The 70,611-nt window shown below is 48.0% G+C and overlaps 1 protein-coding gene and 1 long non-coding RNA gene across 7 annotated transcripts; both read right to left on the bottom strand.

Annotated features, from left to right (window-relative positions):
• Window positions 1–37,875: 37,875 nt before the first annotated feature.
• LOC122229723 lies at window positions 37,876–50,648 on the bottom strand. Of its 3 annotated transcripts, XR_006207117.1 has the most exons (4): window positions 50,108–50,648; window positions 44,088–44,309; window positions 42,631–43,934; window positions 41,135–41,218 (listed from the first exon to the last, which is right to left on the bottom strand). It is a non-coding gene; the product is annotated as an uncharacterized LOC122229723 (long non-coding RNA). The 3 variants fall into 3 exon arrangements; XR_006207118.1 differs by lacking the exon at window positions 41,135–41,218 and adding an exon at window positions 37,876–39,168 and having other exon boundaries at window positions 42,631–44,309; XR_006207116.1 differs by having other exon boundaries at window positions 42,631–44,309.
• A 1,486-nt stretch (window positions 50,649–52,134) lies between these two features.
• CX3CR1 (C-X3-C motif chemokine receptor 1) lies at window positions 52,135–67,214 on the bottom strand. 4 transcript variants are annotated; one of them, XM_042955132.1, is made up of 2 exons: window positions 66,466–67,214; window positions 52,135–54,830 (listed from the first exon to the last, which is right to left on the bottom strand). In XM_042955132.1, the coding sequence occupies exons 1-2, from the start codon at window positions 66,709–66,711 to the stop codon at window positions 53,751–53,753; spliced, it is 1,326 nt and encodes a 441-aa protein (XP_042811066.1). In that variant the 5' UTR covers window positions 66,712–67,214; the 3' UTR covers window positions 52,135–53,750. The 4 variants fall into 4 exon arrangements, with proteins under 4 accessions (XP_042811066.1, XP_042811069.1, XP_042811068.1 ...); XM_042955135.1 differs by lacking the exon at window positions 66,466–67,214 and adding an exon at window positions 65,708–66,107; XM_042955134.1 differs by lacking the exon at window positions 66,466–67,214 and adding an exon at window positions 66,017–66,107.
• Between the last annotated feature and the right edge of the window lie 3,397 nt (window positions 67,215–70,611).

The raw sequence follows: 70,611 nt of genomic DNA, 5'->3' as shown, positions 1-70,611 counted from the left end.
CAGAGAGAAAGAGGGAGAGAGAATCCCAAGCAGGCTCCACGCTGTCAGTGAGGAGGAGCCTGATGAAAAGCTCGAACTCACGCATGAACCATAAGATCACAACCCGGTCTGAAAGCAAGAGTCAGACACTTGCTGACCGGTTGCTTTTATCCCACAGATGGCACACTTTTCTGATATTTGCCGGAATCTGTGCCTCTTGAACTTCAATTCTTTGATCCCAAAGAAGCACTCATTTGCCTCTGACGGTGGCTCTTTGCTTTCAGGTTGGCAAAGGTACACCCCAGGTGGGAACCTCATCCTCCAACGGCTTTTCTGCCAGCGTGAGGGCAGGGGAAGTCTTCAAGCCGTCGGGAAAACAACAGACAGTAACAAGAACGTATCGATAACCCACGCTGAGTGGCGAGTGAACGGGGTCTGGCTGCAGGGGTTCAGTGGGAAAAGGTCTGTGGCCCCTGGAGACAAAAAACAGTTTTTTCCAGACTCATGGACCTGACAGGCCAGACATTGCCGATAGACCATGTCTGCCATTGTGTAGAAGTGTCCCCACCGATGCGTATGCCTACGTTGAGTCGTCTTAAATGCACTACAGGGGGCGAATAAATGCAAAAACGAAAAAACGGGGTCTTCCCAGGGAGCCGGGAAGAACCACGCAGCCACCTTGGGTCTCCCAAAGCCCTGACCGTTCATCTAACATGCAGCTGCTGTTTCCCCAACTTAATTTCTCTGGTTCCGGAGAGGACTGTTGCCATGTTACAAGGACATCGGGGTGGCGAGAGTCTGGGAAAGAGGGGTCATTTTTCTGCGGAAGCAGAATGGACTTCCTGCACATGTGCCACAAGCTTTACAAGAGTGTGTAGCTCGTGCTTTTGCAGAAAAGTCAGCCCGGGCGTTTTCCTGGTGCTCAGGTTTCGTCCTTCTAGATGAGCCTCAATTGTGAGGACAGCAGCTTCAGAACGTAAGAGAACAGGAGCGAGAAGATGGTGTCCTTGTGGCCCACTTCTTAACTTTGAAGACTTCAGACCGTGTGTGAAGTTTGCAAATAAATGTCGTTGGCTAAGGTTCAGGGCGTGACCGTCCCTTTCGTGCACAAGGAAAGGAAAAGGTTTTGAACCCTTCGGTAGCTCGAAAGCAGGTGGTGCTTGCAAAGCTTATTGTAACCTTTCATTTTATTTTATTTTATTTTATTTTATTTGCTTTTTTAAAAGTTTATTTATTTATTGAGAGAGAGCATGCACCCGCACAAGTTGGGGAGGGGCAGAGAGAAGGAGAAACAGAATCCCACACAGGCTCCACACCATCACTACAGAACCTGATGTGGGGCTCGAACTCACGAACTCTGAGATCATGACCTGAGCTGAGATCCAGAGTTGGACACTCAACCGACTACACCACCCAGACACGCTTGTTTTAGCCTTTTAAAAGCCTGCTCATGGGGGCACCTGGGTGGCTCAGTCGGTTAAGTGTCCAATTTCTGCTCCGGTCATGATCTCACAGTTTTGTGAGTTCGAGCCCCGCGTCGGGCTCTGTGCTGACAGCTCGGAGACTGGAACCTGCTTTGAATTCTGTGTCTCCCTCTCTCTGTGTTTCTCCCCTGCTTGTACTCTGTCTCTGTCTCTCTCTCAAAAATAAATAAAGATTAAAAAAATTTTTTTAAAAAGCCTGCTCATGTTTATCTTCGCAAGGAAGGGGTTCATTTTAGTAAGTAGAGTACAGCAGTTGATAGAAAAAACAGAACCCCACAGTCTACAGGATCCAGCCAGGCCTAGGAATCTACGAAGCTGTGACTTTGTGGTCGGTCTAGAAAATTCCTGGATTACTTTGATACTTTTTAAAGACAGCTGGCTTAGACTATGACCCAGGTAACAAGCCATGTCTAGAAATAATTGTAATTTTTCCCTAGAGACTTTATGTCCTTTTTCAACTAACAGTTGCAGCAAATACATGGAATCTTTTATGGATGCCTCTTTGGTAACTGACCACAGCAAGAGGGAGTACTTAAATCTTGAACTTGTAGGGGTCTACATCAGGCTGTCCTAAAATGTGCCACTTTGGCACATGGATAATTTTAATTTCTTTTTTAAAGTTTCTGTATTATTTGTTTTGAGAAAGAGAGAGAGAGAGCGAGCCAGTAGTGGAGGGGCAGAGAGAGAGAGAGGGAGACAGAGGATCCAAAGGGGGCTCTGTGCTGACAGCAGAGAGCCCAATGCAGGTCTTGAACCCACGAAGTGTGAGATCATGACCTGAGCCGAAGTCAGACGCTTAACCGACTGAGCCACCCAGGTGCCCCTGGCATATGGATTATTTAAAATAAAAGTTACTTAAGAAACAGCCGGTGCAAGAACACTCAGACTCTCCTCTGTCCTCTGAAAAGCAGGAAACAAGTCTCTTATGTAAAAATTACCCTCCCTGTGCTAAGAAGTAAAAAGGCATCCTTATCCTCAGAGACGGGAACTTGAAAGCTAAGAAAACTGTAGAAACAAATCTTGTTACTTTTTTTTCTTAACCTACTACCTCAGCCTAACTTCTGCTTGGAATTCCCTACTAACTAACAGCCAAACACCTGTTTTCTTTATCCTGTCAATTCCTCACAAGTTTATTGTCTCTTTGTCTAAAATGTGTGAAAACTGTCTGCCTTAGTTATTTCTTTGGGTCTCAAATTCATTACTGGGCCTCCGTGGGCGTATAATAAAACTCTGGGCTTTTTTTCTCTTGTTAATCTGTCTCATGAAAATGTAATTCTGGGGGGCGCCTGGGTGGCTCAGTCGGTTAAGCGTCCGACTCTGGCTCAGGCCATGATCTCACGGTCTGTGGGTTCGAGGCCCGCGTTGGGCTCTGTGCTAACAGCTCAGAGCCTGGAGCCTGCTTCGGATTCTGTCTCCCTCTCTGTCTGCCCCTTCCCTGCTTACACTCTGTCTCTCTCTCTCTCTGTCTCTCAAAAATAAATAAACATGTAAACAACAACAACAACAAAAAAAGAAGAAGAGATAGGTCACAGATTTTTGGGCACCTCAATTAAATTAGGGGAGTTTTGTTGGAATTCTTCCTCTTCTGTGTCAAGGACAGACCATGAGGAACATAAAAGATCAGGTTCAAATTGGTCAGGAGTTATAAGGCGAGGTCTCCATGGGAGGCAAAACACATTAGCCCTTTTAATTTAGACAGATCTCTGCCTGGGGACCAGACTGCTCCGCAGTGGAGTGAAAGGTCCCAGAGCCATTTGTACTGGTTGTGATACAAAAATCTCTCTGAACTTTGTGAGATACCCCCACCATGGAAACTTCCTTTTCACTCTGAGGGATTTGTTGTTTTATAAGGGCGGGGTTTAAATTAGAAAGCATAGCTCAGTAGAATTTGACAAGGCAGGGGCGCCTGGGTGGCTCAGTCGGTTAAGCGTCTGACTTTGGCTCCGGTCATGATCTCGCGGTCCGTGAGTTCGAGCCCCGCGTCAGGCTCTGTGCTGACGGCTCAGAGCCTGGAGCCTGTTTCCGATTCTGTGCCTCCCTCTCTCTGACCCTCCCCCGTTCGTGCTCTGTCTGTCTCTGTCTCAAAAATAAATAAACGTTAAAAAAAAAAAAGAATTTGACAAGGCAGCCCATTAATTTTAATTTTAGGTTCCCCTCGGCTGTTTAGGGGAGTCATTGGTAATAGTTTCCCGGGGATCCCTTCAGAGCCGGTCAACTGTGGGTGAAGCACATACGGGGTCCTTCCTTTGAAGGTAGACGTGAGCACATTTGAGAAGAATTTACAGAGGACCTTCGAGGACAGTCTCTTTTCCAGAACCCCAGTCATTGTCTTGTAGCTGAGGCATTATTCTTTGGACCAGCATTTTTTTCTGATGATGGACCCCTGGCTGGCAGGGGAGCAGGGTGGGGTGGGGGGTGGGGTAGAGGCAACGGGGGAGGCCCCAGGTATTATTTTGAGATTTTGGCCTTGATGCTGCTGTAGCTATTGGTGGATTTTTGCTTGTGATCTTGCTCAGGGTCCTTTCAGAACGCTCAGCTGTGGTGAGCAGGAAAGCCTCTAGGAATGGCTTGTAAAACTTCAGTTTCTATTTGGCCGGCCCTTTCTGGTTGAGGATCTCTCATTAATCACTCCTGGGGTTTTGCCATCTGCTTCTCCCCAGCTCCTGCCACCAAGTGCACAAGCTGACAAAGATCTGGCAGCCCGGGGCCACGGGACTGGATAACGACTCTAAACTTTTCAAAAAACTGTTTTTTTTTTAAATATTTACTTATTTATTTTGAGGGGGGGTGGCAAAAGCAGGGAGGGACAGAGAGAGGGAGAGAGAATCCCAAGCAGGCTCCACACTGTTAGCACAGACCCCGATGCGGGGCTTGAACCCATGAACCGTGAGATCGCGACTTGAGCTGAGATCAAGAGCCAGTCACTCTACCACCTGAGCCACCCAGGCAGCCCCCCACCCTCACATTCTTTTTAAAATGTTTATTTATTTATCTTGAGAGAGAGAGAGCAAAAAACTTTTTTTTTTTTTAAAGTTTATTTATTTGTTTTGAGAGAGAGAGAGACAGCATGAGCAAGTGTAGGGGCAGAGAAGGAGAGACAGAATCCCAAGCAGGCTCCATGCTGTCAGCACGGAGCCCAATGGGGGGGCCTGAACTCGCGAACTGTGAGATCATAACCTGAGCAGAAATCGAGAGCCGGTCGCTTAACCGACTGAGCCACCCAGGCGCCCTGGGAGCAAAATCTTTTGAGTTTCCTCCGTAGGTAGAGCAAATTCTGTAACCTTGGCCCTGGAGTTCAGTCTCTGACCCAAGAATGATGATGAGACCTGGGCGGGTTTGACAGTGATGTTGGGCAATTTTACTTGAAAAGGTAGCGGTCTAATCTCTTGAAAAGGTAACGGGAGGGGCAGAGGAAGGCCGTTCAGACAGAGAATTAGTAACATGTGAGCACTCAGGGAGGGCCTGGGGGGCAGTAGGAACCACACCAGTCCCAGCACCTTGCGTTTTAGGTACCTCTTGCATCTTTGTCATTAGCCTTCTATAATGAGTCTTTTAGTGAAGTTATTTTGGGATCTTCAAGCCAAGTTTCTGCGGACCAGTTAAAGTAGCTATCCCATTTGGTTTATTCAACGTGGGATCACCTTGTGCGTTTCTTCAATGAGCGATCGTGTTTAACTGGAATGTAGCCCATCATGGCCGCTGCAACACTACATTACTTTTCGTAAAATTTTGCCATTTTGCCAGATAACTGCAGCTTCTGGGACTGTAGTTCCCGAACACAAAGTAAGCCCAAGTGTCAGAGGATGGCACGCACGCTTAAGTCTTCAGATATAAGGAACCCCACTTAAACAAGTTTTATTCACCTGAGGGCTCCTGCTGGACCCAGTCCGGTTCTTCAGTTGGACCCAGACTAACTCCCACCAGAACCTCAAACAATTCTTAATTGGCGAGCGCTGGAATTTTCCACTCAGAAACCTGGGGATTGAGATCTGAAAGGCTAGGAGCTTGGTTCTGGGCAGAGTTGTGTGCCCACTCCCTTGGCACAGGGAAGAACCCTCTGCCAGCTCAATGTGCCCTGCAAGGGAAAGCCAGGTCCATCGGGACCTTGACGTGGATGGCAGAGCTCAGAACTGAGAGGAGCTTACCCACCACGACCCTCAGAAATGGCGAGAAAGATGGCGAACTCAAAGGCCTTGAGGGGGCCCATGTCTGTGTTTCTCAGTGACCCCCAAACTCTGCCGGAAGTCCCCCTCAGATCTTGTCGCTGTTATCAGATCTGTCAAAGAAAAATTCAGGGTCACCCGGAGCTTGAATTGCTGCTTGAGGGTATGGAAGACAATGGCCGAGAACAAGCGAAGAGGGCAGAAGTGAAGGATGCATTTCATATAGGCAGACGAAAAACCCTCTAAGACTAAAAGCAAAGCCAAGCCAGTTACCAGACATCTGGAGAAGATAAACACTGTGAATGATGAAAAAGTTAAGGGAGCGAAGAAAGCTTTTGTAGATACACGAAAGGAACTCATTTCTCAACAGCTGATTCCTCAGCAGTGTCATGAACACAAACCAGTTCATGCTGATGAGGCAATTAATGGTTCGGTTGGAATACGCCAGTGGTACATCCCATGTCCCCCAGAGGCCCGATACATTAAATGTTTTCTACGGTTTTGTTTTTAAAAGTCTTCTGAATGTACAGGCAATGGCACATTTTAAAAATAAACTACATAAGCAGATCTTTGCTATAATCTAGGAGAGGGGAACGTCAGAGGTCCAAATGTGATAAACTTCAAGCCGGAAAACAGAAGGCACTTCGCAGAATCTGTTCACTGCATCAGGTGATAGATCCTTGTTTATATCCTTCACTTTCGAAGTGGCAGTGAGTGTATGTTTTAAGGGGCGCATGGAAATATGGACAGTTTCGTGGCAGTAAAAAATGTAAGACAGCGCCTGGGGGGCTCAGTCGGTTACGTGTCTGACTTTGGCTCAGGTCGTGATCTCACGGATCATGGGTTCGAGCTCTGCCTTGAGGTCACGCTCAATGTTCTCTCTCTCTCTCTCAAAATAAAACACATAAAAAAGTAAGGCAAACAAGTAATGAGCCCTTGGCCAACTTTTTTTTTGTTTTTTATGTTTAATGACCTGAATGAAGTCCACTTTAACATTCCTCTCATAAGAGGAAAAAAACCCGAAGGATTCAGAATCGGAAGGAACAGTGAAAGCACAGAATGTGATTACTTGAGGGTGGGGGTTTGGTGGGTATTAAATCACTTTCTCCCCTGAAAAAAAAAAATTCAACTGAGTAACCCTGAGACCTCATCAGCTTTATCCAACAATCCAAGAATACAGCAGTATCCCACCTGATAAATAAGCTCTCCCAGGAGCTGTACAAAGTGCAAGGCTTTTATGGGAAGGAGGGCAAGACAAGGAGGTTACTAGCGAAAGAAAAAGAAAAAAAGGATTATTTCAGGCAGGGTTAGCCTCCCTTAGAGGAAGGCAGAGGTCTTACCTGGCAGATGACCTCACTAATGCTAACCAGGAAATGCCAGACTGATTGGTTTAAAATTCCACTGCTGGGAGAGGTTGAAACTACAATTAAGTCTTGGTTTGTTGTCCTGAAGGCAAATGACTCTACCTTTGGGTCTATTATTTCTTCTGTTTTTTAACAGTTGTAAGAATGATCAATGCACAAGGCAGATGTTCAAATCTAAGGTAAAGTATTCAACCAGGGGTAATTAAAAGTAAACCTCTCTCCTAGAATTTCCTTTCATCTCTCTCCTGAGATGGATTCATTATTTCTTGCCCTTTTCTTGCTTTGTTTATTCCCTTATTTTGTTGGCATACATCCCGAGTACTATGACAGGTGTGTTTATGCTACCCTCACGTTGTGTTGGTAGTTGAGCTGGGTCTAGAATTCTAGAATTTTGAAGGCTTGGGGTTTGGTTTCTAGGCCCCAAGCTTACTGATGAGTCTGATACTCCTTTGCAGGTGACATGTACTGCTGTTACAATATATAGTTTCATTCCAGAAGCTTTTTAGATTGCGTCTGAATTCCTAGTTCTGAAACCTGACCATCTGTGTCTGGTTGTGGGTCTTCCATTTGGTCTGTTCAGTGCTTGGAGGGTCTTTCCATCTGATGAAGACTGTATCTCCAGCTACCTACGTGATTTAACCTAGCCCTTCATTCCAGCCATGAGTGGGTAACCACCAGCTGCCAGACATCTCTGTAAAATCAACAAACTCATGAAGGACCAAGATGAACCAAACAGAAAACAAAAACAAAAACAAAAACAAAAACAAAAAACAGATATAATTCAGGGAACCAGAAATTTTAAACTGCTGTCTGCTCCCTGAGTTCATGCCTACCCAAAGCTCAAGTGGCCCAGTGTGCGATTCAGTAACTGTCCTTCTTTTCCTTATTCTATTCACTTTCTTCCTCTAGACAATGATTTTATAACTTTACCTCTCTTTTCAGACCTCCAGTGTGGCCTCCCAAATCCTCATCCGCAAATGATTACCTTGATTTCCCTAAGAATTAGAAGAGTCAGGAGAGAATTCCCATGAACTCCCAACACCGCATCTACCCAAATACCTGGTCCGGTGCCTGCCTTCTGCCTTTCTCTTACTATGGAGTAATTGTCCCTGCTCTCAGTTGAGCCCAGCTGCTTCCCCATGCCCTAGATCCCATCCCCTCTTTCCATCGTAGGGACGTAGATTCACCACTGTCTCCCTCTCTCCTGCCTCCTCGTTTCTCTCTCTCTACGGTATCATTCCCATCAGCATGCAAACATGCAGGTGTTTCCACATATTAAAACACAACAAACGATCCTCCGCAACCCCCGTCTAGCTACTGCCTTTCTTTCATCCTCCCTTTGCAGGGAAACTCGAAAAACGTGTCTAAACTAGTTGCCTCTGATTCCTTATCTCCCATTCCCTCTTTAATCAAAGATTTTGCCCCCATCATTCTACCAAAATCAATCTTGTTGAGATCAACAGTGGTGTCCTTACACTTATTTTTAAAGTTTATTTAGTTATTTTGAGAAAAATCCATTGGTTGATCTTCAGGTCCCATCTGACGTTGGGCTCAGGCAATCACTCCTTTGAACACTGTCTTCACTTGGCTTCCAGCACTCCCCATTCTCCCAGTTGACCTCCGACCTCACTGGCAGAACCTCCTCTCTCTCTGTTGCTGGTTTATCCTCTCTTAATATTGGAATCTCCAGGGCTAAGTCCTTGAACTCTTATCTACACTCTTCATTAACTTCTTCTTCCTTTTTTTTTTTTTTTTTTAACATTTATTTATTTTTGAGAGACAGGGCATGAACAGGGGAGGGGCAGAAAGAGAGGGCGACCCGGAATCTGAAGCAGGCTCCAGGCTCTGGGCTGTCAGCACAGAGCCCAATGTGGGGCTTGAACTCACAAACTGTGAGATCATGACCTGAGCTGAAGTTGGAGACTTAACCAACTGAGCCACCCAGGAGCTCCTTGAACTTCTTTGTAAAGACCATTTATATATAATATCTACAGCCCTAACTTCTCTAATCTCAAGACTTGTGCGTTTAACTGCCTATTTAACATATGCTTTAAGATGTCAAATAGACACCTCATGCTTAGCAAGTCCAACACTGAGCTCCTGATCTCATCGTCTCTCCTCCCAAATGGCTCCTCCCACAGTCCCCCCTCCTCTAGAAGAAAATGGTAATCAGGTCTCCTAGTACTCTACCTAAGAACATGAGAATCCTCTCTTCTCACATAACACATCTCATGCATTATGCATTATATACTATAACCCATTTTATATCCAGAACCTGACGTCTTGTAATCTCCTCCCCCTGGGCCATATTACAATAATTTCACACCTGGACCTTCTAGAATAACATCTTAACTAGAATAACCACTTCTTTCTAGTTTGTCGGGTACTTTTCTGATTTTCTCATTGCAAGTTCAGTCTCAAGAAACCCCCTCAGCCCCAGGGCAAGCCAGGATAATTTTTCATTCTACTTCTACCTGGGCTCTGCTTCTTCCATGGCATCCCTATAGTCTATTCTCAATGTATATAGGGTGATTCTTCTGAGAAGCAAGTTTTGTCGTCTCACTTCTCTTCTCAAAACCTTTCAGTGGCTTCCCACACCACTCAGAGAGAAGGCGGTTGTTTTCAGTGGCCTCTGAGACTGCGGGATCCACAGGCTTAAAACCAAAGATGGAGAGTTCCATTTTGAGCAAGCTGATAGTCAGGTACTTGTGGCCTGTGGCCATTGGCACTGTCCAGGACTGAAGGAAGAATTGAGAACATATTCTGTTTGTAAAACAAGACAGATGGTTATGGGAAAAGTCATAAGTAAGATTTCTAGGTAATTAGAAATATTTGTTAAATTGAAAAAAAAAATTATAGTAGGACTGAAAGACAAAATTACATAATCTGTCTTTGGGGATACTCATGATAAATGAATGTCATACACGTATAATTCGCTTACATATTATTTCAAATACAAAACATAGAAGTTATAAAAATATATATCTTTGTAACACAATGCCCTGAACTCCCAGAATCTTCAGGGCACCTCTTCCCAAACCAAGGACACACAACCCCCCAACTCAGGAAATCAGAAATCAGCATTGAGACAACACTGACCTCCTATTCAAGGACCATTCAGATTTCACCCACTATTCAACACTGTCTCTTTCCTGTTTGGTTCATGCTTTTCACTTGATAATCACATGCCTTTGTCTTCTTCAGTCTAGAACGGTTCCTGTTTTCTCTCCCTGTCCTCACAAACTTGCACTTTTAAAGACTACCAGCCTTTCAATCTGCAGGATGTAGCTCGACCTGGTCTCCTCAGGACAGGACTCAGACATGCATTCTTGGGAGGAATATACAGAAGTGATGCCGTTCCCTTCCCGCTGCATCACATCAGGAGGCTCCTGACATTGACCTGTTCTATCGCTGGCGACATTAATCTTGATCCCCTGGTCAGTTTGGTGTCTGCTAGGTTTCTCCACATTGCATCATCGTTTCCCTCTTTGTGATTGAGAAGTACTTTGTGAAAAGATACTCTCACACTATGCCAATGTCCTCATCTCACTAAACCTCCATTCATTTGATTGATACCCATTGATGGTTCTTGCCTGAATTAATCACCCATGTGGTCGGCGGTTGTCAAGTGGCCATTTTCTGTTACCATCATTTCTACTGCACTTATCAGTCGTCAATTCTACTATAAGGAAGAGATTTCCCTTTTCCTTCGCTTATTTATATCAGTGTAGGATCGTGGATTCTTATTTTATTCAATGGATTTAATTCATCGGTATCATTATTTTTATATCAAATCATTCCAGATTTGGACAGCAAGGGAGCCTCATCAGAATCAGCTTCTATGTCCTTTGGATATGTATCCATAATTTTTTTTTTTAGTTACTCTTTTCTTTCTCACAAGAAAGTTTTCCAAGCTCATCTTATGAATTCCCCACCTAAGACTTGGAATCCACTGTTTCTCCAAGAAGTCCTGTAGTGAAGAGTATTTGGAAACTGAAATCCGGATACTTGGATGCTTATGATTCTAGGAAATCATCAATTATAGGCCTTCTCAGTGTACAGAGTGGGAACATATAGGCATATACACATACCTGTGTGTGTACCTTACACACCACTATAAGTATTTCTATATCTATCTATCTATCTATCTATCTATCTATCTATCTATCATCTTAAAGGCCCATGAGTTTGCATTGGTATCTCCAATTCTAATCGAATACCTCAAGATCATTTTTAGCCTTTCTCCTTTCCTTATCTGCAAATCTCTTCTCTATCAGCAAGGAAGCTGTCTCTCATTTTATTCAATATGGTTATTTATATACTTAGTCTCTTTGTAAGTAATATCTCTACCACGTTGGTCACCTCCTTGGCTCCCAAGCCCCTCTGCTGCTACCTCTGTGGTCAATATCACCTCAACAGAAGGAGAAAGAAGGGAAGGGAAGAGAAGACTAAATTATATAGAAAGGAGGAAAGGAAGGAATATACATTTTTAGGATTGTTTGTTCTAGCTCTGTGAAAAATGTTGGCGGTGTTTCGATAAGGATTGCATCAAATGTGTAGATTGCTTTGGGGAGTATGGACAATTTGACAGTATATGTTCCCCCAATCCGTGAGCATGGAATGTTTTTCCATTTCTTTGCATCATCTTCAATTTCTTTCATCGATGTTTTAAAGTTTTCAGAGTACAGATCTTTTACCTCTTCGGTTAGGTTTATTCCTAGGTATCTTATGGGTTTCGGTGTCGTTGTAAATGGGATCGATTTCTTGATTTCTCTTTCTGCTGCTTCATTATTGGTGTATAGAAATGCAACAGATTTCTGTACATTGATTTCGTACCCTGCAACTCCGTGTCTGAATTCTAGCAATTTTTTGGTGGGGCCTTTCAAGTTTTCTACATAGGGTATTGTGTTGTCCAAAAATAATGAAAGTTTGATTTGTTTCTTGCCAATTTGGATGCCTTTTATTTCTTTTTGTTGTCTGCTGAGGCTAGGACTTCCAATTCTGTGTTAAATAACCGTGGTGAGGGTGGCCATCCCTGTTTTTCTCCTCACCATTTCCCCACTGAAGATGATATTAGCTGCGGGTTTTTTCATAAATGGCCTTTTTTATGATGTTGACGTATGTTCCCTCTAACCTTACTTGGCTGAGGGTTTTCATCACGATTGGATGTTGTACTTTGTCAAAAGCTTTTTCTGCATCTATTGAAAGGATCATATGGTTCTTATCCTTTCTTTTACTAATGTGGTGTATTGTGTTGATTGATTTGCAAATATTGAACCACCCTTGCAACCCGGGAATAAATCCCACTTGACTTTGGTGGGTGATTCTTTTAATATACTGTTGGGTTTGATTTGCTAGTATTTTATTGACAATTCTTGCATCCATGTTTATCAGGGATATTGGCCTATAGTTCCCTTTTTTATTGGAGTCTCTGCCTAGTTTTGTTATCAAGATAATGCTGGCCTCAGAGAATGAATTTGGGAGTTTTCTTCCCATTTTTATTTTTTGAAAGTTTGAGAAGAATAGGTATTTGCTCTTCTCTAAATGTTTGGTAGAATTCACCTGTGAATTTTCGTTTTTTGGGAGATTTTTTAAAATTTTATTTTAGAGAGAGTGAGAGAGAGCATGAGTTGGGGAGAGAGGCAGGGGAGAGAGAGGGAGAGAGAGCGAGAGAATCTTAAGCAGGTTATGCCTTGTGTGTGGGCTCAGCGCTTGATCCCATGATCCTGGGATCATGACCTGCCTGAGCCAAAGTCAAGAGTCAGACACTCAACTGACTGAGGCACACAGATGCCTGTGTTAGGAGATTTTTGATTACTGATTCAGTTTCTTTGCTGGGTATCAGTCTGTTCAAGTTTTCTATTTTCCTTTTTCAGTTTTGGTAGTTTCTATGTTTCTAGGAATTCATCCATTTCTTCCAGGTTCTTTGCATTTCTGTAGTGTTGGTTGTTCTTTCTCCTCTCTCATTTGTGATTCTATTTATTTGGGTCCTTTCTTTTTTCTTTTTGATAAGTCTGGCTAGGGGGTTGTCAATTTTATTAATTTTTTTAAAGAACCAGCTCCTGGTTTCATTGATGTGTTCTACTGATTTTTTTAGTTTTTATATCATTTATTTCTGCTCTAATATTCATTATTTCCTTCCTTCTTCTGGCTTCAGGCTTCATTTGTTTTTCTTTTTCTAACTCCTTTCCATGTAAAGCTAGGCTATTTATTTGCGATTTTTCTTGCTTCTTGAGGTAGACCTATATTGCTACAAACTTCCCTCTTACAACCGCTTTTGCTACATCCCAAAGGTTTTGGACCACTGGGTTTTCATTTTCATTTGTTTCTATGTATTTTTTAATTTTTTTGATTACCTGATTGAGCCATTTATTTTTTAGTAGCATGTTGTTTAGCATCCATGTATTTGTGGCGTTTCCAAATTTTTTTCTTGTGGTTGACTTCTAGTTTCATAGCGTTGTGGCCAGAAAACATGCAGGGTATGATCTCACTCTTTTTGTATTTGTTGAGGCTTGATTTGTGACCCAGTACATGATCTATTTTGGAGAATGTTCATGTGCATCTGAAAAGAATGTGAATTTTGCTGCTTTAGGATATTCTGAATATATCTGTTAAGTCCATCTGGTCCAGTGTGTCATTCAAAGCCATTGTTTCCTTGTTGATTTTCTGTTAGATGATTTGTCCATTGTTGTGAGTGGGGTGTTAAAGTCCCCTGCTATTTTTATATTATTAATAATGAGTTCCTTGATGTTTGTTATTAATTGTTTTATATATTTGGATGCTTCCATGTTGGGTACATCAACTTTTGGGGGAGGCATGCATAAATATTTACAGTTGGTAGATCTTATTGGATTGTCCTCATTATTATGATATAGTGCCCTTCTTCTCATGTTACAATCTTTGGTTTAAAGTCAAGTTTGTCTGACACAAGTATTGTTACTCTGGCTTTGTAAAAAAAAAATTTTTTTTTTACTGTTTATTTTTGAGAGATAGAGACAGACAGAGAGAGAGAGAGACAGAATGTGAGCAGGGGAGGGGCAGAGAGAGGGAGACACAGAATCCAAAGCAGGCTCCAGGCTCTGAGCTGTCAGCACAGAGCCCGACATGGGACTTGAACTCACGAGCTGTGAGATCATGACCTGAGCCGAAGTCAGACGCTTAACCAACTGAGCCACCCACGTGCCCCCTCTCTGGCTTTTTTTTTTTTTTTCAACATCCATTTGCATGATAAGTATTTCTCCCCCTTACTTTCACTCTGCCTGTGCCTTTAGGGCTAAAATAAGTCTCTTGTACGCAGCATATAGATGGGTTTGTTTGAGAACATGCTTTTTTAAAGTTCTCCTTTTTAACATTATTTTTTAATTCTTCTGGAATTTTTTCTTTACAGTATCAGGCAGGAATCTTTTCCAAAACAGAGCAATCAATCATATTGTTGAAGAGTGTGTCCTTTCCTCTGCTTTAATCACAATTCCTCTGGCTGCGGTTTGTGTAAGGACTTGACTCGAGAATGCAAGGACAGCTCATGAATCATGCTGGCACCAGAACTAGAAAGTCAGGAACTGAGGATCCTCTCTATCTTTCAAGAGCCAAGCAGTTTGTCATCTTTCACGGGCCACAGGACTTACTCATCATTGCTTCTGTCTGTCTCCTCCTCCTTATAAGCAGCTTCTTCTTCTTGTACCTGTGCCCTATGGCCACCAACCTCAATCTGTCTGAATTGGCCACTGGACTGCACACCATTATTGACTATGGGGTCTCTACAATGCTCATATTGCTAGACTAGTTTCCCGGGGACACCCCTACAGGGCTGTAGATAATATGAAGCAGTTTCTTTAAGAAGGATTAGTCATATGAAGGACACTGAGCATAGTCATACATTAGGTTCTCATAAGGAAGGCGTGTGTGTGTGTGTTTTAAAATCAATTTATAGATTTTAAGAAGTGAGGCCATTTGGTAAAGGTCTTGTGAATCTGAAAATTAAGGATCGATTTGGGTTCGTGGATCATTATTGAGAAACACTGATTTCAGTTCAGCATTTCAGCTCCTTAGATGAGTAAACTGAGGCCCAGAGAGGTCAAGGGATTTGTCCTGGTCCACGTGGTCTGTCAGTGGCAGAGCTGGTAGGAGAACTAGGGTTGGCACTGGAGTAGGGCAAGCAAAACACCCAGGATGTGCAATTTAAGGAGGTCCTCACTCTCAGAGTCATGCCAGGGCCCCAGGTGCCTCCTGGCCTCACCCTAGGCCTAGCCCCGATTAAAACTCTTAGGGTCCTGCTTCCCAGGAGGGACAGATCAAGCATATCTGGTTCGAAGGGTTTCAGTGAGGGGGACTTATGGAGAATTTTCCTGCATTGCTACCTCCAAGGAGAAGTTCCTGAGGAAGACAGGTCAAACTGGTTTCCCCAACATGAAGAATCTGATCTTTTGGATGGCTGCTCACTGGAGAAGCCTGAATTATCCTCTGTACTCAGAGTATGGAGGGCCCCCCAGATCTGGGTACAGAGTTCCTGGCCTGGGCTATCTTTAGCAGGTTGCTGAGGGTTGCAGTATTTCTGAGACCTGGGGATGGATGCTTCTCTGTTCCCTCTTTCATAAAAATAGGCTTTCAGTCCAACCAGTCTTGTAGACTCTGTTCTTGCAAAAATGGAACCTGTTGAGTTATGGTTTCTCTTGTCTCCTGTCTGGTGTCTGCTTCCTTCATGCAGAACTGCTTACTAAGGGTCTTACCACTGGAGGATTTTAAGAAAGTTAGTGCTGGCTTCGTTGTTGGTTGAGGCAAAAAAATCACCAAGATGGTCCGTAAGACAAGGAAGAAATAAGAGAGAGAGGAACAAAAGAGAAATGCCCCGAACCACTTTGTGACGCTCTTGTGCTCCCACCTGGTCCCACGCACAATCTTTTCCCACCTGGACTTCTGCTCTTCTGTCATCCTAAAGTGGCGTATTCCCAACGGGGCAGCTGGAGTGATTTGTTAAAATATAAATCAGACAAGGAGATGAAATACAAGGCATTCAGATCGAAAAGGAAACGAAACGATCTCTATTTGCAGATGACATGATCTTATATTTAGAAAATCCTGAGAAATCCACTAAAAAACTATGAGAACTAATTAATGAGTTCACCAAAATTAGATCAGCTATAAAATCAATTGCATTTCTGTGCACTTGTAGTGAACAATCCAAAGATGAAATTAAGAAAATAATTTCAGTTATAGTAGCATGAACAAGAAGTAAACACTTAGGAATAAATATAACAGAGGAAATGCAAAATCTATAATCTGAAAAACTACAAAGCATAGCTGAAAGAAATACAGAAGATCAACATAAGTGGAAAACATCCCATGTTCATAATTCAGAAGACTGAATAGTATTAAGATCATAATATGCCCCAAATTCATCTATAGATTTAGTGCAATCCCTGTCAAGATCCCAACTGGCTTCTTTGCGCAAATTGACAATTGATCCTAAAGTTCATGTGCAAATTCAAGAGACCTAGAATAACTAAAATAATCTTGAAAAAGAAAAAGTTGGAGGACTCTCGCTTTCCCATTTCAAAACTAATGACAAAGGAACATTAATCAAGACAATGTGGGACTGGCAGAAGGATCTATATGGAAGAGAAGTGGGAATTCAGAAATAAATCCATGTATCTTAAGGTTCATTGATTAAGGATGCCAAGATCATTCAATGAGGAAGGAATAGTCTTTTCCACAAACGGTACGGTATTGGGACAACTGGATAGCCTCATGTCAAGGAATGAAGCCAGGACCTCTACCTTGCACCATGCACAGAAATTAAATCAAAATGAATTAAAGACTTACGTGTAAAAGGCAAAACTGTTTTTTTTTTATTGCTTGCCAAGACAAGTTCTTCCCAAAATTGGTTTAAGACTCATAGGTGTTCCTCTCCACAGAAATCTTTAGTAAAAAAAAAAAAAAAAAAAGGCAAAATTCTTTAAAAACATAGTTGTAAATCTTCATGACCTTGAATTTGGCAACATATTCTTTGCTATGACACCACAGGCATCAGCCACGAAAGAAAAAGATAGATAAATTGCGCTTTCAAAATTAAAAACTTCTGTGCTTCAAATGACACTATCCAGAAAGCCAAAAGACAATCCACAGAATGGGAGAAAATATTTGCAAATCTAGGATATATAAATCACACTTACAACTCAAGACAAAAACAGATGGCCCAATTAAAAAATAGGTGAAGGAGATGCTTGGGTGGCTCAGTCAGTGGAGCATCCAGCTCTTGGTTTCAGCTCGGGTCATGATCTCATGGTTCGTGGGTTCAAGCCCCATATCGTCCTCTGCTCTGACAGCGTGGATCCTGCTTGGGATTCTCTCTCCCTCTCTCTCTGCCCATCCCCCGTTCTCTCTCTCTCTCTCTCTCTCAAATAAATAATAAACTTTTTAAAAATAAGAAGTGTTAGCAAGAATGTGAAGAAACAACCGTCCTCCATTGCCGGTGGGTGTGTAAAACGCAGCCACTTTAGGAAATAGTCTGGCGGTTTCATAGAAAGTTAAACATGGTTACCATTTGACCCAGCAATTCCGCTCCCAGGTATACACCAAAGAGAAATAAAATCATGAGCCCAAGTAAAAACTTGCATACGAATGTTCCTAGCACCATTACGCATCATAGCCGAAAAGTGGAAAACAACCGTGAACTCCATAACAGATGAATGGATAAACGAGGTGTAGTATACATAGGCAATGAAATATTATTTGGCCCTACAAAGGAATGAAGGACTGACGCGTGCTGTAACATGGATAAATCTCGTAACATTACGCTGCAAGTGAAGGAAACCAATCACACAAGAGCACATATTATGCGATCCCGTTTATATGAAATGTCCCGAACAAGAAAATATACAGACACAGAAAGTAGATTGGTGTTCCTAAGGTCTGGGGTGAGGGCTGGTGAAAAGATTAGGGGGTGACATCTGAAGGGAAAGGCTTGCTTTTGGGGGGTGATGAAGGGGTTCTAAAGCCCACTGTGGTGATGGCTGCACAAGTCTGAATATCCTGTGAAGCAGTGGGCCATGCCCTTTACTGAGTCAGTGATACGGTATATAAATTCTGTCTCATTAAACTCATCCACGCCTACATCCATATCTATATCTATGATCACGTCCTGCCTCTGCCAAGCACTCTCCAAGGGCTCCCATCTCACCCAGAAGAGTCCGTTTCAAGGCCCTGACGATGACCTACAGGGTCCACTAGGATCTGGTACCCCACTACCTCTCTGCTTTTACCTTCTTCCTTTGCCGTTCCAGTACCTAGACCGCTTTTCTCCCAGATAACTGCAAGGCTCATTCCCTTCCTCCCTTCAGATCTCTTCTCAAATTGATGAGATTTCCTCCCACCATTCAATTAAAAATCACAGTTCTTGGGGCACCCGAGTGGCTCAGTCAGTTAAGCGGCTGACTTTTGGTCTTGGCTCTGGTCATGATCTCGCGGTCCCTGGGATCAAGCCCCCACGTCGGGCTCTGCGCTGACAGCGTGGAGCCTGCTTGGGATTCAATCTCTCCCCCTCTCCCGCTCTCTCTCTCAAAATAAACAAACGTTTGTAAACAATCACAGTTCTTACCCCATTGCCTTGCTCTATTTTTCACTTCTATGGCACTTACCACCTTCCTAGCAGGGATGATATTCGAAATATTTAACGACCCACACTATAGGTATAGAAATACAGAGTGTGGGATTGAGCGTATAGATCCTAGAGACCCCTGCTGGGCTGCATATCAACTCCCTAGGATCACAAGGAGCTGGGGGCAGGTGGTGTTCCTGGAAAGAGTCGGGGAAGCTAGGGGGCACTTAGCCTTAGGGCAGATGTACGGAAATATCTCAACTACTCTGCCTCACTGCGACATACCTGATGAGTATCCGCTGTTTGTACCATGTTACATCAGTTTATTATTATTATTATTATTATTATTATTATTATATTTATTCTCAAACTCTCCTGTGGGGGCCCAGGGCAGGCCACAAGATGGGCCATCTTTACATATTGACTATTTTGAATTAAAGCTACTTAAGAAACGGCAAGTGCAGGAAGAACACCCTGACCCCGGTTTTGTCAATAAATCTCCCGAGTGAAAGGTACCCTCCCTTCACCAGCAGGTGGAGAGACATGCTCATCAACAGAGACAGAGAATTTAGGACTGAAGAAGCCCATGGAAACAAACCTTGTTACTTTTACTAATTTATTACCCCGGCCCAGATTGTCCTCAAAATCCCCCGAGAATTAAAACTTCCAAACAGAAGTTTTCTGTGTCCTGTCGATTCCTCTCTATACTCATGTTTCTTTGTCTGAAAAGTATAAAAGCTGCCTGCCTGGGTCATTTCTTGGGGTCTCAATTTCATGACTGGGCCTCCATGTGCACACAGTTCTACTTTGTTCTTTTTTCCTGTTCATCAGACTCGTGGTGATTTAATTCCTAGAGCGGCTAGAAGAAGCTTGAAGGGGGGAGTAAATGACCTTGGCCAGAGTGATATTGGCGAAACCATGTGGGCAAAAGTTTGCCTGGAGTGCGTTTAAGAGAGATGGAAGGAGAGAATATGGAGTCAGGAAACAGGAAAGAAAACATTTATTTGTTTTATTATTATTATTATTATTTAAAGAAGGAGAACACAAGGTAATTGGGTTTCCATCTTCCTGTGAGACAGGGATCTGTCTGAATCCCAGGTTCGAGTCTGGGGTCCCTTTTCTGCTCCTGGGTCCTTAGTGGCTTCAGTCGCCAGGACCTCCCTACGTGGCTGTGTACCTCCCTTGGTCCCCTCCCCCTCTGTTCTTTGGGCTTTAGAGATGGGTTGTAGTATGGAAGGGGAAGTGGTGTGAAGAGGTGTTTTTAAAATTAATGCTTTATCATTTTTTCTGTCAGTTTAATATTACTTTATTTCGTATTATTTTATTTTCAGTACGCTTCACGCCCAGCGTGAAGCCCAACGCAGGGCTTGAACTCACGACCCTGACATCAAGACCTGAGCCGAGATCAAGAGTCAGACGTCTAACCTACTGAGCCGCCCAGATGCCCCAATGTTTTTTATTTTTTGATTAAAGCTTTTCTTTGGAGATAATAGCAGATTGACATGCAGTCGTGAAGAACAACACAGAAAGACTCTACGTACCCTTTCCCCAGTTTCCCCTAATGGTAACATCTTACCTCCCGGGGAACAGTATCTCCAGATGGTCGCCATTGGCCCACCCTCAGGATACAAAGCATTTTCACCACCACGAAGATCCCCGGCGTTGCCTTTAAGAGCCTTACCCCATCCTTAACCTCTGGCAACCACCAATCTGTTATCCTTTTTTTTTTTTTTTAATTTTTTTTTTTTTTTAACGTTTATTTATTTTTGAGACAGAGAGAGACAGAGCATGAATGGGGGAGGGTCAGAGAGAGGGAGACACAGAATCTGAAACAGGCTCCGGGCTCTGAGCTGTCAGCACAGGGGCCCGATGCGGGGCTCGAACTCACGGACCACGAGATCATGACCTGAGCCGAAGTCGGCGCTCAACCGACTGAGCCACCCAGGCGCCCCAGTCCATTTCTACCATTTTGTCATTTCAAGAAGGTTAAATGAATGGAATCGTGGAGCGATGTGACCTTTGGGGATTGGCTTTTTTTCCACTCTGCACAATTCTCCGGAGATACATCCTGCTTCTTGCTTGTATCAATAGCTCATTGGATTTTGTTGTGGCTTGACTTCGTATTCTCTTTGCAGTCTTTTGCAGAGCCAAGATTTGATAATTTGATAATGCCCAGCATATTGATTTTTTTACTTTATGGATTATACTTTTGGTGTCAAGTCTGAGAACTCTTTGCCTAGCCCTTGATCCTGAAGATATTTTTTTTTTCTGACTATTTTACAGCTTTATGTTTTACATTTAGGTTTGAGATCCATTCTGAGTTAATGTTTCCAGAAGATGTGACACCTAGGTTATATTTGGTTAGTGCAATTCTTGGGGCACCTGGGTGACTCACTAGGTTAAGTGTCTGACTTCGGCTCGGGTCATGATCTCATGGTTTGTGGGTTCGAGCCCCGCACTGGGCTCTGCCCTGTGGGTGCGGAGCCTGCTTGGGATTCTCTCTCTCTCCCTCCTCCTCTTTCTCTGCCCCTCCTCCACATGTGCTGTTCTCTCTCTCTCTCACTAAATAAATAAATAAACTTAAAAAAAATGAAGTGTGTTTCTTCTAGGTAGCATATCGTTCAGGTATGCTTTTAAATCCCCCTGCAATTTCTATATTTTAATTCATGTATTTAGATTGTCTTCATTTGATGTAATTATTGATGTGTCAGGACTTAGGTCCGCTATTGTAGCTCTTGTTCTCTCTCTCTCTCTCTCTGTTTCTGCTTTTTTTTTTTTTTTTTTTTTTTTTTACTGTCTTCCTGTGGGTTGTTTGAGCATTTTCTAGAAATCAATTTTGATTTATCTATAATGTTTTTGAGGTTATCTTTCTGAATAGCTTTTTTAGGAATAGCTTTTGGTGTTACCTTATATATATGTCACTTATCACAGTGCACTGATGACATTTTACCAGCTTGAGTGACAGGGGACAACTTTGCCTTCCTTTTTATCCCCCATTTAAATATTTCTTCCATACACAGTGAGAACCACATGGGGGGGTGTTATAATTTTGTTTTTATTAGCAAACATAACTTAGAAAACTCAAGAAGACACAAAAAAGAGAAAACTCAAGAGGATAGGCAAAGCGTATTTACCCGTATTTTTGTTTACCACATTCTTCCGTCCGGCTGTTGCTCCCAAGTTCCTTTTTTTCTTGTTTCTTTTCTGTTTCGAGAATGTCCTTGAGGGTAGGTCTGCAGGCAACATGTTCTCTTAGGTTTATCTTCCTTGGACAATGTCTTGATTTCCTCTTCATTTCAGAAGGATAACGTTTTCAGTGGCATAGGATTCTGAATCAAACGTTCTTTCCTTTCAGCGTTTTCCTTCTGACTTTCCGTCTCTGATGAGAAATCTGTTGTCAGCTGAATTGTTTTTGCTCTTATCTGTGAATTGTCACCTTTCTTTTGCCTTTTCAAGACCCTATCTTTGTTTTGAGTTTTCAGAAGTGTGACTATTGTGTCTTGGTGTGAATTTCTTCGGGCTTTCTTTCCCATTTGGGGTTTTCTCAGCTTCTTGACTCTGTAGGTTTATGTCTTGGGCCATTATTTCTTCAAGTGCTTTTTCAGGCTGGCCGTCTTTCTTCTTTCCTTCCAGGGCTTTGATGATGTGAACGTTAGATCTCTTCTACTCTTGCATGTCCCTGAGTGTCTTTTTTTTTTTTTTCTGTCTATTTTCTCTCTATTGTCCTATTGTTAAGTTCATGAATTCTTTACTTTGTCTACTCCGTTCTGATGCTGAGCTCATCCACTGTTTATTTATTTATTTTTATTTCAGAGAGAGAAAGAGAGAGAACAAGCAGGAGAGAGAGGCAGTGGGAGAGTGAGAGAGATTCTTAAGCAGGCTCTATGCTCAGCACAGAGCCTGATGTGGGTGGGGCTCGATCCCACGACCCCGGGATCGTGACCTGCACTGAAATCAAGAGTCAAATGCTCAACTGACTGAGCTACCCTGGCGCCCCTGTTTTGTTTTTGTTTTGTTTTGTTTTGTTTTAAATTTTGGTTATTATGTTTTCCAGTTGGAAAATTTCCATTTTGTTCTTTTTAATTACCAAGACTTTATATTTCCTGGCTGAGAACTTCTATTTTTTTTTTTTTCTTCATTTGTTTCAAGCGCATTTGCAATCGCTTGTTGCAGCCCTTTTATAACAGTGGCTTCAACATCTTTGTTCGAGAATTCTAACATCCTTGACGTCTTGGTGTTGCGCTATTGACCGTCTTTTGATTTAGCTGGAGACTTTCGGGGTTTGATATGGTAGATGATCTTTTATTGAAATCTGAACATTTGGGGTACTATGTTATGAGACTCTATTTAAACCTTCAATTTCAGCTAGCTTCCGCTTGCTACCATACAAGCAAGGGAAGGGGTGGTGTTATAGCTCGGGGAGGCAGAAAGTCCAGACTCCCTACTTGGCCTTTGTTGGCACCTTTGTTGGCCTTTGTTGGCAACGAAGGAGGGAAACCCTTCGTTGCCGTTTGCCGTGTGTGTCGCGTTCGGACTCCCATCGGGCCTCCGCTGATATTTCTCTGACCACAGGGGGTGGGAGGGCCTTGTTACTGTTCCCCACATGAACTCCGGTGACACCGCAGCGAGTGGCAGCCTCATTATCGCCCGGCGATGGCCAAAGTCCTGCCTCCCCAGTAGACCTCCACCCCACTGCCGCCCCAGTAGGGAAAGGGAGGGGTGCCTCGTTACTTCTCGGTGGGGGCGGCAGTCCAGCTCCCACTTGGTCTCCGCTAACACCACCCAGTGTGGGGGTTGGAGGGTAGGTCAAAGTCTGGGTGCCCCCACCATTGGCTGACATGAGTATTGGTGGAGCCTGAGTGTTTTCTGTGGTGTGGCCTTAGAGTAGAGTGGTTATTACTTACAAGTGTCTGTCTTATGAGGCTGCCTCTTTCCCGGTCCTTAGGTTAGACAAAGGGGCCTTGTCTTGGCGTTGTTTTGGTTTCGTGTCCGTGCCCAGTGGTATTTTGAGTTTTCCGTGTTTTCAGCTCTTGGTGAGGATATACGAGGCAAAAAACAAACCTAGGGAACTCACCACCATGTCGTCCCTCGGGCCCCGAGGTCTCTAAGCAGTCTGCCTTATTCTTTCGCCGTTTAGAGTTTCTTGTATTTGTCTTATATATAATGGGATTTTTTTATCGTACTTAGCGGAAAGCATAGATAAATGTATGTCTACTCCATCTTCCTAGAAACGGGAGGGTTTCAGGGGGGGTTAAAAAATCTTCTTGAGACGTGAAATAATACCAACATGTCTGCATGGTGGTGGGAACGGTAGAGAAACCATGAATGACATAGGGAATGAGGAGATAATTGCTGGTAAGGTATCCTGGAGGAGGGGGGAGGCATGACACCTAGTACACAAGGGTTAGCCTCAAAGGGGAGCATGGACAGTTCATCGAGTAAGAAATGTGAAGGCAGAGAACACAGGCACCTGTGCAGGTAGCTGGGTCTGCGGAAGAATAATACAAGAAGGTAAAAGGAGGAAGTGTGGTGGTGAAGGATGTTATCTTACACGGACCATTTCTCTCAGCAGATGATCGTTGAGCACAGACTTGTATGAAGCCAGGGAATGAACCAGATAAAATCTGGGGGGAAAGCGGTCCACTCTGGGGGAAGAGAGGCACCACCAGTCTGAAGTGAGTTTGTCCTGTTCCAGAAACAGGAAGAAGACCTCCTTTTCTGTGCAGCAGTCCCAGACCTGATGTACCTTCCTTGTGGACCACTTGGCTCCTCTCTGTTACGTGGGTGGGTGATTCTCTCCTTATTGCCATACTTTTCTGTCCACTGTCGAATGTCTGTCCCATTAGGAAGTGGACTGTGTCTGCTTCATCCGTGTAACCTCAGCACTTGCTGGACACAGTGGAGGCACTTTGAAACATCCAGTGGACAACCGCTGAAAAAGTTGCTCACTTCTAAAAAAAATTTTTTTAACGTTTATTTTTGAGACGGAGACAGGGCGTGAGCGGGGGGAGGGGCAGAGAGAGAGGGAGACACAGAATCCGAAGCAGGCTCCAGGCTCTGAGCTGTCAGCACAGAGCCCGATGCGGGGCTCGAACTCACGAACTGAGAGATCGTGACCTGAGCTGAAGTTGGACGCTTAACCGACGGAGCCACCCAGGCGCCCCAAAAGTTGCTCGCTTCTAGAAGGTGGTGAAGCAGGTATAGTGGGGAGAGCAGGGACGTCGGTGGTGCTCTGAACTGTACCGGAGTGCGGGCTGGAGCCAGGAGATTGTGAGGTGTGTGTGGATGGGCTGCTTTTCTGTCTCTGCCTGGAGAACACGTGCAGAGGACCACGGGTGTTTATTTGTTTTTATTCCAGATCCCCAGCAATAGAATGGAAACCGTGTGTTGTGGGAATCGTCTCCTGGTTTGATTTCTCCTGGTCCTCACTGCTCAGATCTTCATGATCACCATGTGGACCAATAAGTGTCTTTGGCTGGTGTAGATGGTCCCACCTCACCTGTTTTCCCACTATCACTTTCGCCCTACCTTCCAAGGTCCTTCCAAATCCTCTCCCCAAACTGCCCGGATCCCTTCCTCTCCTGGGTCATGATGCTTCCTAAAAATCGCAAGCCATCAGACTCCTTTTCCTTCTTTGGAAATCGACACAGCCTTTGACAGGTCCCACCCCTTTGGGTGGCGGTGGAGGGGGAAGGGAAGGGCAAGAAGGAGGAAAGATCTTCCTTTTCTGCATTCTACCCTGTTATCTTTAAGCTTTGGGTATCTATCCCTACTTGGGTTGATCTGCCGCCACGATTCCTCAAAAAGATTCCTATGTGGTTGTGGGGCGCCAGGCTGGCTCAGTTAGTAGAACGTGTGACTCTTGATCTCGGGGTTGTGAGTTCAAGCCCCGTGCTGGGAGTGCAGCCTGTTTTTTTTTTTTTTTTTTTTTAAATCAGCTGAAAAAGATTCACACGAGGTTGATAATCCCCCGGCTCGTATAATTTTTAGTCCTTACGCTAAGCTCTGTCTCCTGTGCCCACTTGGATTCATCTTATCCCCTCTGTTAATTCTTCTTGGTGTTGTCCCGTGCAGGATCCCTTCCTAACCCTCTGTCCTCCCACCCTCGCCAATAGGAGAGGCCAAGAGCCTTCCACTGTGCACAACCCGTTCCCTTGGGCTCAGATGCTCACTTTATTTCCCTTCCCAACTTCCATTCAGCCTTGAATTTAGCTCTAGGGTCCAGCTCCTGAAGGTCAGTGCCTCTTTCCCTCCTGCTCTGCAGCCTCCTTCCCAGAGAGGCCGGAAGCCTGGTCTCCTGTGCTCACTCCGACGTAAACAGGGATGAGGTTTTTGCGGATGACAGTGGGGTTGGTGGGGTCCGGAGCCTACCGCCCTGAAAGAATCCTCGAAGACGTCTTCGTTGCAAAAAGGTGATTTTATTGAAGCGTGGGGACGGGACCCGGGGGCGGGAAGGGCGACCCGGGACCCATGAGGAGAGACTGGTTTTATATTACGGAGTCGGGGGGAGGTAAAGTCCAGGGGAAGTTTCCAGTGAGATTGTCCTACGCTAAAGAAGACTGCTGGGACATTGCAGGCCTAGCTATGGTCAAGCTAAGGTGGTTTCCCTTCTAGCAAAGCATTAGCATTCAGACAGTAAGGAGTTCCTGGAGAAACGTTTTACTCTGCGGGCCTCACGTATTTGCCAACGAGCGGCAGGTTATAAGGAAACTTAGTTCTATCTGCCTTTGTTTCCCACATCCGCCCTGGAGGGGTGATGGAGACTCGGGGCCTGCGGGACTACTGCGATCTCTATCGGTTAACCATTTGTTTTTCCCTTTTCCTTTGTTCTTGGGCCCTCAGAAGTGTCACACTTGTCCCACACTGTCCGCCTGTCCGCCTGTCCGCTTGTCTTCTGCCGCTTCGTCGTCGTCAAGCATCACCACACCAGGTGTAATCAGGCCATTTGTCGCGCTGGTTTTCCCCCACAGATGGCGGAGTCACTGGGACAGAGCCTTTCGCTAGCTGTGCCTCCAGGCCTCGGTCAAACTGTGTGGGAGGCGTATGCACGATTACGGAAGACAAGTGCTTTTTCTCCTCCACGGAGGGCCGTTCACAGGTGGAGGCTGGGAACTGTGATCCAGGATTTGGAGAATGGGCAGAGCAGCGCCTGCAAGGAGGGGGACACCTGCGTTCTGGGTTTGCCTTTGTCTCGGGGCAGGAGCGTGACCCATGCAGAAGGGAGCGGTTCTATTTCCTGCCAAGAGCTGTGTGCCTCCCAAGACCCCAGCAACTCGTGGGTGTCTCCTTCAGCCGAGAAGTGAGAAGAACACACCCCATGGCCGGGGGCGGGGTGGGGGTGGGGGGGACACTTCAGAGTTGCTGCGTGCCCCTCCCCTCCCGGGTGGCTGTGGCTGGCTGGGTGAGGTGTCCTCCTGGCTGCAAGGACTGGAGCTGTGGCTCAGCTCGTGGCCGTGGCCGGACCTTTCTGGGTGAAGTTCCATAACTGAGGGAAAAAGTCACCCACAGGGACCAATGCATTAGAGAACAGGAACATGGAAGGATGTTCTCAGCAGACAACTACAGGCGTGTAGACTCAGGGCATTAAAGACGTTGCTCACCCCAGAAAGGAAAGCAAGGGCTGGTAAGGAGTGAGGACAGGGGTCATCGTGATGAGGGAGCATAGGGCAAGCTGACACCCTACAAGCTGCCCCCCCACCCCCCACCAAATGGGACATGTGTGATGTTCCTCAGGCACTCCTGGCTGCCCAAGAGGGAAGGAAAGAACAGAAAACAAATGGTTAACTCATAGACATCACAGTGTTACAAGACCTGAGTCTCCATCAGTTTACAAATATCTTAGTAGGTTACAAAAAAAAAAAAGGCAATCTAATCAAATCTTATCAATAGTTTAATCACTAGGAACTCCCGACTGTCTTAATGCTAATGCTTTGCCAGAGGGAAAAATGACCTCAGCTTGACAATAGCTAGGCCTCCAGTATCTTGTGAGTCTTCTTTAAGAAACTTCCTCTCGACTTTATCTCCCCGAACCCCCCAGTATATAAACGGTCACCCCCCACACTTAGAATGCAGCTCTTTCTGCCCACGGGTCCTGTCCTCCGCTTTAATAACATCACCTTGTTTGCACCACAGATGTCTCAAGACAGATCTTGGGAGGAGAGTAGAAGGCAAGGATCTGTTTATAAAAATCCATAACCATCTTGAGGGGTTAAGGAAGAGTATGAGAGATTTTGTAATTTCTTCCTGTCTGTAGAGGGGAGGCAGATAAGAGGTGTCTTTTGTGTTTTCAGCAAAATTGAGGAAGAAGCTAATGGAGCTTTCCGCTGGCAGATTATTAGAAAACATTTTGACGGTGGTGGGCTAGATGTTGCCCAAGGGAGGTATTTTTTTTTTTTTTGCATGTTATTAACATGTAAACCAGTAGACTTTGAATAAAGCAGATTACCCTCCAAATGTAGGTGGGCCTCATCCAATCAGTTCAAGTTTTTAAGAGAGCAGACTAAGGTTCCCTGAGAAAAAAGAATTTTGTCTCCGGACTGCCCTGCAGATTTCAGACTTGCCAGTTCCTAAAATAAATCTCTCTCTCATATAAAACCCATGGGATAGGGGCGCCTGGGTGGCTCAGTCGGTTGGGCGTCCGACTTCGGCCCAGGTCATGACCTCGCGGTTCATGGGTTGGAGCCCCGCATCGGGCTCTGTGCTGACGGCTCAGAGCCTGGATCCTGCTTCAGATTCTGTGTCTCCCTCTCTCTCTGCCCCTTCCCTACTCACACTCTGTCTCTGTCTCTCAAAAATAAGTAAACATTGAAAAAAAAACTAAAAAATTAAACCCATTTAATGTCTAATATGTACATTCTAGTGATCCTGTTTCTATGGAGAATTCTGACTAATACAAGTCTCAAGCTAATACATGCTCTCACCTAACCTAATTTAACTCATTTGGTGTTCATGGCATTCTATCAGAAGTAAGTATTGTTGAGGGGCAGCTGGGTGGCTCAGTTGGTTAAGCGTCCCACTCTTGATCTCAGCTCAGGTCTTGATCTCAGGGTGTGAAGTCTACTTCAGAATGAAAAGAAAAGAAAAGGAAGAAGAAAAGGAAAGGAAAGGAAAGGAAAGGAAAGGAAAGAAAAGAAAAGAAAAGAAAAAAGTATTGTTGAGACAAGACCAAGGTATGAGTAGAAGCGGGTACCTTTACTTCTCTGATCCTTCCATCCTGTCCTCTCTGTCATGCTGTCCTTGTTTATTACCCTCTAAGTAACAATCATCTAGAGACCATCAGGGAGCCAAGATGAATGGGACAATGGCAGTGTCCCAGGCTGACAGAGCCCCTCTAGGTGGGATATGTGGATAGCTTGGACAAAGGTGTTTGGAGGCAGAGGTGGCTGGGAAATTCCTAGTCTTTAAAAGGACTATCTGGGGGCGCCTGGGTGGCTCAGTCGGTTAAGCGTCCGACTTCGGCTCAGGTCATGATCTCGCGGTCCGTGAGTTCGAGCCCCACGTCGGGCTCTGTGCTGACAGCTCAGAGCCTGGAGCCTGCTTCTGATTCTGTGTCTCCCTCTCTCTCTGCCCCTCCCCCGTTCATGCTCTGTCTCTCTCTGTCTCAGAAATAAATAAACATAAACAAAATAAATAAATAAAACAGAGGAGGAGGGGGAATAATTCCTGGGAAGATAGCCACAAAATACACAAGACAATATCATCATCGTCTCCAAACGTGCCCCTTTCCTTATATGCTCCTTATCTCTCTGCACTTCAGCTGGAGTTATCTTTCTAACTCTCGCATCATCACCTCGCTTAAACTTTTTTAGTTGCCCCATGCTACCTGTCTGATGCAGTCCCATTTCTTCACTATGGCTTACAGAGTCCTCTAAGACCTCTTCCAAGGTCTTGCCTTCCAAGTCTGTCTAAGCCACTAACCCCTTGCCCGGTGCTGTCCCCAACTCTCACCCTCTCCATCTGCTTTCCAGGTACACCGATCTGTTTCTTTTCTTGATTTCTTCTTTCTTCTTTCCTCCAGAGCTCGATGCAAACGGTTTCTCTTACCTGGGGCACTCTTCCATCATATCTTCACCTCAGAAAACTTATTTGTACCTTTTGCTGCTCAGGTTAGTTGTCCCCTTCTCCTGGGAAGGCTATATGGATCTCTTCTGTTCCGAGGCCAGGTTAGGTGTCTCGGTGCTCACATGTGTCATCTGTCTGCTTGTCAGCTGTGATGACGGAAGTGACCTTGTCCTGTTCATTACTGTACCCCCAGGGCCTTCCACTGTGTTTTGACTCACAGAGCATGTACAATAAGTATTTGCTGAACACATAAATGAAATGACCAAGAAGAAAGTATGTAATAGTTAATAAACCTCCGTAAAATATTTATCTCTGGAAAGTGGGCTCAAGGGTGATCTTTTTTATAGCTTTCTGGAATGTTCCAGATTTTCTTCCATAAGTCTTTATTGCCCGTGTGACAAACGTTGTTTGGAGAGTTGATTTCTGGTAACCTCCTCCATTGATCCTGGCCCTGACCTTGGGAACCCCAGAGGGCGTAGCTGTGCCTTTTGATAAAGACTTCCATGTTGTCGTAGGTCTTGGGGAGAAACAAACAAAAAGGAACAAGAGTGGTCCCCCCACCCCCGTTTTTTTTTTCTCACTCAGACATCCCTGGGCTGATAGGAAAGGAGAAGAGTGCAGAGCTGATTTTAGAAAAAAAAAATTTAAGATCTTTTAAAAATTGTGAAACATACCTTACATGCAGAAGAGTATACAAAGACATATTCGAGTTTATGAAAGACAGTACAAGGAACACCTGGGGGATTACCCAGGCTGAGAGAGGAAATGTTACCTTATGTCAGAAGCCCCTGTGTATGCTCTGATTCCAGAGGCAATGGCATCCTGAATTCTATATGAATCATTCCTTTGTTTGGCTTTATTCTTTTTTTTTTTTTTTAACCACTTAGGTATGTGTCCCCAAACAAGGTTTATTACAATTACTGGCATTTTGACTAATGTTTGTTAACATATTTTAAGCTTTTAGATTTTTTATATCTGTTATGTTTCTTGTTATTTTTTCTTTGCCTTTTTCTAGATTGAATTTTTAATCACCCAGTTACCCCTCTTTACTAATTTGGAGCCCACTTACATATATGTTAAACAATTTGATAAGATTACATAGGTTGCTGAAGTCTCTCATTTTTCCTCGTTATTTTCTTCTCCTCTCTCAGATTGGATAATTTCGATTGGTTTGCCTTCAAAGTCACTGTTTTTTTCTTCTGATACCTCCAACCTGCTGTTAATGTCATCAAATGAATTTTAAGAATTCAGTTATTGTAATTTTCATACTCTTTTCTTAAAATGTTTATTTATTTATTTTGAGAGAGAGAGAGAGCAGGGGCAGGACAGAGAGAGAGAGAGAGAGAGAGAGAGAGAGAATCCCAGGCAGGCTCCAGCTGTCAATGCAGAGCCTGACACAGGGTTCAATTCCACAAACTGTGAGATCATGACCTGAGCCAAAATTAAGAGTCAGACACTCAACCAACTGAGCCACCCAGCTCCCCACTGTAATTTTCAATTTTAGAATATCCATGTCTCTGTTTTTGTAGTTTCTATTTCTCTGTTGGTATTCCTTATCGGTTCATTCATTAAAAACAAATTTTCTTTTAATTCTTTGAACATAATTTTTCCACCCAAATTTTGAAATATATTTTTATCTAGGTTTAGAAATAGTTGACAGTTATTTTCCCTTAATGCGTTAAAGATCCATTCAGGCATTTATTCTTTCAACAAAGATTTGCCGTTCTTGTTAAGTACTGGTATAAATCAATAAAATATATATTACCTTTGTATGGGCAATATATTCTGCCTTTGTATGGGCACAATCTGGGCCAAGTGAACAAATTATTGCAAAATAGTACAATAAGTTCAAAGATAGAGTCATGAAAAGGTATATTAGTGGCATCAATCTGTCCTTCAGGGAAGACTTCCCAGAAAAAGGTAACATTGAGTTGGGTCTTCTAGTATAAGTACAAGGTAGATAAGAACTGGGGAAAATTCTGGGCACACAGGATGGCACATGCAAAGGCACAAAAACATGAAACACCATGTCGCACTGCTTAAAATTGTACAATGTATTACTCTTTCAGATGAGGCTGGAGAGTAAGTTTCATCCCTCTTGCACTCTCCTTTTTAAATTTTTTTTTTAAGTTTATTTATTTGTTACTGAGAGAGAGAGAGCGTGCGCACAAACTGGGGAGAGACAGACAGAGAAGGAGACACAGAATCTGAAGCAGGCTCCAGGCTCTGAGCTGCCAGCCTAGAGGCCGACGTGGGGCTCGAACCCACGAACCGTGAGATCATGACCTGAGCCTAAGTCAGATGCTTAACCGACTGAGCCACCTGGGTGCCCCTCCTTCTTTAAGTAAGTGGGGTCTGCAGAAGTAAGCCTCAGTCACAAAACAGTGTTTCAAATGATCTTATTATCCTTATTTTCTTAAATCTCTCCTTAATGTTTTCAAGCTCTGTGTCTCTGTGGCATGCATTTTGGTTAAGTTCTATCTTCTACTTTTCTAATCCTCTCTTTAGTTGTATTTATTCTACTGCTAACCTTGTCTTTTGAATTTTTAGTTAATTTTTTTTTTCATTTCATTTATTTTAGAGAGAGAGAGCGAGAGAAAAAGAGAACATGAGCAGAGAAGGGACAGAGGGACAGAGAGAGAATCTTAAGCAGGCTCCATGCTCAGTGCAAAGCCCGACATGGGGCTCAATCCTATGACCCTGGGATCATGACCTGAGCCGAAACCAAAAGTCAGATGCTCAGCTGACTGAACCACCAAGGTGCCCCTCCAAAACCACTTTAAATTAAGTTATTATCTGAGGTTTTGCTGACCACTGGGAAAGAGTAAATCAGGTCTTCAATTTCATGTGAGGTAATGGCATGTGGTTAAAAAATTATAAGGGAGACAGTTCCTTTCTCTGTTCCACACTAAAGATCAAGACTTTCACTTTCTTGGGTTAAGAGTTAATGTCCCTATTAGTCATGGTTTTACTACGGATGCAGTCCTTTGGGGATCTAGCTTTAGGGTCATTATCCTCTTAGACTGTCCTGGGCAAGTTATCAGTTTCTCGTCTGTCTCTTTGCTCCTTGAGTAGAACAAGCCGCACTCAATTTCACAAAGTTTTATAAATGCTCTTAAGACTAAAGCTGGCATTGGCATTCTAATTAGTCCCTGCATGAGTATTCCTCTTTTTTCAGATCGTATATGCCTTCAAGAAGGTGGATTTTGTATTTTCAGACTGGAGGACGGAGACTTGGGTGCAGAAAGGCTTCCAGGATCAACATGCTGGGAGATAGGAAAGCAGGACTGGACAGATTGGGGATGTAAACTGTGAGGTCTTCACAGCTGAGCAGGAGCTGTTTTCAGTAGGGAGCTCTGGAGTTGGGATGACTCATCCGAGTTGTCCTAAGTTGGGGCAAGGGGCTTGCACCTTTTGTATTCCCTCCCACTGCATTATCAGAGATGAGGATCGTCCTCAAGGAGCAGCACTAACCTTGGAGAAGGCAGTTTCTTTCCAGTGTGGGTGATTCTTGGGGAGGGTCTTAGCAGAGAGCCCTGAGCCACCCAGTCCTGAAGGGGGAACCAGTAAAACAAACCACCGCATCCACTACAAGGCCAGAAAGCAAAGGTAGAGGAACGTTAGAACTAGCAAATTACAATTTTGCAAATTTCAATGGAATCGTTGATCCAGGCAAGGATTATCAATGGCTGGACCATCCATGTTAAAAGGATTTGGTGAAAAGTTTTGAGACAGAATATTCACATGGTTCTAAAGGTTCTCCTCACTTTTTAATTACTTCAATTTAATTACTTTTTAATTACGAAGAGGGAAAAAGTGCCTTTATAATGGAGAGATCGGACAGACGCCACTTTCACTAAGAATCAAACTTAATCTTCCCAATAATGGGAGAAACTGACCTCGTGTGCCTCCTGGTGTGGTGTCCACAGTTTTATCTGTCTTCGATTTCTGCCCAGCGTTCTAACCTTATCTAATCATGAAGAAACAATCAGACAAACTTAGTTCATGGGATATTCTACAAGACAACAGGCTTAGATTCATCAAAATTATCAATGTCTTTATTGGCAAAAAAGATGGGAGGAATGTCTTAGATGAGGGTTTGACAAACTCTGGCCCACATCCTATCTTTGTAAGTAAAGTTTTATTGGGACACATCGATACCCATTTGTTTACATATAATCAATCTATGGCTGCTTTTGTGCTACAAAGAGCTGAGGTGAATAGTTGAAACAGATACTTATCTGGCCCCTCACAAAAAAGTTTGTCAACTCCTGCCTTAGATTAACAATGACTAGAAACATGACCATCAACCAGAAATATAATGCTGAATTTCGATTGGATTTTGGATTTCTAAAAAAAGCTATAAAAGAAAATTTGGGGGAAATTGGAGAAAATTTGAATATGGACTATATTATTATATATTGTATATTAAATTAAATTATTGAAGCTATGTTACTTTTCTTGGGTGTGAAAATGGTTTTGTGGTTATGTGGGAGGAGTCCTTCCTCTTAGAAGATATATGCTGACATAATTAGGAGTTCAATATCAAGATGCCTGTAATGTATTCTTTTTCTCTGTGTGTGCATGTCTCCATAAAAAGAGATCAAACAAATGTAGAAGATTATCAAAATTGGTGAATCCAGATAAAGGTTATATGGTGTTTGTTATAATTACTCGTTGACTTCTCAGCTTTCAAATTTTTCCAAGTAAAAAGTTGGGGAAAGTGGGAACAAAAAAATCCCCACCTTTCTTTTTTTTTTTTTTTTCAATATATGAAATTTATTGTCAGATTGGTTTCCATACAACACCCAGTGCTCATCCCAAAAGAAAACCCACCTTTCTTAATCTTAATCCTTAATCTGGTTAAATATTCTAGAAGTCCGTTTTCAGGCTGCTTAAAATGGCTGGTTTAATTTTTTCGAAATCTAAAGATGAAAAAATTTGAAGTGAGTCTCCCCAGAGTGCCTCTGACATTCTCTTCCCATTCTCATGGTTAGAATGATGATTTCTGTCCGAGAGGAGGAGAGCTGAGTGCTTTTAGCCCATGGGAGGCCCAGGCAACGCTGGGCTGTAAGGGAAAAGCCACAGTGACTTAAAAACCTCTGGTTACATGGCCGTTAGCAGAGACAGCAGGTGGCCTCTCCTTTCAGTTCCTGCTGTTTAGTTTTGAACCTTAAGGAATGGAGTTTTCTAAACTAAAAGATGGTCCTACGTTCGAATCCCAGCGAGGCCACTTTCTGCTAGCGGGGCATGTCCAAGAAAGATAACCATCAACACCATAGAGGGTGTTCAGGAGACGTTAGCTACGTGCCAGGCCCGGGCCTGAAAACTTCACAAATGTTCATTTCATTCTTGTCGTAGACTCTGAGTCTAAAGTTCTCTCTTGTCTAGCAAAAGAGCGGATGCAGGACTGAAGTGAGAGATGGCTAATGTCCGGGAAAAGACGAGAGCCCCGAATAAGGGTCCTTGCCCCGTATTTATTCAGATCAGAAGGCTTGCAAACGTGATGGGCGTGTACAAAGAGACAAAGAAACTGGGAACATCAACTTGTGGGTGTGAGGGGGAAAGGGGGGCTTTGAAGATGTACCATGTTTGGGATTTGGGTCAATATAAGACAAAATCCACGCGTCGGGCAGATGGGTAGATGGTTGTTAACAGCAGACAGGAGGCGCCGTGCCTGTTTATCTTTGCCAGCCTAGGGGATGAGACAGACAGGGGAATAACCTCAGGGTTAATAAGGCACCTTTTCTTTTGTTAACCATCTCCGCTCCGGGCTGCTTTGCCTGCAGCCCAGCGGTCCAAAGTCCAATCCACCAATTTACCTAACCTGGCCCTATTCTCCTATGAAAGCAGCTTTCTGCTATAGGACTAAATTTGGGGTGTTTTCACCCTGAATATCTAATCTTGTTATTCCTGTGTATTGGGCACCTTTGTGCCATTTCTATTTCAGGCCTTTGCCTCTCTCTATTTTTGGGGGTTCAGCACCCCCTCCCTATTTTGGGTGCCTTTTTACCTCCCTATTCTTGGCACCTTTGTGCCTCCCTATTCTCGGGGTGTCTTTGCACCCCCCTATTCTTGGAGTGCCAATCTGGTTTACCCAAACTCGGGTGTGAACATTTTATTGACTTTGTATTTCTTTGTGTCTTCTTAACCCATTGGTGTAAGCCCAGGGGATTCCTAAGCTTATTCCCCACAAATTCTTACAGCCTTGGTGACTCAGTCGGATGTGCGACCGACTGTTGGTTTCGGCTCAGGTCACGATCTCACGGTTCGTGGGTTCGAACCCTGCATCGGGCTCTGTGCTGGCAGCCTGCTTGGGATTCTCTCTCCCTCTCTCTCTGCCCCTCCCCCACTGGCTCTCTATCTCTTTCAGAAATAAATCAATAAACACTAAAAAAATTTCTTACAACACTCTGAGGTAAGCTGTTGCTGTCATTCTCATTTTAGAGGACAAAACTGTGTCCAAACGTGTTAAAAGCTGGCTCAAAGTCTCCCAGCTGGGATTCGCACCAGGTTGTGTCCCTCTGGAGGTCCTGCCTGTCACCCTGACACCATACAGCCTTCCAGATATGGCTTTGGGGAGAAGAGTCATGGTAAAAGGCAACCGGCTGGTGGCTTGGCTTTGAGGAGGGGCCAGTCCAGGTGCATAACCTTTAACACCTTCAGGCAGAACGTGCACCAGATCGAGCACAGAGGTCACCCTCACGACTGGGCCATTCCAGGCGAGGTCCCTGCAATACAGCCTTTCGGGGATCCAACCCCAATCCACGAAATGGGAGATCCTTGATGTGGAATGACGTAAAAGTCCATCCCATTCAGCTCTGGGTGGCAGGTGGGTTGGCTAGAAAGTTCTAGGAGGCCAGCCTTTCTGCTGAAGATATGTGCCTGAACGTCCTCTTCCTGGAAATCTGAATGCTTACTCTGCATTGCCACACACTCTTCCACTGGGAGCAGGGCTTCCAATCAGCTCGGCCAGAGAGGCTCTCTCGTGGGGGCCGGGGCAGGAACCAGGCACAGATGTTCTCAGGGGATGGAAGCATGAGCTCAGGGGAAGATCATGCACTTGATCTTGTCACCTTGAAGCTGTACCCCAAACTTCCTTACCTGTTGCAGGTGGGCAATGGCGGGACTGACTCAGAGGGACTGAGTTCTCAGGCTTTGGGAGCTGCCCTGTGGTTGGGTGACAATCAGGCCAGGGGCTTTGGAGGCTGCAGGCGCCCTTGGCATGGTTCCCTAGCTCGGTGCCTCTGTGTGGCACACACTCACAAAAGATACTTCCTTCCTGTGAGTCAGTTTGTCCTGGGATGTTGGCCTTTCCCTGGACGGCACGAGGCCACCCTTTTGGGTGTGCGTGATTCCCAGACTACCGCACCCTGGCCAGGTTCCTTGACTTGCAAACACAAGAGAGGGAGTCATCCTGCAGAGGGCCTCCTGGCACCTCTCCTGTCCCATCAAACCCAGAGGCGTCCCAGCTGGAATAGAGGACTCTTCCTAGGGCCTTGGATTCCTTTCCAGATAAGTCGGAGCTCCTTCTGTCGATTTTTAGACAGACACTATTTGGATTTTGCACATGGCTGTGAAAGCAGAAACAGGATTTCGAATGCTGGGGATTGAAGAGAAGTTTTGCAACTCACACCCCAAAGGAGAAGTGTGGGCCTCCTCGGCTTCCTCCTGGCAGTGGACATCAATGTCCTCGCACTAGTGGCCGGCAGGCAGTGGGCAGTAAAATAGAACTGCGCCACGCCAGCGGGAGAGCGAGGGTACGGAAGGCTCCCAGCTCCCCTCCCTCTTCAGCGGAGGGTCTGAGCTGTGAGGGCCGGGCCTCTCCGGCTGAGAGACCCAGGAGCTCAGCCCGCAAGCAGGAAGCAGGCCCGCGGTTCCCGAGGCGGCCTCCGGCTGGGACCACACTGTGCATGGGGAGGAGGGGGCATGTGGGACAGCAGGTGCTACCCTCCTCTCCTCTCACTAGGCCGCCCCAAGCCCTTCCTGCGGTTCCTCACCCGCTGCCCCTCTGTGGCCCGCCTTTCTGGCTGGGGATTGTGGCTGGAGGGCAGACCTGGGAAAGGACTTCATTTATTTATTTATTTATTTACTTATTTATTTATTTATTTAGAGAGCACAGGAAGGGCAGAGAGAGGGGGAGAGAGAGAGAACCCCAAGCAGACTCCATGCGGGACTCAGTGTCATGAAACCGGGAGATCATGACCTGAGCCGAAACCAAGAGTCGGACGCGTAACTGACCGAGCCACCCAGGTGTCCCTGGGAAGGGACTTTAAAGAGAAAGGGAGAAGGAAAAGGAAAGGGGGCCCAGAGGGCTGGAGGTTGGGGACAGCTGTGGAGGCCTGATCCAACTCTACGCTGAGCGCCTTCTGCCAGAACTAAGCAAATCCTTACAATCTCATGATGGCGGTGCTGTGGGAAGGCGTCCCCAGACCCCCCTCAGGCCTCCGACGGTTGGGGGTGCAACGGGCCGCCGGGCCCCGAGTGGCACCCTGTCCAGGGATGAATGTGGTAGGAACACCGGGGCAGATCCACCCTGGGGAGCCGTGGGACTCCTCTGGTGGCGACTTGGGCTCCTGACACCCCAGCGGCCTTGTCCAAGCTGTCCTCCCTCTGCCCAGCAGGGGACACATCTACATGGTGGTCTAAGGAATCCCCAAGCTCCCCATGCCTCCCCACTTCCCCGCACGTGTCTCTGTGCGTCTCAGCCCCTCCCCGGCCGGCTCTGCCTCTCTGATGGCCTGAAGTGGCAGAAACCCCAACTAGGAACGAATGTTACATCTATTGGAAAACCCAGGCACAGAGAGATACGGTGAATCGCTTCGAGTTTTGCGGCCAGTACATGGCCACGCTGAGACTCGAACTTGCCCGTCATCTGTTCTCGGTGCCCTTTCACACCTGGGGCAACCGAGTCTGAGACAAGTTCGCGGGTGAGCCCTGAGTCTGAGTCACGTGGTTCTTGTGGCCCAGACGCCCCAGGGTGCATATGAGGCCCAGTGAGCACCGCCCCTCAGTGGTCTGGGGCCTGGGGGCTCCCCTGGGTGGGGATGGCCTCTCCCTGTGCCTTTCTGGAGTCACAGGGGCAGCTCACGGGTCACTTGTCAGGGACAAGTGTATGTGTTTGACGGCACCCCCCGTTTGCCTGGCATCCGTGTCTCCTGGGAGCTGGGTGCGATGCACCGTGGAGCCCCCAAGCTGCTGCGGGCTTGCTGGCTTCCACGTGGATCCGGGGAGACAGTCTTGCTCCCCAAAGGGTCTGGCAAAGTTCCCGGGAAGGGCTGGGGCCGATGCCTCCTGCTTCTCCTTCTTTTGCGTTGCCGGGTGCAAATACCTCTGCACAGAAGCAGCTCCCTTAGCTACACGCCAGTCACCCCAAAAAGACAGCTTCCTGCTGGCCGGCGAATGGCTCCTGTCTGGGTCCTGGGAGGGCTCGGACGACAGGTCCCGCCTCAGCTGAGATTCAAACTTGTGTCCGCCTTGGTGAAGGGACGTCCTGCTCTTCTTGGAGTCGGTGCTGGAAGGACCTGGAAGAAAGGGAAGCAACAGAAGCTGGGATGCGAAGCAATGAGTGGACAAGGGGGGCAGCAACGGAAGAGGGAGGGTGCGTCTCCCGAGACATCAGGCCCCCACCGGGAGCAGGTCTTTTGGGCAGGCGTGCTTGCTTGGCTCGTCCGGACTGTGAGGGCCGGTGGACGGTCTGTCAACAGGACCTCCTGAGCCCCCAGGATCACTGCTCTTTGAAGCCATCAGCTGGCTGCAAGCTCCTCAGTGGTCCCCTGGGTTCTCACGGGGCTGCCTTCTTCCTCCTCTGCACACAGAAAATCCCACCTCCAGGTTGTAAAGCCACCGGCACTACCTTGTACCAACTTGCCCCTCTTTGCCGTCCCTGGAAGGGGTGTGTGTGTGTGTGTGTGTGCGCGTGCGTGTAAGCAGACACACGTGTGTGCCCAACCCGGGGCTCTGTCTCTGCCCCACTCACCCCTGGCTGCATGGCCCCAGGAGCCACAGTATGGCAGTGGTGATGGGTTGGGGGGCTGGGGCAAGACCACCAATCAGGGCCGGGGGGGGGGGCTTTTGTAGAGATGACACAGAGAAAAGGGCCCCCTGTGAAGGCGAGCCCCGTGTCCTCCCTCAGGCGGTGGCCTCCGATTGGAGTGGCCCCGGGGAGGAGTGGCCTGGAGCAGGAGCTCAGCTTTTCAGGAGGTCAGAGGCAGCGCTGGGGAGGGGGAGGCAGTTGGAGGGGCCGGCAGATGGGGGTGACAGTAGGGAGAGGCTGTTTGGCGGAAGGGCCTGGGGTGTGGGACAGCAAGGAGCCCGCCACTGGGAGGGTAGGCTGTGTGGGGCGGGGCAGGACCCGAGGGGCCCCTGCAGCCGCCTGTGTCCCACGTCTCCGCCGGCGTCTCCTCCCACGCGGGGACCACACTTAGCCGCCAGCCTCTTCCTCCCCAGGCTGAAGAATTTCCCATCTCGTCGGTTTCTAAGGTTGCCACCACAGCGCCCACATTACCTAACTCCTCTTCCTACAGCCTTCCTCCTCCGACCTTGGATGGCCCTGAGGTTCTGCCACTCCCTCCCCCTGGGCACACGGTCTTTCATTTCTCTCACTCCTTCTCTCCGGATCCATTCAGATCTGTCCCATTCGGTTGGGTGCCAGGCCCTGTGGGGCAGGAAAAGGCAAGGGGATTTTCACCTAATATTTTTCTGGTTACTTTCCAAACGTCTAAATTGCTTAGGCAATGGTAGAGAGGGGAGGTTCCTCTTTTCCTTCCTTCTAGGCTCTGAGAAGTTTCCTCGGGCAGGAGGGGGCTGGGAATGTATAGATGCTGGTCCCAGAGAGCAAGGCCCCGCCCCCGCCTCCTGGCAGAGGTCTGGAGATGCCGTCAGTGCCTGTGAGGTCCAGGGGCAAAGGGGATCCGTGCCCTGCTTCCTGGGCAGGGTCTTGGAAAGGAGCAGACCCCGAGAGAGGGATCAGATCTAGGCAGACAGGGCCATCACCTGCACACCCCGTGCTGGGCTGGGGTACAGAAGCAGCGGAGTGAACTCTGGGCCCATGGGGTGGCGCAGAGAAGCGAGGATGTGAGTTTGACCTGAGGGCTAAGACCCACCGGAAGGGGAGACGGTCCTCTTGCCTGGCTCGGTGGCTGGCGTGGAGAGGGGAAGGAGGCTGTCTGGTGGGCATGTGCGTGGAGAGAGGGGATGAAGGGAAGGGTAGCTACTAGGTAGGATTGCACAGAGCTGCAAGCAGCAGAGAAACCCAGGGATACAGCGGGAGGTTCTGTGACTTCCGCACTAGGGCAGCCCAAAGTGGATACAGCACTGTAACAACATCACCCAGGTCATGTTCGCCTTCTGCCTTCCTTCCTTTTTTCAAAATGTTTATTTGTTTTTGAAAGAGAGACACAGAGTGCAAGTGGGGAGGGGCAGGGACAGAGGGAGGCACAGAATCCGAAGCAGGCTCCAGGCTCCGAGCCGTCAGCACAGAGCCCGACGCGGGCCTCGAACTCACAGACCGGGAGATCGTGGCCGACTGAGCCAGCCAGGTGCCCCACACCCTCCTTCTTTATCATCCTGTTACTAGGAAAAAGAAGGAGCAAGTTGTGGGTTTTGATTTGGGAAATAAATTTGGTTCATGCAAATGATCCATCCTTAAAAATGAATCATAATTATAGAAGTGCCTTCTTCTTTAGTTATATTTAAATACTGCTCACAAATCTCAGTGGGCTAACTATAGCTAACTCCTGTAACTTCACGTTGCCTCCTGCTCAAATGGTAAGATTTTATCAGGGGAAACTTAGTCACTATTTGTCTTCCCCCCCTCACCCCCAGCTCTCTGGAAATATAATTTACACGTAACACTGTACACATTTAGGACGTACAGCCTGATGATTTGACCCACATACATGTTGCAAGTTGACTATCACGGTAACTTTAGTTAACACATCCACTGCCACACAGAATTACCTTTCTCTGTGTTTGGTGAGAACATTTAAGATTGCCTCTCTGGGCAAAGTCCAACACGGTATTGGGAACTATAGTTGCCGTGTTGCTCATTGGATCCTCAACTTCTTCGTCTTGTAACTGGGAGTTTGTATTCTTTCACCAGTATCTCTCCATTCCCTCCACCCCCCAGCCTCTGGCAACCATTCTACTCTCTGTTTCTATGAGTCTGGCTGTTTTAGATTTCATACAGAACTGAGATCACACAACACTGGTCTTTGTCTGACTTGTTTCATTTAGCATAATGACCTCAAGTTTTATCCATAGCGTCTCAGATGTCTGGATTTCCTTCTTTTTTATGGTTGGATAATATTCCATTGAATCTATCTATCATCTATCTATCTATCTATCTATCATCTATTATCTATCATCTATCTACCTACCTATCATTTATCTATCATCTATCACCTATCTATCATCTATTATCTATCATCTATCTATCTATCTACCTATCATTTATCTATCACCTATCTATCTATCATCTATTATCTATCTATCTATCTATCTATCTATCTATCTATCTATCTATCTATGTACCTATCTATCATTTATCTATCACCTATCATCTATTATCTATCTATCTATCTATCTATCTATCTATCTATCATTTATCTATCACCTATCTATCTATCATCTATTATCTATCTATCTATCTATCTATCTATCTATCATCTATCTATCTATCCATCATCTACATCACCTTTTTTAATCCATTCATCCATCAATGGATGCTTAGGTTGTTTCCATATCTTGGCTACTGTGAGTAATGCTGCAGTAAACATGAAGGTGCAGATATCTAATTACGAGAGTGATTTCATTTCCTTCGGGTGAGTACCCAGAAGTGCGATCGCTGGATCACGTGGTAGTTCTTCTTCATTTTTTCGGTAGAACTTGCATACTGTCCTCCATAGTGACTGCACTGATTTACATTCCCACCAACAGTGCACACAGAAGGGTTTCCTTTTCCCCACCTCCTTGCTAACACTTACCTCTTATCTTTTGACACTAGCTGTTCAAATAGGTGTGACGCGGCATAGTCGTTTGATTCGCGTTTTCCTGATGACGAGTGGCGTTGAGCGCCTTTTCGTGTTGGCCATCCGTAGGTCTTCTTTGGAAAAATGTCTGTTCGGGTCCTCTGTCCATTTTGTAATCGGAGAATTACTATTTCCCCCCCAATAATATTACCCCCAGTGAATCTTTACTACTTTATCAGTATCTTGCACATTCTAAACAGCAGCTGCTGACTTTACCCAGCAGATGTCAGTAAACACAGAAGGTGTATGTTTCCAAGGGCCCACTCGGGTTAACTACAGAGCAGAGTAACAACTCTTGTATCTCCACCCTTCATATTCAAAATTGAAAGCAAAATTGTGTTCATGAAAATGCAGGCGAAACTTCGGGTCCTGCTTGGGACCCGTGGTGGGTCCAGATCTGCATATGCAGCTCAGGCATTTTGGGATAGCACCATCGGTTACTTGGGATACCTGTGTATATGAGGTCCCAAGCTGCACATCTTCACCCCCGCTCTGCTCCCGAAGAGGGAAGAGACCTGAGATGCCCACGGAAGGTTCTTAGACACTGGAATTAAGGCCATTAGGGCCTGAGGTAAAGATGGCTGGACTGGGCCCTCTGGGGCAGCAGGACAGAGGAAAAGGGATAGGGGCCAACACAAGCTGCTTGCGCTGTGATCTCTCGTTTTCTCCTCCAAACATAGCATCAACATCCCGTTGTTCTGATGAGTAAACTAAGACCCAAAGCAGTTAAGTAACTTCCAAAGCCCAACACTGTCCGAGCAGTGATGCTTATCTTCCAAGTCCAGGCTCATCGGGAGGGATGAGGGTAGATCCTCATGGACAAGAGAGTAGCAAGATGGCCCTGGGGTCCGTCTGACCTCGCTGAAGGCTCTGTGGAGCAGAGATGCTGGTCCAGGGGCCAGTACATCTGGAATACATGGAAAGAGAAGAGAGTCTGTGGAGCGGGTATTGCCTTAGCCTGGGAGTGGCCAAAAGTGATCAGGGTGAGTGGATTAGAACTTCCTGGAAGACTAAGGTTGATCACCTGGGCTCCTTATATCTCCTCGGGTTGCTCTGACAATACATTTAGGGTCTGCACAAGGTGCTCTCGCTGTCCTCTGTGGCCAGTAAAGGTACAGAAGATTTCAGACACAGTCTCAAGTCTTCACTGTTGGAATTGCACCATCCCTACGCAGAGCATTTTCAAAAATCCTCCCTCCCATGAGATTCTGCTGCCGTTTTACTGGTTCGTGCCTCTTCAAGTCAAATACCTGGATGCCCTTAGGAAGTAACCAAACCAAGTGTGATAAATACTCCAAAGAATTGGCATCGACGTCCCATGCCCGTCATTCCCCAGCCTGCGTGTATCCGCCCATGCTTTGAGCAGCGATGAATTAATGCAGTGTCATTTCTGCGGCCTCTGATCAACTTACATTAATAACCACGAGAACCATGCTGTAGCCGAGAGTCATTTTAGGGTTCAATGGCGTCTGGCTAGCAGCTTCTGGGGCGGCCCCTTGCAATATTTCATTAAAATGCGACCGAATGCATAAGAAAAGGTGAAAATGCCAAATAACACCACAGACGAAGCAGGACTCAACACAACCTTGACAGAATGGGGGGAGGGATCTCCATCAACTACAAGGCAGGGTCACCTGAAAAGAGAAACCACTGTGAGTTTTGACGTTTGAAGTAGAAAAATAGTAGGTGACATCGGGGAGCAATATTTGTAGCATCAATGACAGACAAAAGATGATTCTATTTCCTCCATAACAAGCTCTTCAATTTTTTTTTAATGTTTATTTATTTTTGAGAGAGAGAGACAGAGCATGAGTTGGAGAGGGGCAGAGAGAGAGGGAGACACAGAATGAGAAGCAGGGCCCAGGCTCTGAGCTGCCAGCACAGAGCCCGACACGGGGCTCGAACTCATGGACTGTGAGATCATGACCTGAGCTGAAGTCGGATGCTTAACCGACTGAACCACCCAGGTGTCCCTGCACTCCCTGTCTTAAAAATAAAATTTGAAGAAAAAAAAAGAAGAAATAGGCAAATATCTAATATAGTGTCAGGGAGAGATAAGGGTAAGAAAACAAAGAAATCCAGGAATAGGGGGAGGGTGAAAATGCATGTGCGGCTCTGTTTTAAATGGGGAGATTTGTGAAGGCCTATCTGTGGAGGTGATACTGAAGCAGAGGCTGAGTGAAGCCAGGCAGTGAGCCCTGCACAGATCTGATAAAAGAGGCTACCCACCGGCTCCCCCCAGAAGAGTCTCCCAGGCAGAGAAAGGGGCAAGTGCAAATGGCCTGTGGTAGGGAAGAGCTCTGCCTGTTTCCGGAAGAGCTCGGGGGCCCGTGTGACTCAACAGAGTGTGGGAGGAAAGTCTTGGGCTACGAGACTGGAAAGGAGGCTAGGGCTAGGTCCTGCAGGTCTCCTAGATCTCAGAAGAGGGTTTGGGTTCATCCTAGGGGAGGAGGGAGCCGTTGGGGGATGTCGAGTAGAGGAGTGACGTGATCCGACTGAAACATTTAAGATGACCCCTGGGGCCAGGGCAGAGAATGGACTGTGGAGTGGGAGCAGAGACAGGGGAGCCTGTGGAGTCGTCTAGGGGAGAGACGGTGGCATGTGGGACGATGGGGCAGTGGCAGAAAATCTGATACAGAATCGATTTGAAAAAAAAAAAAAAAAGTGCGGGCTGGAATCTTCTGGTGTGTTGGGAATGGAGGCTCAGGGAAAGAGGGGCGTCCAGGAGAACGCCAAGGTTTTTGGCCAGAGCAACCGGAAGAATGGACTTGTCGTTTACAGAGCCAGTGAAGACTGCAGCGTTCTGTGATGAGTGCCAGGAGACGCTTGTTGTCTATCCGGGGGACGTGGTCAGGGAACTGAACATACACGTCTGGACTTCAGAGCAGTCTGGGCTGGAGAAAACCATCTGGATGTTGTCAGTGCAGAGAGAAGGTGGTTACAGCTTTGCAGCTGGCTGAGCTCTCCGGGGGAGGGAGCGTAGATAGAAGTCATCTCAAGGCCCTTGATGCTTGGAGGTCAGGGAGGCAGAAAGGAACCAGAGAAGAAGACTGGAAGGGCAGCCCGTGAGGGATAAGCAGCAGAGAGAGTGGCATCTCCAGGACCAAATGGAAAGGGTGCTTCAAGGAGGAAGGAGGGCTGAGCTTTGTCAATTCTGCCCATAGGTCAGTGGGGGTGGGCCAGATCGTGGACCCGCTGACCTAGCCACGCGGACAGCATCCAGGACTTTGCCAGGAGTGTCTGGGTGAGTGATGGGGAAGAAGCGCAAGGCAGGCTGGGGGCCCAGGGGCTGGAGATGCCCCTTGGGTGTCTCTAAATGGAGAAGAGATCAGAACAAGAACAGAAGTGGGGAGGAAACGGAGTCCAGAGGAGGGTCTAAAAATGAGAGGCATTCTGGCCTGTTCCTCTGCTCACTGGGAATCCCGCGGCAGGGAGGGAAGCAGAAATCCAACCCTTGAGGAGGTAGGAGGGAACGGATCTCGTGCACAAGTGGAGGGTTTGGCTTTAGGCCAGAGCAGAGAAAATCCTTCCACGGAGACCAGAGAGGAAGAAACGCAAGTGGGAAACGGCTGCATGTAGGCAGGAGGGGGGGCGGTTTGGGGAGCCTGTGGGAATTCTTTTCTGCTTCCCTCTACTTCTCAGCGAAATAAGGTGCCTTGAAATGGGCACTTTTCCCTTCCCGATAAAGATGTAAATCAGCCTTTTTGGTACCGGGCTTCCCAGCTTCCCAGCTGGGCATCCTCCAGCCCCCAAAGAGGGCTACCTGGATTCACCAGAGGGTTCTTGGAGTTGGCATCGATGGATTTCCCTGGCTGACCTGAGCATTGGATCTGCTGGCAGAAGCCCAAGATCTAGGGCATCTGAAAGCCACTACGGCTTGGATTTCTAAGAAATTCACTGCTGGATAAGGTAGACACAGTTTGCGAAATGCATCCTGGAGAGAATTTACTAGAGATGGAAATAAAGTCGTGGGTGCTTTGTTTTTTGTTTTTGTTTTCGTTTTTTCCTTTTCTCCTTTTGCAGGTTAACGAGCTCTCCCTGACACTGAGACAGCTACTTCGAAGTCTATCCAAAATGGCAGGGGCTGCGTTGAAAACAGACTTCCCTGCCACCAACTAGGCTAAATCTGGAATGAATTCTCCCTTCGGTTGCCTTTTGCAGATTGTTTATCTTGGACAGACATGAATCTTTCGGGGGCGCCTGGGGGGCTCAGTCGGTTGAACGTCCTACTCTTGATTTCGGTCCAGCTCACGATCTCACAGTTCGTGGGATCGAGCCCTGAGTGAGGCTCTGCACCTACGGTGTGGAGCCTGCTTGGGATTCTCTCTCTCCCTCTCTCTCTGCTCCTCCCACACTCATGTGCATGCTCGCTCTGTCTCTCTGTCTCAAAATAAAGAAACATTAAAAAAAGATGTGAATTTTGTAAACCCTCAAGGTGCACCGGGATTCTCTGGGTGCCCTCTTCAGACCTACTTCTCCCCCTAAGACCCTCCCCGCCCTCACCCCCAGAAGCAGTGTCACCACCTCCTTCCTCCTCGATTCTGCTGGAGTTTTTCTCTCCCACATTTTCTTGTGCTAAAATATACATAAAATGTACCGTCTCAGCCATTTTCAAGTGTGCAGATCAGTGGTATTGAGTGCGCTCCCTAATGATATGCGACCATCACCACCCTCCGTCTCTACAGCTCTTTCATTCTGTAGAACCAAAACTCTAGTCCTTGATTATGAAACGGTGACTCCCCACTCCTCCTTCCCCCAGATGTTTTACGACTCAGATAGCCTCTCCTGTGCCCCCTTAATCCAAGCACTACACAGTCTTTCCTTAAAACAACGGATTTTGTGATGTTGTCGTTCACTTGTAAAAATCCCCTGTCTTGGGGCGCCTGGGTGGCTCAGTCGGCAGAGCATCTGACTCTTGATCTCAGCTCAGGTCATGATCTCCCAGGTTGCGAGATCGAGCTCCACCTTGGGCTCTGTGCTGACAGCCCGGAGCCTGCTTGGGGTTCTCTCCCCCCACCCCTCTCTCTCTGCCCCTTTCCCTGCTCGTGTGCATGCTTTTTCTCCCCCTCAAAATAAATAAACTTAAAAAGTAACAAATAAAAATAAACCCCCCCTGGTCTCTTTTTCCTTTTCTCTCTCCTAAATAACAGTCTTATTACCTTCTCTCAGGAATGGCAGTATTTTTTTTAATGTTTATTTTTATTATTTTTGAGAGAGAGCAAAACAGAGTGCAAGTAGGGGAGGGACAGAAAGAGGGAGAGGAGACCCCGTATCGGAAGCAGGCTCCAGGCTCTGAGCGGTCAACAGCACAGAGCCCCATGTGGGGCTTGAACCCACAAACCGTGAGATCATGACCTGAGCTGAAGTTGAACACTTAACTGACTGAGCCACCCAGGTGCCCCAAAGTCTTTTTTTTTTAATTTAAAAAATTATTTTTAATTTATTTTTGAGAGAGAGAGAGAGAGAGAGAGAGAGAGAGAGAGAGAATGAGCAGGGGAGGGGCAGAGAGAGGGAGACACAGAATCTGAAGCAGGCTCCAGGCTCTGAGCTGACAGCACAGAGCCCGATGCAGGGCTCGAACCCATGAACAGTGAGATCATGACCTGAGCTGAAGTTGGACACTTAACCAACTGAGCCACCCAGGCACCCCAGAGATAGAGGTCTTTTTTTTTTTTTCTCTCTTTCTCTGATTTTTGAAGTCAGTAGCTAGTATTTTATAAAATAACAAAAGCCTGTAATGTCCTGACCCCAAAGCTTGGGAAGGTGGGGGGTGCACTAAGAAGTCAGGGAGGGGCGCCTGGGTGGCTCAGTCGGTTGAGCGTCCGACTTTGGCTCAGGTCACGATCTCACGGTCTGTGAGTTCGACCCCCCCGTCGGGCTCTGTGCTGACAGCTTGGAGCCCGGAGCCTGCTTCGGATTCCGTGTCTCCCCCTCTCTCTGCCCCTCCCCTGCTCACACTCTGTCTCTCTCTGTCTTTCAATAATAAACATTAAAAAGTCAGGGAGTGGGGTTCTTGGAGCATTACCTACATGGTGTCATCATTCTGAAAAGCAGTGTTGCAGTAGCTAGCAAAAGACCCACAGACGCTTTAATCCGTTGATCCAATAATTCCTCTTATACAATCAAAGATACGCACAAAGATTTATGTTTAACACAGTGTTGTACATAATAATGAAAACTGGATGTTGCCTCTGTGTCCATCGGTAGGGGTTTGGCTAAAGTCTGAATGGACTGATGTGTAATCACTGAAAACCATGTTTGAGTTTAATACATGGGAAAATGTTTATGCTATAATGTTAAGTGAAAAATGTAAGGTAAACTATATGCATGTTATGATCTCAAATCTTTTCTGAAATTTATATCTGCAGAGAATAACATGGCAGAAAACCATGTCTGTGTTAGACAATTCTTAGAGAGATGAAATATTGTGTAATTCTTAAAAAAATTTATTTTAATCTTTATTTATTTTTGAGAGAGAGAGAGAGACAGAGTGCAAGTGGGAGAGGAACAGAGAGAGAGAGGGACACACAGAATCAGAAGCAGGCTCCAGGCTCTGAGCTGTCAGCACAGAGATCGACTTGGGGCTTGAACTCACGAACCGTGAGATCTTGACCTGAACGGACGTCGGACACTTAACCGACTGAGCCACCCAGGCACCCCGCAAATATTGTGTAATTCTAACTTTTTATTCATTTATTGTTTTGTATTTTCTGTGACCAGGCATTTCTCTTACGTCCAGAAAAAAGTCATAAAGAATATAAAACAAACACATTGAAAATGGAACACTCTTAAGACCGAGTACTCAAATGCAAATTAAAATGTATTTTGGTTCCTACCTAAATAAAGGAGGAAATACGGAGTCAAAGAGTAATTTTCCTGCTGAGCATGTTTTGTGGTTTCTCAAGCGTCTGGGTGTGTCTGTGGAGGAACAACGGTGGCTGTTGCCTAACAGCTGTCTTATTCAACAGAAATGGAAACGTGGCGCCCGTATCCTTGAGAAAACGACTTGGCCCTCCTATGGATGGAGGGTGTCTTGAAGAGAAACTGGGTATGTCCTCATTTGCTAAGAAATACTTTTGTCGCCCGCTCTCCCATAATACCACTTGCGGGTGGCCCACCATAGGGTTGCCAACTTAGCTAGTCAAGCAAACAACATTACAAGTCATGTTGAAACCAAAGTGCTCCCTGTGGGCCAGGGGAGTGGGGTGTGGGTGGAGAAGAAAGTTAACTTCTCAGTTGGGACAGACTACCCTAACTTGGAGGGCATTAATGAGACATCATCTAGGGATCAGGTGGTTCCCAAGGTGGACCTCTCAGTCAAGTTGCCATGTCCCCGTGCGCAGTTGTTGGCCTCGCGGGGCCAGAGGTGAATTCTCTCCCTGGGTGCTCAGGGGTAGACTCTCGGAGAGAGACGATGGGAAGCTCACCTGACCTGTATATACTGCAGACACAGTGGATTGCCATCCCTGGACAGTGGCCCTTCTCAGCGGAGGCTCTGTCTACCACCCAGATTCTGCTGTTAGATTTGCCCCTGGGGATCCTGGCTGAGAAGCCGCTGTCTGGTGACCATCGTCATTAGAGATACTGATGTCACAGAACAGCTGTCACCAAAAGCTGCCCCACGCAGGCTGCACCGGTCATTGTGATTGGCTTGATTCTGTTAAACTCGGCATTCTGGAGGGCAGATCTCCCCTCCCTGCCTCAGTCATCCACCTGTAGACCTTCCTTCTGGATTTTTCTTTTTTTTTTCTTTTGCATGCCCACCTGTGTTCTCTGCTCTTGGAGGCAGGGTTGGTCTGTATCTTTTTCCAGCTTTATTGAGGTATAATTGATAGATGACATTCTGTAAGTTTAAGGTGTGCAAAATAGTGATTTTATACACGAATATATTCCAGAGTGATTACCACAATAAAGTTAGTGAAGACATTTATCACCTCACACAGTTATAACGTTGTGCGTGTGATCAGAACTTTAAAAATCTTATTAGCAACTCAATCTCTCGTAGCAACTTTCAAATATGCAGCACAGTATTGTTAACTACAGTTATCATAGGATTGGTCTGTATTGTTATTGAGATGGGGAAAAAAAATCCATAGACTTGGATTCAAGAGATCTACCTCTTGGACCAGCCCCGGGCCCTCTCTGGGTCTCCTGCCCCTTACCTGCACCTAAAATTCTGTGATTCTGGGACTCAGGAGAGCAAGGAGTCATGGACAAGAGAGCATGAGTTTCTTCACTGGGAAAGGTTCAATCTAATAAGAAGAAGAAGGTAAAAAATAACAATAGTCACCACCATTTATTTGAGTTTGCTCTGCTAGGCATGCACTGTGTGCGTTGTGGAGGCAATCCTACGAAATCTTCATGATAATCCGAGGAGGTGAGCCCCACTTTTATTCTTCTCTTTCAGATGAGGAAGCTGAGCCTCAGAGATGTCAAGTAACTTGCCCAAGGTGACAGAGTTAATATGTTGGGACTCAGTCACAGATGTCTCTCTGCCTTTGGGGTCCACCATTTCCCTCCACTTTGGGGAAGCCCAGAGCTCAGAAGCAGTCGTGGGTTTGCCGCAGCTGTGCTGTTAGGGCCAACTGTCTTTTTCAAATGTGCTTTCCTTTATTTAGACACCAACATCATTGCTATTTAGGGTTTTCAGTGAACTTCCCTATTTTCTCTCTATTCTGTCTTATTCAGCAAAATGGATGAGCGACCGTTTCTTAGGATACTAATTGAATGTTCATTTACACATGAAAGTGTTTGTCTCTCCACTTTTACTTCTCAAGCCAGAAGAATGTTTCCCTCTTTTCGTGGGAGTCCAGAAACAAGTTAAAGTTTCATTGAAAGTTTTATGACCCCAAGGTTGCAATGAGGTTCAAGTAACAGTAGAGAAAACTTGTGGACAGCCTGGGGAGAATACGCCCCTCTTGTTAGTTGTTTTGAGCCAATGTTCCAGAAGACTCTCCCCACCCACTCTGCTCCGAATGCCTTTCGAAATTCACATGCTTTTCTCATGTTAAGATCCCCATGCCCTCACACACCTCCTTTCCATATGCCATTCACTGAGCCTAGAATGCCATCCCCTCCATTGCCTGGAGAGCTCCTCACCCTTAAAGACTCAGGTCAGACGGCTCTTGTGTTACCAATTCATGCAAAGTGTTTTTTCTTGTTCACTTCTCTGTTCTGCACTTGAATGTTAAGTGACGAAGGGCAGAGGCCTGGTCTCACTTACCTTTGGGGCCGCTCAGGATCCGAGCTTACATGTTGCGTGCCATATATGCTCAATTAAGATTTTGTAATAAACCGATTTCCCGTGTTACGGGTCAAAGCCAAAACCTTAAAAAAATAAATTAAAAAAAAAAAAAAGCCAAAACCTTGCTGTGCCCTTCGACCCAGTTATCCCCATGATGGAGGAATCCATCCAAAGGAAATAACCGAAGAGGAGAAAGGAAATTACGCGGACCGAAGTGCTGTGAAATATATATTTGCTAAATACTGGCAACAAGCAGAATGTTTATCAACAGGACAATGGTGAGCAAAGCGGGAGACGTGCTCTTGCTGCAACACGATTCATTCTATCACCGACTGAACCAACATGGTGACTCCCAAGGATGTGTCAGAAATACAGAGATGAGTCAGTTGCCTTCGACCAGCGCACAGCCTGGCAGAGCCTTCTAAAGCAAACAGTACAAAACTACATAGAAACCGAGAACCGTTTGGGGTCTGATGTTAAGAGACAAATAGATTACGAAAGGGTCTGCACGTGATGCTTTCAGCTCTAAACACGTGAAAGTGTCTGTGACCTTGGCTCTCCAAGTTGGAATGAAGGATGGGGGTTCTCTCCGGATGGGCAGGGGTTTGCCGTGAGGCGACCGGAAAGGGATAGTCAAGGCAGGTTTGCCGTGTAAGCGGTGCACCAGGTAGGGGGAAAGCCGAGGTCTGGAAACCAGAGAAGAGGTGTGGCACCTGCAAGGGCTGGTGGCTGGTTTCTCATGCCGGGAAGGAGGCTCGCTATGTGCAAAGTACCATGGTTTCCATTGTACAGATAAGGAAGCTGAAGCTGGGCTGGCCCCGAGCTACCCAGCTGGCAAGTGACAAAGGTGGGATTGGAAACCATCCCTTGTCAGTTTGGGTCAGGGTGCCTTCTCTTCATCTCCCTGCACCCAGGAGCAGGTGATGATGCGTGATGGAAGAGATCCGGTTGGCCGAGAGGCTGGATTCTTTGGGGAAGGGGACGAAATGGAGAAACTGTTGGTGGGACCACATGATGGAGGGTCTCGGACTGGATGCAGGGGACACTGGACTGCCTTCGCGGGTCTGGAGGCATGATAGAGAAGGGTTTAAGGAAGAGCAGGCTGGCAGTGCGTGCTGGCTGGTGTGATCAGTGAGGAGGCTGGGCCAGATACATGGGAAGGCAGGTGGGCAGCTCTTGTTCCATTGGGTCAAAATAGTACCGCCCCCCCCCCCCCGCCCCCAGCTTCTTGGACATATTTCTTCCTGCACCTCTAACCATGAGATTGGAATGGACGCCTCCATCTTATCTATTCTCCCCCGCGTGAATACCACAACCTGGTCCAGGGAGGGGCATCTGATTCAAACTCGGCCAATGAGAGCCCTTCCCTGGGAATTTTAACCTTGGGACCAGAGAGGAGTGGTTCTCAGTCCCACTCTGTTGGCGAAGCTGCGTCTGGGAGCTCTGTCACCACTCAGAGATTTGAGAGCCCTAGAGAGGAAAATTCTAGCTGGACTCAAGCCCTAGTTTCTACATACTCTGAGGGCTCAGCCACTCTCTTGCTCACGCTACCATGTGAATAATACTCCCCGCCTCCTCTTTAGCTAAGCTACAGCGAGCTGAACTTTTGTCCTTTGTGAACAGAAAGCTCTGACATTTGCAGTTAGAGACGTGCCTACCCCTTATCCCTCAAATTTTGGGCACGATGCTCAGAAACGCTTCAGGGTTGTTTTGGAGGATTCGGACCGTCATGTCTTGCATGTAAGAAACAAACAAAAAGTCTGTCTTCATTATTCAGTGGCAGGCTTGGGAACTCCGGGCTCTCTAGAGGGGCAAGGCTTCGGGGATCCCCTCAGAGAAGGAGGGACGCATCCCCATCACTGGTGTGGTGAGTAAAATTACTGCTCAGAATGCTTTCCCGCTTGCTCGTTTGTGATTCAGACGGGGAGAAACCGACGTGGACAGGATGACCACACAGGACGGCCAGGCATTTTCTATACAGGTGGTAAAGGTATCTTCTGAACTTCTCTCCAGCAAACGCATAGATAAAGGGGTTGAGGCAACAGTGGGTGAATGCAATTGTCTCAGTCACACTGAGGGCCAACCTCAGATCCTTCTTCACGTCACAATTGGGAAAGAAGTCATAGAGATTAAGCGTCTCTAAAAAAATCATGATGTTGTAGGGTGTCCAGAAGAGAAAAAACACGACGATCACCAGGAAGATCAGCTTAATGGCTTTGGCTTTCTTGTGGTTCTTGCAGGAAAACAGTGTCCGCATGATTCTGAAGTAACAGTAGCTCATAACGAGCAGGGGGAATAGGAAACCAAGCAAATTTGCCTCCACGTTGCGGAGAACGGGCCAGAGGTCCTGCAGGACCTCGGGGTAGTCGCCAAGGCACTCGTTTTCTTTTTGTTTTGTGAACATGAACTGAGGTGCTGCCACCAAGATGGCTGCCGCCCAGACGCCCAGGCTGATGGTGACGCCATGCTGCACGGTCCGGGTGTTCATGGAGTTGGCGGCCAGGACGATGGCCCGGTACCTGTCGATGCTGATGATAGTGATGAAGAATATGCCTCCAAAAAAGCCGATGAAGAAGAAGGCGGTAGACAGTTTGCACACGGCGTTGTGAAGGCCTTGCTCGCTCATCAGGTAGTGAGTCCAGAAAGGCAGCGTGGCTACAAAGAGCAGATCCGACAAGGCCAGGTTCAGGAGGTAAATGTCGGTGATACTCTTGGGCTTCCGGCTGTTGGTGAGGGCAAACACTACCAGCAAATTTCCCACCAGGCCAAAGGCAAAAACAAGGGAGTAAAATATGGACAGGAAGACGGTCCCGAAGGCCACAACGTCCCCCATATCACAGGCTTCGGCCGACTCATCGTACTCAAAGTATTCCAAAGTTGATTTGGGGGAGGGGGTGGGCATGGCGACGGCCTGGATCAGAGAGGAAAACAAATAACAGTATTAGTTCTCAGAGAAACAGTTGGGATTCTAGCTGGCCCCACGCATGGGCAGGCTGAAAGAAACAAGTATCCGTCGGGCGCCTAACTGATACGCTTCCCAGTCTGAGAGGATCCGGGACTTGTTCAGAGCTGTGCAGTGAACGGCTCAGCTAACGTTTGAATCTAGACCTTTTAAAGCTTGAGGCAGATCTTTTCTTCTTGGATCTTCAAACGTCTATCCAAAAGGTTGACCAGGGTGTCAATAGTGGGAGAGAGGACTATGGGTGTGGAGAACAGGGGGTCGTATGGTGGGGGTGCAGCCATAATTCACTCTTGTAGTCCAAACTTCCCCGAAGCGATTCTCCGCTTCCTTCCTTATCCCCACCCCTCCATCCTCTGGACCCCAATTTGTCCCATAGGAAGCCAAGACTGAAGAGAGAGGTCTCAGATACTCTCCAGAGCCTCGAGCAGACCTGTACGCGGAGCCCCTCATCTTTGTTTTTGAGATCCCTTTCTCTTCCCCTTCCTTTTGGAACCAACAGGTCCTTCTCTTCCTGAAGGGATAAGACAGAGTCATACACTCTAGAGTGACCGCCTCGTGTCCGTTTTCCCAGGACTTTTCTGGGGTTAGCGCCAAAAGTCGGAAATGCTTTAGTTCTAAGCAGACAGCCACAGACGGCCACCCCTCAAGGTCAAGTGAAGAGGGTGCCACCACTGCCATCACAGGGTCATGAAAGGGGTGCGGAGCCCGTCTGGGGGACCGTGCTCCAGGAGCCTGCTGTGCTGGTCCCGGGTGGCGAATTCACCCCGTAATTACCAGCCCTGCCCTCACTTTGGCCTGGACTTCCCCATGATTCTTAATCCCCGCTTCCTTCAGAACAAAAATTGAAGGGGAAGACGTTTCTGCACAGGTTGGGAAGTCACACTTCGCATTCCTCCCCCTCCTCCCCAGCCAGGGCTCGCTTGTTATTCACTCCAGAGGCTGCAAGGGCTCCCCTTTCCCCCTGGCCCTCGGAGGCCTCCTCTTCTTCCTTGTGATGCCACAGACGGGCCCCTGAGAAACCCTAAGCATGTTCATAGCACGCCTCCTGGTTGTCACTGCCTCCCTCCCCACCACAACCAAAAGCAAAGTTCGCACTTTTTAACCAAGGGAGTGTCCACACCCTGCTGCCTCCTTTTCACACTGGTTTTGCCCAGACTGTGTCTCTTTCAAAATGAGGGCCCGCCCTCTCAGCCTCCGCTTTGTGTTCTGGCCCATCTTCGCATCTTATCCAGATTCTTCTGGGACGAAGTGGGTTAAGCCTTTCTGCCCTGGGCCCTCTCAGCCTGGGCTGGCGTTCCCAGCATCTCCAGGGAGAGTGTATGCGTTCCTGGCTTTCAGCAGCCAATACCCTTTTCTCAGAGACAAATCTCTGGCTGTGACCTTAATCAACAACGTTTAAATTTAGCAGTGATTGCTAAATCAGTCAGTCGAGCATCTCTCTCTCGTTTTTTAAAGTTTTTATTCATTTATTTTGAGAGACAGCGTGAGTGAGCGAGCACGGGAGAGAAAGGGAGAGAGAATCCCAAGCGGGCTCTGTACTGTCAGCGCAGAGCCTGGTGTAAGGCTTGAACTCAGGGACTGCAAGATCATGACCTGAGCTGGAACCAACAGTCAGACTCCCAACCGACTGGGCCACCCAGGCGCCGTGAGCGTCTGAATCTTGATTTTGACTCAGGTCATGGGCTCATGGGTTTGTGGGATCGAGCCCCACGCTGTCAGCACAGAGCCCATTGGGGATTGTCTTTCTCCCTCTGTCTCTGCCCCTCCTGCGTGCGCTCTCTCGCTCTCTCAAAATAAATAAACTTAAACAAAAATAATGTTTAAGTTCAACCACAGAAAATGGCTGAGATGCTACCCTTTGTGAGCTACACAAATGTCAGGTTGAAATGGCTCGAGCGGAGATATGGGGAGATGGGGAAATTCCTACCTGCGTGCAGGTGGCTTGCTGAACGTCTTTCCAGACGTGCAGCCGTGTAGGAGCGAATGAGTCAAGCCCTCAGTGGTCGTAAGTCAGGGATCCTGGAGCTACGACCCTCTGCCTTCCCCCTTCTCCCCCAGGGAAAGGAGCTGGCGAAGCTGGCCTTGACAGGAGGCCAAGGACAATGAGACTGTGTGGCATCTCTTCGTGCCTGTGCTGAGGCCTGCAGCCCAGAAACTGTGCTGGTGGGTTGGCCTGATTTTGCCAAATCTGCATGAAATAGGCTTAATTTCCACCCTTGGCACTGTGCCCTATCCACAGGGATCTCCTCTAAATCGAGCAGGAGTCCCTGGGTCACCGAGGAGGGACAGCGGGGAGGTGGGCAGGCTCGGGCTCTCCCTTGGCTGAATCTCACGTCTGCCCTCTGGCCAAGTGACCTCGAATGAACTTGGAACCTCTGAGTCTGACGTCCCTCATCTGCAAGACTGGGACTCATTCTCACGTCTGCCCACAGCGCCATTCTGAGGATTGTGCCCGGCACAGTGTGTTGCATACAGCAGGCACTCAAATAAATGCATGTGGTGAGGAAACAGAAGCACTTTGGACCTCTGCAACCATCCGGGTCTCCCGTGAACCGTTGTGCTGCTCACTCCCACCCTAGGCGTTGTGGATATCCCATCTGTAAAGTTCTTTTTATTTTTTTTTCCCCTGAAATAACAGGTATTTTCTTTTCAGATTTTCTGGGGGGAGAGGGCAAAGGGGAGGGTAAACAAGCCTTTACTGAATTTTTACTCAGTTCTCAGGCTCATTGCTAAACACATATTACCTGTGTGTGTGTGTGTGGGGGGGATTTTCATTTAATTCCCTTGACATTTTAAAAATGAACAAAAATACGAGTTACATGGAAGATGAAATAAGTAAGCAGACAGTCTAATATGGTAGGCCTGTGGTTCATGCTCAATAAACGGGAGCCGGCACGTAAAAGGGTAACGATCTCTATGGACAAGTAGATGTACTCGGAGAAGGCAAGTAACTTGCTCAAGGCCGCACAGCTGGCCTGTGGCACGGCTGCAGTGGGGGCTCACACGCGGCCAGCCTGTCTGTCCTGCCCGAGACTGGGAGTTCCTGAGCGAGGACCGGTGTCTCCTTCAGCTCTGCGGACCAGTGTTCAACAGAGGGAGGGGCCTGGCACAGAGCCAATGCCGCAGGAATACTTGTAGGAATACAAGTATTGTATCCTAGACCTTCATTCCAAATTGCCCTGTGGGACTGGTAATGATGGTGGCCTTTTAATTGTCCGGTTCCCAGACGTGCCGACAGGGCACACAAGTGTCTTTCCTGATCCCAGGCCAGCGGCCCTTGCTTGAACTCTGAGCACTTAGTGGATGCCTCGTGCATTGAATGTTCCTCTGAATTTGGTAGCCTTATCAAGGGAGAGAACTTTTTGGGAAAGGTGGATCCTCTAATTCCTGGAGCTTCTGAGATGTCCCAGGACTGAGAGATGAGCTTAAAGCTGGGGACAGTCCTCGAGGGTGGTCTCAGGGGCAGGTTGAAGGGCCGCCGGGGGTCTGATGGGCCAGACACGGGCTTTCCAGGCCCCCGAGGCCACCAGGAACCGAGTGAGGGATCCAAGCAGATAAGCTTTCTCTGCGGGGCCTCATCAGCCGGGTGTCATACAGATGGGGGTGCGAGAGGAAGGATAGGTGTTGGGGTGAAGCGCCCGCTGAGGGCTGTGGCCAGCAAGCACACAACCCCTCCCGGCCGTTCTCAGGCCTCCTCGCCCTCTCTTCCCGTAAGTCAAGGTTTTGCTAAATGCTGTCCAGCTGCAGGAGTCTGTGCTGAACCCAGAAGCAGAGTTTGAGCGCACATGCGTTTCCCACCCAAGTATAAACTCACTCCCTCTCCGATCCTGCCCTGCTGCCCGCCCCCCCCCCCCAACTCTGGCCCACTTCCTTTTCTCAGGCCTGCTCATTTATTTTTTAACTTTTTTGGGGTCATCATTTACCCAGTGTTTCCAATCAGCTTCCCTGTTCTCTACTTCCCTTTTCATTTAAGTGGCCCAAGTCCACTTTCCTCTTCAGTCCCACACCCTTTTCGGGCCGCTTCCCCCATCTTTTGCCTTCACATCCTGCTTACTGCCTGCTGGATCCTGTGCGTCTTCTTGTGTTTTACGTTCCTTGGCCAGTTGGTGGTTTTCCCTCTGGGGTCTCCGCTGATGGCTTTTTGGGCCCCTGAGTGAAGACCGGGTTAGAGGCTCCGTCTAAATGCCGCTAAAATTGTGGTTTAATTTTCTTTTTTAATGTTTGTTTACTTTTTTGAGAGAGAGAGAGAGAGAGACAGTGAGAGCTGGGGAGGGGCAGACAGAGAGGGAGACACAGAATGGGAAGCAGGTTCCAGGCCCTGTGCTGTCAGCACAGAGCCCGATTCGGGGCTCGAACCCGTGGACCGTGAGATCATGACCCGAGTCGAAGCGGGACACTTAACCGACTGAGCCACCCAGGTGCCCCATCATTTTTGTTCTTTTGAACCAAAGGGAATTAGAGGAAAGTACAGATTGCTAGAGCCCTGACCCCATCGTTCTTTGTGGGGATGCCATTGAGCCTGAGAATGTTCCAGAGCCTGAAGTTATCCTCGGAGAGCCCGCTGTGGAAGGAGAGGAGGCTGCCCTTCTTCGGTGCCCACGGACTAGCACACTCCATACACAAGCCCCTCTTCGATTCTGTCTACAGGCCCACATGCGATGGTTGTCCCTCCCGTACAAATGAACCAGCAGAGGCTCCGGGAGATCAGGGAAGCTTGTCCAGGGAATAGCAGAACCAGGTGTATCTCTCCACAGAGCCATGCTCCCGCCTCGCCCCCAGGCTTTCCCTCTTGGAGGAGGAGTGTGCAGGCTATTGTGGACCACTTCTCTAGAGTTGGAACGAGAAATAGGAGACACAGCCCCCTCCCTCCCCCGCCAAAGAAGATGGTCCACGATGCGAGTCTGAACACTTTCCCCCGGTCTCTCCCCTCAGGACTCAGAACCCGGTAGTCTGACCGTCAGGCAAAAGGCAGGCAGTCAGGAAATGAAGAAGGCGGGGACATTTCCTCTCCAGCCACAACTAGGGAGTCCTCACGGCCGGACCCCCGAATCTAGCTCTCATCAATGGTGGCAAGGAAATTTGGAGTCCTTTTCTCTGGAGAAGAGGAGGCTGAAGGCTGTAGGCTCAGCTCATTTCCTGCCTTCAAACACACGGTGACACGGATGTAGTTCACAAAACGCAACGCCAGATCTTCTGGCGTGTTTAATTTTTCGACAAGGACCAAACAGAAGGAAATAGTCTTTAAGCACGACATGCGTCCTGGGGCGGTAAAAGCACGGCTTAGTGTCACGAGAAGTGACTCTTCAGTGACCTGCCCAGGGAACATGACGCTTCTGGGCTCACAGCCTGCCCGAGTTCAGATGAGGTTCCATCTGGATCAGTCGATTTCAGCCCTGACAAATCTTCACCTTGGCCTACAGAGGAAGGTTTCCAGTGTGGCCCCGAAGCCCACACCCCTGGCCGCTTGGGCACAGGGTTTTCCCAGGTCCTGATGGTTTTCCCACTTACAAGGACAGCTGATTTTGTAAGAGGCACCCTGGGGGATGCAGGGAGAGGTAAGGATGAGAGGGCAAAAGAAGGACAGGTGGAAGGGCCTTGAACTGCACCCCAAGGAGCTAGAAGGGCACATTCTGCACCTCGCAGCCCGTCCCCCGTGCAAGTAAACAGAGCGGCTGTCTACACCTCGGCAACCAATCTACCTGCGACCACAGGGCCTTACCCGCCCTCTAGCGTTTGCACGGGCCAAACACCCCAAGTCAGAAGCAGCAACAGGAGAAAGCCAGACCGGAGGCGAGAGCCTCCTGGGTGAGCCACCCCTCTCCGGAAGCTGCTTTTGCTCTGGGTTGGACACACCGCCCTCTCCTTTCGTCTTCCGAGCACATTGTGGTATTTATTCGTCCCTGCCAAACTGTGAAATTCTGAAAATAAATGTTTTAGGGCTTTTTTCTGGTAATTGAGGAAGAGATGGATTTTAAATAAATTATTAACTAAGCTAATTATGTATCTTTGTAAGGACAAATAAAAATTCAAAATAAGAGGCTTAATTCTCCCTGCTGAAAATAAGGGAAGAGATTCTCTGCCTCCTCATTCCTAGGGCATTTGCTTTAGGAAATTCGTCGCTGGGGGCGCCTGGGGGGCTCAGTCAGTTAAGCATCTGACTGATCGTCTGCCTTGGGCTCGGGTCATGATCTCACTGATCGTGAGTTTGAGCCCCAAGTCGGGTTCTGTGCTGACAGCTCAGAGCCTGGGGCCTGCTTCAGATTCTGTTTCTGTCTCTCTGCCCCTCCCCTGCTCGTGCTCGCTATCTCTCTCAAATATAAAATAAAACACACAAAAAAATTAAAAAGAAAAACAAAACAAAAGGAAACTCATCACTGGAGTGTTTTCTCCTCTCTTTGAAATGAGGACATGCGTCCTTTTGGGAATGTGATCACTTCTTTTGTCAGCTTTACGTCCCAGGAATCTTTCTCAGGGGCCTGGGGCTCCTTTCTTTGAAATATAAACATCAAGGGGCACCTGGGTGGCTCAGTCTGTAGAGCCCTGACTCCTGGTTTTGGCCCAGGTCATGATCTCGCGGTTTCATGGGTTCAAGCCCCGCATCCGGCCCCATGCTGACAGCACGAAGCCTGCTTGGGCTTCTCTCTCTCCCTCGCTCTGCCCCTCCCCCGCTCGCGCCGTCTCTGTCTCTCTCAAAATAAATAAACTTAAAAAAAAAAAAGGAAATATAAACATCAAGAATTAGCACCTGTGTCTCCCAGTTTCTCTGGAAGGGTAGGAGCCTAACTTGGGTGGGTGCCCTTCTGCTTCAAATTGCCAAAATCCTCCCGTCTTAAAGATAGGAGTCTATTTCTTCTCTGGAAGAAGCCAGCCAGCTATCACAGACGGTCCCTTCAGTTATCATGGTAGAGTTAGGATGACAGTGTGTGGCTGAGAACTAGGTGTGCTCTCTCACCACAGGGATCCTAACCGCTGGGCCCTACGAAAGGGTGAGATTCCCTCTCCCCCCATCTCTGCCGTCTCTCAGCGGATTGTCCGCGATGCCCATCACATTCTGGTGGCCTGTCTGTTTAACAGTAACGGTGTTTTCTCTGTTATCTCTGTGAGAGGTTTTTTCTGGGTTGGAGATCTTAGTTTCTATTTTACTTCCCCAACAGTAGGTGCTGTGCTAAATTCTATGGAGGTAAACGTGGCTAAGATACAGTCTCTGGGAATTGTGGTTACTGTTCAGTAGCAGACTATCAGAAGAAAAGCTGGGGGAGACCCAGGGACTGGATCGTTTCAGCTGAGTCTTGAAGCCGGGGCAATCTTCCAGGTAAACGAAGGTGGAGGGGGGAGCAGGGGCGGGTGTGGGGTGGGGGGGGCCACTGAAGCCGAAGGCACTGAGCATAGGCATGTTCCCTAGGGTCAAGCCCGCTCATCGCCATTGCTGTATAGGCAGGCAATCGTGGAGCGGTCCACGATTACCTACCTCACCGTCGTACTCCTGGCTGGCTTGCAGGGCGAGGTCTCTGTGGACAACGCCACCGCGAACATTTGCCCGCGTTCATCCACATCTCCCACGGCTCGGATGCATTTTAAAAATGCAGACTCCAGAGCAGACCGACTATGTGAATCCGTGCATATAAAGGTCAGGAGCGGGCAACAGCAATGCATATTGTGCAGGGATGCACATCTAGGTGGGTAAAGCCCTAAGGACGAGTGAGGGAGCAATGGCCATCACGATCGGGATGTGGGGATTTTGGGGAGGGCAGGGTGGCAGTCAGGAAGGCAAGTGAGGGGGGGCCGCTGGGTGGGGGCCGGCCTGGGTCTCTCCTGCTGCCTGGCTGCATGTTGGGTGCGAGATTGATCTGTAAGTTGTGAACCTGCACACTGTTCTTTGAGCGTGCTGTATTTGACGTGGAACATAGGTTTAAGGAAAAGGACAAAGAGGGCCTGCAAAAATACTTTAGAAAAACATTTAAAGAGACGCGAGCTAGGTTTCCTTCCCTACAAAGGTTCATAATCCGAAATAGTTGCTTTTTGGCCAGACCGGAGGAGGAGGTGTGGCTGCAGGGCCGAGAGAATTCCAGCCCTCGGGAGCCAGTGCCTTTCTGAGCCCCTAGGGAGGGCGGGCGGGATCACGACTCGGCCGGAAGCGCCAGCATTGGCCCTCCTGGGCAGAGCCAGTGTTGCAAGCCCTTGGAATCCCTGGACTGTGCTGCTGGGAACGAGAGCAAGTTCCCGGAAAAGGCAGCGGAGACCTGGCCTGTGCCACCGTGGCTGTGCCTCTTCGTAACTGTGACCGTTGTTGGACAGCAGGAGTCCGCCTCCCTGTCTGGCTCGTGCACGGAGGGTGCTGGCTCTGAACACCTTCAGCGGGAAATATTTGAGCCTGAACAAAACGGGTAGCCGCGGCCTCTGTTCCAGGTCAGAGGTTGAGCTGGGGAGGGGGTAGCTGAATGGCCCAGACCCTGAGATGGACGGTCTCTGAGGCCAGGGTCTCTGGTGGGGCCCTCCCCAATACTGCTGCCTTTCTACAACCCGGCCCGGGGTGGGAAGGGGGCGGGGGTGCGCGATGAGGGGTCTCCTGGGGGAGGATGGGTTGGGGAGTGGATGCTGGTTCTGACCTGATGGGCTCTGGCATACGTCCTCTTCCCGGCCCCTCGTAACCTCATTTGAACGTGCTTAGTGGTCTTAAGGCGCACAAACTTTCCGATCCGTGGCTTCCCACGATGACAACCCATATTGTTTCCTGAGCACCAAATACGGGCCAGACGGTGTGGTCAGAACTGGATATACCTTGCCCTTGATACAGATATTCGACCTCTACCCGTCACTCGCCTTCAGCGATTCTCAGCTCATGGCTGGTATTCATTTTAAAGCAGGACTCGAGGCTTAGCAAGGTCAGGTGCAGAGTCAGGGCTTCCAAAGCCCAACTGCCTCTCCTACCCACTGTGAAGCAGAGAGTGACGGCCGTGGAGCCCGGCTGGGGTATGGCTGGGCGTGTGGCTGACACACAGTCGGTGCCCCCTTCCCTGGGGGGCGGGCAAGAGCCACGTCCTGCCCTGATTCCCTGCGTGAAAATGAAGCCAAGCAAAGAGGCAGGCAAAAGACGTGGAACCATACTTGCGTGCATACACACAGACGGACATGCAGACAGACAGGCAGACAAACAGTGGTGCCCAAGGCTCAGCAGCCCAGTTCCTGCCTGCGTCCTCTTACAGGGCCCAGTCCCCTCCCAGGCAACCCCGGGCATGGGCTGACCTGCCCCGCAGAAGCTTCCCCAGGGAACTTTCTCGTCTGCTTCTCACACAATCCAACCTTCTTCTTTCTTTTGGGGTCAAGTTGTTTTCTACCTTGAGTTTTCTGTGTAAAGCATTTGAGGGGGCGCCTGGGTGGCTCAGCCGCTCGAGCGTCTGACTTCGGCTCAGGTCATGACCTTGCGGTTCGTGAGTTTGAGCCCCCGCGTCGCCGGGCTGTCTGCTGTCAGCGCAGAGCCTGCTTGGGATCCTCTGTCTGTCCTCTCTCTCTGCCCCTCCCCTGCTTGTGCACGTGCCCTCTCTCTCTCTCTCAAAAATAAATAAAATTTTAAAACAAGAAGAAAGTACTTGGAAAAAGGGGGGCGCCTGCGCAGCTGAGTCCATTAAGCGTCAGACTCTTGACTTCGGCTCAGGTCATGATCTCCGAGTTTGTGGGTTCGAGGCCTTGGTGGGGCTCCCGTGCTGGCAGTGCAGAGCCTGCTTGGAGTTTGGTCTCTCTCCCTCGCTTTCTGCCCCTCCCCTGCTCATTCGCGCACTCTCTGTCTCTCTAAACACACAAATAAACTTTAACGTATTTGAAAAAGAAAATGAACTTTTCTGGAGGAGGGGAAATCCTAAAGCTCCCTGGCCTTTCTCTGAGCTCGGCTGTCAACCTACAGAGCGCAGACTACAGAACCTGTGAGATAAAGGTCAAGTAATGAGAAGTGACGGGTCCGGCCAGTCGTCAACCAGACCTCAAGGTGTTTCCTCCTCTCTTGCACCCATATGTGTGTCCGCTCATAATTTCTGAGACGGTTTTCCCACGGCACGAACCTTCTGAGGCCGTGTCCTCAGAGTGATTACAACGGCATCGAGCATCGAATTTGTGTCAGCGATTTATTCATTAAAATGGTTGTCGCTGGAAATGCAGTGGTGCTCTTTATAAAAAAATGCAGGAGGCACCCAAAAAGCACAGGAAGAAAAGGAAAAACAAGACAGAACCAAACTTTCCACCATCCAACTTCCCGGAATCAACCACAGCTAGCTTTTTGCCCTTTCCCATCCAATGTCCATGCCTATTCCTATATCCGTATTAAGCATAGTTATATTTACATTTAAAATGCAAGGTGGCTCAGTCGGTTAAGCATCTGACTCGGGCTCAGGTCATGAGCTCGTGGCTCATGAGTTCGAGCCCCGCATCGGGTTCTGTGCTGATAGCTCAGGGCCCGGAGCCTGCTTCGGATTCTGTGTCTCCCTCTCTCTCTGCCCCCCATCCCCCCGCTTGCGCTCTGTCTCTCTCTGAAAATAAATAAACATTGAAAAAAAATTTAAAAAATAAATAAAAACTAAAATGCAGATTCTACATTAAACATTTTTTATTACAACATTTTCTAACCTACATAAAGGCAGAGAGAGCCCCCAGGTTCATCACATAGCTTCAATTGGCAACTCATGGTCACTATCCCATGCAATCCTACTTCATACCCTACTGCATTAATTAAAAACAGATCCAGGCATCATAGCATTTCACCCATAAACAGGTAAGTATGAGTCTCTAAAAGAATAAGAACTCTTTTTATACAAAATAACAACTTCCTTACTATTTACCTTAAAAAGCGCCTAATAATTCCTCACTCTCATCCAGATGCCATTTGTTGTCAGGGCAATGTCTACTCGTCCCTGGCATGTAAGTGCTGATGCTTGTAATCGCACCCCGCGTTGAGCGCGTCCCAAATGGTCTGATCACACGCTGCCTGCCACCCCTCAAGCCCCTTGGCCCTTCGGCAGCAACATCTTCCGGAAAGTGGTCCCTCTTAGCACGTAAAGCGAAAACCAGCATCTGTAACCCACGGTGACCTCTGACCACCGTGCCCCACCCGCGAGCCCACAGGTGTTGGCCAGTTCTCTGTTTCCTACCTGGGCTGGGCCTGGGAAGGGAACTTCTGGACTTGGCAATTGTGACAATCAGCCACCCCGTCCCTCCGTCTGTCTGTCACGGAGTATTTCCCTTCCCACCCGCCCCCCCGCCGAGGGCATCTTTATTTGCAAAGTTAGCCAATAGTCTCTGGTTTCCTGTGAGGTTCACTCCAAGGCCTGCCTGGTTTCTTTAGATACCGCCGCAGGCGAGCTCAGAAGCTCCAGGCTGGAGGCTAGCTGATGGCAGGAGGGTCTGAATTCACAAACCTGGGGGACTGAGTCTGGGGGGACACACAAAGCAGGGGACTGGAGGACGTGACGGTGTGGGGGCTGTGTTATTTGCCCCCATTGTGGCGGGGAGGACAGGAAACAGTGTAGGTCTCTTGAGCCACCCAAAGCCACTGTACTTCAGTTTCCTTGGGTGTGAAAAGAGAGCCCACGGTACTCACCCGGCTGCCCTGGGGTGTGGATGAAACGAAGTACAGCTTCTCTCTCCAAAGCAAGGCCCCAGGCACCGGGAGCTTACAGACATGTGGCACCTCAGGCCCCGCCACTGAATCAGGCTGCATTTTGATGAAATTCTTAGGAGATTGGCAAGTGCGTGGCTTCTGAGACGCATCGGCACAAAAGGCACTTAGTGAGTGCCTGGCACCTGATAGGGGCTTCTGATTTATTTTCCCCTCGCCTCCCTCCATCAAGGCACTCGGCCTCCCTAGGCCATCCGGTCAAGCCGGAGGCGCATGTGTGCCGGGCACAAGCTTCACCCACAATCCGGGGCAGGCTCTGTCCCCACCGTCTCCCACAGCCCGCCCCGTTCCGCCGGACGGGGAATAGCTGGGCCTGACTCTCGGGGCTACTCTCCTGCTGCCTGCCCTGGCTCGAAGCCGGTGCCTGCCCGGGCCCACCTGCCTGGCTCACCTACCAGGCAAATTCTACTGCCGATCCCTCCCTCCCCTGGGGCCTGGCTGGGGTCTGGCACGTTTATTAAAGGATCAGGGGACTCCTCCGAGGCCTGCCTGGCTCTTCACGGCCCATCTTGCAGCCTGTGCCCCTGCACTGCTGTGGCCGTCGGAGCTGTGTCTTTCTGTGGGCAGGGCTGTGCTGTGTGCTCCCCACCCGGCCTCCTCAGTCCCGGCCGCCAGGACCCCAGGACCGAGCTGTGGGTGGGACGGCGGTTCTGCCGGCTGGGCGACTGACCTGCTGGCATTTGAGGAAGTCTGCGGCCTCGGTTTCCCTTCCTCCTTTCCCTCTGGCCAGGAGGCTGCGGCACCCCACCCCCACGCCTGCCCTTCCTCATCCCCACCCCAGAGCCACCTGTCTCAGGGACCACCCAGCGGGGCCAGCTGCTTCGGCCTCCCTTCGCCTGCCTGTGACTCCCCTCCTGCTTCTCCGAGAGCACCTCTCTGGGATCCTGCCAAGACTCTCTCTCTCTCTCTCTCTCTTGCAGTCACACAGTCTTCCCGGACAACCTCACCCACTGCACCGTTATCCTCATCAGCTGTCCCGTCTTCCTGGACAGCCTCTCCCACCGCCCGTCAGTGACCGCCTCTGCGATCCAATGCTCTGCGTCTTTGTCCCCAGCCAGGGTCTGCATCGGTGGCCCTCACGCCTCTTGCCATTTGCCCCCGTTGACCATTCTCCTCCAAAATGCAAACTGCGCGCCTGACCCCTCTGTGGGTTCTGCTCACTGGGAGTTTCAGCCCCAGGCCAGTAAGCATGGCCCGGGCAAGATCCTGCCCCTTCCCCTTCCCCTCCAGAGGTCCCACCCTGCTCTAACCACCTCCCCACCAGTGCCTGTGGGGGCTGCTCTCCCCTTCGCACCTCACCCGGCTGGCGGGACCGGCTGCCAGCCCACCTCCTTGACGCTAACACAACGGCTTTTGCTGTCCCACAGGAGCTGGCAGCAGACCGGACCGTGAGTCACGGCCCAGCAAGTGGGATGCTTTTTTGTGCCGGTTCCTTCGCCTCCCCAATCCTACAGGGTGACGCGTGTGGTAGCCGCGCACGCACAGCTTGCACACGAAGGAGGTTGCACCAGGGGAGAGGAACCCTGGGCTTGAAGAACATGCTGTTTTATGGCCAGTGGCGAACGAGCCTGCCCGGTGGCCCTGAGGGAGACGTGACCTCATCTCTGAGGCCGCAAGCACCACCCTGAGAAATGGGCCAAGGAAAGTGCAGCTGGGGCTTTGCCTTCTCTGTCCACTCCGAGCCACGGGAGAGCCCCAGCCGCCCTCCCGCACGGGCCATGCCTCCACAGACCTCGGTAAAGGCTGGACAGGTTCTCCCTGGGCCCCTGCTCACCCCTCCCCAGGGCTCCCCCACTGTGCTGCCCCATTCCTTGGGCCGGTCTTCACCCCTCCCTCTCACAGACCCTTTGGCTTCTCCCCCTTGTCTGAGCTGTTCCTTGTGAAGAGCAGCAGAATGTGACGTCACCAAATGTGCCACTTTGATGTGTTGATCATTTTGAGCTCGAGAAAGAGCAGATACAGGGGGAGGCTGTCTCTGACCCTCCCGATCTGCCTGAACTCAGAGTCCCCAAAAGGAGCTCGGTTGCCATAGATCCTCTCCCCTGGAGTTTCTACCACCCACCGGGGAGCATTGACACTTGTCACAGGAGAGGAGACTAGAAGTCCCCACCACATCCGGACACACTGGGTCACAAACTGTCACCCCTCCCATCTCTTCTTCCAAAGACCCTTCCGTCTTTCCTCCAAATCACTGACTGTCTCCAGAGAAGAACGCTTACCCCTGCCTTCTCCTTATTAAGCGGGTGTTTAAGCCTGAATTCTAAGCCAACTTGAGGAGACACTCATTTTTCCTGCCTACCCCCCAGGTATATACGATGCATACATGTTAATAACCTATTTGCGTTTCTTTTGGTAGTCGTTTGTTACAGAGGCCTCAGCCAAGAACTCAGAAGGGTAGAGGGGAAATCATTTTTCCTCCTCCCCAACAGTTTCGGGTGACTCGGACAGGACCTCTGAGACACCTTACAGGTGGGACCCTGGGAAGACCGGCAGAATCCAGTGAAGGATAAGAATTATTTGTCCTTTTGGGGCACCTGGGTGGCTCAGTCAGTTGAGTGTCCGACTCTTGATTTTGGCTCAGGTCGTGATCTCACAATTTGGTTCTTGAAATCGAGCCCCACGTCGGGCTCTGTACTGACAGTATGGAGCCTGCTTGGGAAATTCTCTCTGCCCCTCCCCCTCCTCAAAATAAATAAATAAACTAAGGGGAAAAAAAAAGAGATTTGTCTTCCCTACACTTGCTTGCAAGTCCTTATCACCCTCAGTTTCTCTTCCAGTGGAGACGGTAACTGACAACAGTAGCCTGCTTTCTGTTGGGTAGAGGGATAAGGGTGCTGGGCGGGCTTCCAGGCAAGAGCCATAGCGGAGAGGCCGTGAGGCTGGCGGGAACAGCGTGGCAGTGATAGGCACAGACACACAAGACAGGTGAGGACTGGAGACTTGGTCTGAATAAAGCTTTGTGGGAGAGACCCAGCAAAAGGAGGTAAGGATATGCTTATGCCTTGAATGCTAGTCTAGGATATTCCCACTTTCTGCTACGGGCTGGTGGCGGTGGGGGGGGGGGGTAGGAGGAAGGGGGGCTTGGGCATAACCACAGCAAACCTTTATGCAGCACAGCAGATGTGAACTCATGTAACCCAGTGACCCCAGAATCAGCTGTAACGCTCAGGTGAGGACACTGAGGGGAGGAGAGGTTATGTAACTTGCTCAAGGCCATCCAGCTCATATTGGCAAAGCCAGGATTTGAATTTAGCATTTTGATTTCCTGGTCTATGCCACGCATTCTCAGCGGGGGTGACGATGCCTCCAAGGGGGTGATGATTCTATGGTGTGGACACACACACGGTACATAAGCCGATAGCATATCTATGTTGAAGAAATTTCATGAAAGGAGATTAAGAATACAATGCTGGGGTTCCTGGGGGGCTTAGTCGGTTGAGCATCTGACTCTTGATTTCAGCTCAGGTCATGACCCCAGGATCGTGGGATCCAGCCCTGCATCAGGCTCTGCACTGATGGCGATTCTCTCTTTCTCCCTCTGCCCCTCTCCCCCATTTGCTCTCTTTCTCTTTCTCTCAAAAAAAAAAAATTTTTTTTTTTAAAGAGAATAAGATGTTTAAGAAGACCCACGTGGGAAATGATCAAGGTTGAGAAACCATTGTCTCTGCTCTTAATCAGACCACGGAGCTGAGTCTCATGCTTAAAGCCTGGGTTAGGCAACAGGATGAAAATGACATCTTCAGAAAAATAAAGCAGCGGTGGAGTGGAGGGGAGGGGGAGCTGCCGGAGTAGGAGGGAAGGGACAGACGTGGGCCACGTGCTTCTCCGTGCCAGGTACGTGGCCTGTAAGGTCTCCTTTTGATCTTCCCCTTCACGTTAGGTACTGTTATTTCCATTTTCAGATGATGAAATGAAGAGACAGGAGCAAGGGGGCCACGGCCAGCAGCTGGAAAAGGGCCGGGGCAGGACTTGAACTTCCTGATTCTGAATGCAGGCAGGGAGAAGGTCACGGAGGGAGTGGACAGCAGAAGAGAGAGAGGGTGATCTGGCTAATGGAGACGGCAGAGA

This window comes from Panthera leo, chromosome C2 (genome assembly GCF_018350215.1).
Source record: "Panthera leo isolate Ple1 chromosome C2, P.leo_Ple1_pat1.1, whole genome shotgun sequence".
In the NCBI taxonomy this organism is placed as follows: domain Eukaryota; kingdom Metazoa; phylum Chordata; class Mammalia; order Carnivora; family Felidae; genus Panthera; species Panthera leo.
This window is presented reverse-complemented; position numbering and strand designations above follow the sequence as displayed.

What these genes read in the sequence shown, in the direction of transcription:
- CX3CR1 (XM_042955132.1), bottom strand. Translation starts at nt 66,711, where the DNA reads ATGGAGGGAGGCGAGGGGAAAATAAATCAGAAGCCCCTATCAGGTGCC. An exon ending in CCACACCCCAGGGCAGCCGG is followed by an intron (nt 54,831 to 66,465) that starts GTGAGTACCGTG and finishes TCTCTGATCCAG; the next exon opens with GCCGTCGCCATGCCCACCCC.